The sequence below is a fragment of the Heterodontus francisci genome, chromosome 20, assembly GCF_036365525.1.
Source record: "Heterodontus francisci isolate sHetFra1 chromosome 20, sHetFra1.hap1, whole genome shotgun sequence".
Lineage (NCBI taxonomy): Eukaryota > Metazoa > Chordata > Chondrichthyes > Heterodontiformes > Heterodontidae > Heterodontus > Heterodontus francisci.
In genome coordinates, this window is record NC_090390.1 from 79,593,598 (window position 1) to 79,665,686 (window position 72,089).

The 72,089-nt window shown below is 44.2% G+C and overlaps 1 protein-coding gene across 1 annotated transcript; it reads left to right on the top strand.

Annotated features, from left to right (window-relative positions):
* The first annotated feature begins 6,672 nt into the window (after positions 1-6,672).
* LOC137380975 (spondin-2-like) lies at positions 6,673-42,970 on the top strand. The gene is made up of 5 exons (XM_068053390.1): positions 6,673-6,918; positions 10,250-10,464; positions 35,467-35,956; positions 40,524-40,940; positions 42,787-42,970. The coding sequence occupies exons 1-5, from the start codon at positions 6,735-6,737 to the stop codon at positions 42,912-42,914; spliced, it is 1,434 nt and encodes a 477-aa protein (XP_067909491.1). The 5' UTR covers positions 6,673-6,734; the 3' UTR covers positions 42,915-42,970.
* Positions 42,971-72,089: the final 29,119 nt, after the last annotated feature.

Sequence of the window (72,089 nt, forward strand, 5' to 3'; positions counted from 1 at the left end):
AGGGGAATGTGGCAGGTTGGATCCAAAATTGGCTCAGTGACAGGAAACAAAGGGTAGTACTTGACAGACATTTTTGTGAATGGAAAGTTGTTTCCAGTGGCATTCCACAGGGCCCCGTGTTGGGTCCCTTGCTGTTTGGGGTATATATTAATGATTTGGTTGAGTGGGTGGAAAAGCAGCAAAGGAATTCAATCCAGAGAAGTGTGAGGTAATGCATTTGGGGAGGGCAAACAAAGCAAGGGAATGCACAATAAACAGGAGGTTATTGAAAGGGGTAGAAGAAGTGAGAGACCTTGGAGTGCATGTCAACAGGTCCCTGAAGGTGGCAGGTCAGGTAGATAGAGTGATGAAGAAGGCATATAGGCTTTCCTTTATTGGCCAAGGTATAGAATATAAAAGCAGGGATGTAATGCTGGAACTGTAAAAAACGCTGGTTATGTCACAGCTGGAGTATTGCGTACAGTTCTGGTCACCACATTACAGGAAGGATTAATTGCTTTGGTGAGAGTACAGAGGAGATTTACAATAATGTTGCCAGGGCTTGAAAGTTGCAGCTATGAGGAAAGATTGCATTGGCTAGGGTTGTTTTTCTTAGAACAGAGGAGGCTGAAGGGTGACTTAATTGAGGTGTACAAAATTATGAGGGGCCTAGATAGAGTAGTCAGGAAGGATCTGTTTCCCCTAGCGGAGAGGTCAATTACCAAGGGACACAGATATAAGTGATTGGTAGAGGATTAGAGGGGACATGAGGAAAAACTTTTTCACCCTGAGGGTGGTGGGTGTCTGGAATTCACTGCCAGGAATGGTGGTGGAGGCAGAAACCCTCAACTCATTTAAAAGGTACCTGGACATGCAGCTGAAGTGGTGTAACCAGTGCTGTGAGGTGGGATTAGATTGGGCAGCTAGTTTTTTCAGCCAGCATAGACACAAAGGGCTGAATGGCCTCCTTCTGTGCTGTAATCTTTATGGTTCTAAAATATTTTGGCATTCAGGGAAGTGTTTATGTGACAACCATTATGCACAATGCAAGATCCTACAAAAAGAAACAAGATAAATGATTGGTTAATCTGTTTCAGCTGGTATTGTTTAAGGGAGAAATGTTGACCAGAATAATAGAAGAACACCTACTCTTCTTTGAAAAGACAATAGGATCTGCATGACACTCCTGAATCACTTGAACAGATAAATGAGTTTCAGGTTAGCGCCTCTGATAAGCATTGTCTTGGTGACTATGTAGCTCCTTTTTTCCTTCCTACATTACAACAGTGACTACCCTTAAAAAATACTTCACTGGCTGTAAAGTGCTTTGGGATGTCCTAAAGTGGCATAAATTGTTGACTGTGGCTCAATGAGTAGCACTGTAGCCTTTAACTTAGAAAGTTGTCGGTTCGGGACCCAGTCCAGCGGGAGTGTTGGAGGTGCTGCCTTTGGATGAGATGTTAAACTGCGGCTCTGTCTGCCCTCTCATGTTCCATTGCACTATTTGAAGGATAGAGGGATGAATGTTTATCTCTCAACCGATATGAATTAAACAAAGTATCTGGTCATTACCCTATTGCCGTTTGTGGGACCTTGCTGTGTGCTAATTGGCTGCCATGTTTCCTACATTCCAACAGTGACTAAGCTTTAAGAAAGAGACTTCATTGATTGTGAAGAGTTTTGGATGAGGTGGTGTAAGGCGCTATATAAATGCATGTCTTCCTTTCTGTTTATGTACTTTCTTTTAGGTACCGAACTGGGGCTTGAATCCTTAATTTTCTAGCTCAGAAGTGAGTTGATCATTTACACATTGAGTAGCGACCTTTTCAATTTTCACTGGAAAAAAACACAGCAAGGGGGTTAAGTTTTTTTTCTCTAATCAGTGGCAGACTTGGAATACCAGATATTCCACCATTAACATGCCCCATCAAAGTCACACAATGCCTTTTCAAAACAAAATTAGCCATGTAGAGTATTCACTCAGGTGATAATTTTAGCACTGACAGCTTTCCCTCTTTTTTGTTTTCATTTTACAGTATGTGCACATGCAGTCACACCACCCTCAAAGAGTGAAATTGTAAACCTTTACTGTCTCTGCATCGATTATAACATTCTTGTACTGGCCTGCCTAGTGAGGCTGTAATTATAATGCATTCGTGCTTATAAGTGCCATTTAAGGAGCCAACTTGTTCTGCTGCCACTCTGCATTAATCCCTGCAATCTCCTTTTGTAAAGCTTTTGAAGCATTCTTTAAATTATATTTCTGTAATCTCTTCACTTGTTTTTTTGTTAAAAAAATGTAATATCTATAACTATATATACACAGACAGATAATGATGTGTTACTTTGCAGGAATCAACTGTTGCTCATTGTTCGATGGTGATCGCATTGACTGCAGTGAAAAGAGAATAACTTTCTTTTGCTGAATCAAAAATTAAGGTCCTGGTAGAATTTAACTTTACTTTCAATTTTCTCCCAATTTTTCCGAAAGGTGCAGGAGTCTAAAAGGCCCTTTTCGTACCTCACCCAAGTTTCCATCCATCATCTGCGAGCCTAGCCAAATGAATGCTGGTGGCTATTTGACTGTCGGGACCATCACAGTCAAGCCTAATCCTATTCTCATCTGACCTGTAGTTGAATTGAGGTGTGAATTAACACTACCATGATATGTAAAACTTCCCGCCCATCCCTTTCATGAGATGAATCAGTTTGTGAGAACCATGTGACCACTAAATCTGAACTCTCAGACTACAGGGCCTTCTGCTACCTATGTGGCAGCCTCACCCCCATCAATTAAAAAAGAAGGGTCGTTGGATTGGCTCTGGCAGAGAGTCTAAGGAGGCTAGAATCTTTACATTTTGCACAAAGGGTGAGGAAGATTCAAGTCAGACGAGACACAGCAGTTGATGGTGTACATCATTTAATAAAAATAGAAAGTTAAAAATAAAAGCAGGAAAATGGCTGCACTTTCATTTTCTTGTCTAGACTGACACTCCCAGTCCGATACTGAGGGAGTGCCGCACTGTCGGAGATGCTGTCTTTCGGATGAGTCCTTAAATGAAGGTCCCGTCTGCTCTCTGAGGTGGATGTAAAAGGTCCTACTTTGAAGAAGATCAGGCGATTGTAATGCCCTAGCTAACATTTATTCCTCAAACAACATCACCAGAGCAGATGATCTGGTCATTATCACACACCTGTTTGTGGGAGCTTGCTGTGCACAAATTGGCTGCTGGGCTTCCCTACATTACAACAGTGACTATACTTCAAAATTATTTAATTGGCTGTAAAATGCTTTGGGACGCCCTGAGGTCATGAAATGTGCGATATAAATGCAAGTTCAAAACAGTGTTTTGGAATTTTTTACCTCCACCTGACAGGGCCTCGGTTTAACATCTCATCTGAAACTGAAAGACAGAAAAGTCAGCCAGGGTTCCCCAGTCCTGATAAATATGATTGAAGATTTTTTCTGTTCCTCCAGCCTAAGGGAGGCCAATTGTACTGGGTCCACTGCTGCCCTGGCTGAGACTCACAAACTCAATCCAAACTAGGACCTGCTGGTCCAGATTTTGTGGCATCACATTACACGAAGCATTCACCTACTAAACCCATTGAACAGCTTTGAATCACACGTCTGTGTCCTGCTGCAAAGTGCAGAAGTTGAGCAAAGACAAGATAGAGGGTTCTGTGGTCAAATAATTCCAAGGTTCACACAGGAAGAGTGAACATTTAGACGCGGTGTGGAGACTGGAGTTGCCAATACCCCAGGAACAGTATCTTCAACTGAGTAGAGGAAAAAAAGGACAGATTTACAGTAAAGGTTTTACACCCCCCTTTTATTGCTGGAATAGATTCCATATGCACCATATAGCTGTGGAGTACCCTCCATTTTTATGTCTATTATCCATGATCTTGGCATGTTTTTCAGCAATTCACCAACAAACATCTAACACAGTGCTCTCCTTTGTTGGAGGATTATCTGGAAGCTCGATAAAAAACTAATCTTTTGTTTGGAACTAAACCGTGACCGAGAGAGATACATCATGCCAACTGTTACAATGTTGACTTTCAACAAGATGCAATATTTAAGAGAATCTAGAATTAAGGGCTCCACGATGCAGTTAATAATCATGTTTCAATTACACCAGCATTTGCACAAATATCGCAACTTGTTAAGAAACAAGATTGCCTGGACAGGCCTTGATTCAAAACAAGAAGTCGTTTAAAAGGTACATTTTTTTGAACACAAGAAAAAAACCTTATCAGGCATATCTTGTTGAAACTTGATAGAAAAGAAACAGAAAGGTTGAATAAGAATTACATAAGGTGACGAGGGTTGAAAGAAACCGTGAGACTAAAGCACCCGATTACAGACCCCCCGATGCTAGCACATAACTGTTGTTGTACCCTCACCACTGTTCTACAAAATTGTTCCTTTTACATCAACATCCTTCTTCAAAATAAATTAGTTTTGCTCCACTGTTTTGCTCCACTTTGGTGAAATATTAAAGAAAGAAGGAACTTGCAATCATATAGCACCATATAGCACCTTGCACAACCTCAAGACGTTCCAAAGCACTTTACAGCCAATGAACTACTTCTCGAAGTATAGTCACTGTTATAGTGAACAAAATGCAGCAGCCAATCTGCACACAGCAAGATCCCACAAACAGCAATGGAATAAATAACCAGATAATCTGTTTTTTTAGTGATGTTAGTTGAGGGGTAAATATTGGCTAGGACTCCGGGGAGAACTCTTCAAAAGAGTGCTGCCTGAGAGAGCAGACAGGGTCTCAGCTTGACAGTGCCACTGTAAGACAGCACCTCTGACAGTGCAGCACTCACTCAGTACTTCACTGGAGAGTTAGCCTAGATTTTATGCTCTAGTCTCTGAAGTGGGACTTGAACCCATGACCTTCCAGGCTAGGCAAGAGTGCTACCCAATGAGCCTATTGCTGACAGAGCAATGCTCCCTTTCATCCTTAGCAACACTGATCGATAGAGACCCAGAGCAACCAACAGCACTACCAAAACCAACACAGCATTTAGAAAATGATGCTTGGCCTCCCAGAACCCCATGCGAGCCCACTAATACTGTGGTAAGGTGTCACTGCAAAATCCCTCCCTCCTGCCACTGGGAGGGGGTTGGGGAGGAGGCCTTGCTTATGTCAGAATGGCCCAAAAAGGTTAAACATCCCTGATGTAATTTCTGACGGTTTCAAGGTCATCGGTCGATTTGATCAATCTCCAGGACACAGCTATGAGCAACCTGGGAGAAAAATCATAGGCTCATTTTAGAAAAAAGTCATGCGTTATTTTTCATTTCCTTTGCACATTTACTAGTTGGAAAAATACTGGAGTCAGGATAAAATGACCATTTGACTGACAGTGAACTATCATCCAACCATGAAAGGAAGGGTCTGTTTGCTATCCAATCAACGTGGGCGAAGCAAGAATGGACATGTTGGGTGATTAATGGTAGAGGCATGAGGAAGTCATGTGATGAAACCTCCAGGAATACGCCCAACCAGAGTTGGCAACCCTAGTTTAGGCAAGGAGCAGATGGAATTTCTGCTCTGTCCCTGATTCATTCTGCACCCACCCGCCTAGGGCTTTTCCAGACTCTCCGGAATTCAATGGAAACAACCGGAAAAGCACTGCTCTGTAATGCAGTCAAGGTAATGACTGTAGAACCAAGGTATCAAAGCCTGAATATTGCCTCAAACAAAACACCAGCAGCTCAAATATTTTGCCCCATTGGTCAGTGAGTGGGTAGCTAATGTGTGGTTCAAAGCAACACCAACAGCGTAGGTTCATTTCCAACTCTGGTCTGAGGAAGGCAATGGGAAACCACCTCATATGCCTGCTTCCCTCGTTACGTTCATCTTTCCTAGTGTTGAAAAAGAGCAGAGGACCTGCCCTTGGGCAGACGACGACCACAGCACTCAGTGACTATGTCCTACTCAACCATATTAGAGGCTTATATACAGGGTCTGAAATCATGCAATTGTCCAGTGTAGAAGAAGACTATTCAATGCATCTTGCCTTTTCCAGCTCTTTGAAACAGCTAACTGATTAGTCCCACTCTTAGGCCTGCATTCATATTTCTTTATCAATTTCCTTTAGAAAGCTACCATTGAATCTGCTTCCACCGCCCTTTCAGGTTGTGAATTCTAGATCACAACAACTCACTGCGTGAAAAATATTCTTCTCATCTCTCCCCTGGAATCTTTGACAGCTATCTGAACTCTGTGCCTCTGGTTACTGAAATTCCTGCCAGTGGAAACAGTTCTCTAACAAAAGCAGTTTTGAACACCTCTATTAAATCTTCCCTCAACTTTCTCCACTCCGAGGAGAACAATCCCAGCTTCTATATTTCCTCCACATAACTGAACTCATTTTTCCCTAGTACCATTTTAGTAACTCTCTTCTGCACCCTCTCCAAGGCCTGTCATCCTTGCTAAAGTGTGGCACCCAGAATTGGACAAAACACTCCAGCTGAGGGCTAACTGAAGTCCCTCAGTATAGAGATCATTTCTGACCTGTACCTTCCAAAGTGCAGGAAATGGGAGCTAGGAGAGGAATTATTTCACAAGAGATTGATTTTAGTAAATATTAACTGGAGCAGAGATTTCCATGTCCTCCCCAGGAGGTCGAAGGGTTTGTTTATTTAGAGATCTGTAGAGTCCAGGCTGCATCTTGCCATGTGGAATTTATTCTGAATTGATCTCTAACTTCCAAACTCGAGTGCTATTATTATGAATCCTCTTCTTCTCCTCTGGCCCTTCCTTGTCTTCCAGGTCGTCACCGCCAATGCAATCCGCTGCCAAGCCAGGAAGCCGGCAAGTTACTCCTTTAGCTTCCTGGCAGAGTGGAACAGCCTTTCCTTTCCAAAGCAATATCCGACACACAGACCTCCGGCCCAGTGGTCTATGCTTTTCGGTAAGTCTCACGACGTTTGGTTGTCTTCCTGATCTAGACATCTCACAATCTGCTCGAAAAATGTCTTATTGCAAAAGAAAAAACAAGCAGGTTGAGCCAATCCAGCCAGTAAATGATAAATGAAAAGAAATTTAAAAAGAGAACCATTTACTTTCTGAATCCATTGGCCTAGATCTTCGATGGCGCTGCGTCTGTTTCTCGGTTGCTAAAAAGGTGCCAAAGCTTCACAATAGCGGGTGGGGCATGCATTCTCATTACACACTGTCAGTGTGCTGTCTGCCATATTGGTTAAAGCCAAAGGAGAGGCGCCTAAGGCTCTGGCCCATAACAGGCTGCTGGTCTATCTCTAATGCCTATTGAGACCCCTTTGCAAATATGGGCTTCCCTGAAAGCAGACAGTGGTGGTTTTGTTCAGGAATACATGTTCTCCATCCTAAAGGGATCGCTGGAAGCTGCCACCAAAAAGGTAAGTATTTAAAAAAATTCTTACCTGAATATGGAGTTGGGAAATGCAGGCGTGCTCCCCCCAGAATCCTTGCAGTGGCGAAGACTGTTGTTGGCTCCCACTCTCCCCTTCCTGATTGCTTTCCCCATCCCAATGGTCCCCATCTTCCGACCATTCCCCCGCCTCCCAGTTGCCCCAACCTCATGAACCCTTTCTCCTCCTGATCACTTGCCTCTCCCTAATCACTTCCCACTTCGCCCAAACACCCCCACCTCCTGATTGCTTCCCCACTTTCCCGACCGCTCCCCAGCTCCCAATTGGCTCCTACTTCTTGATCACATTTCTCTCTCACAATCGTTCCCTACTGCACGATCTCGTCCTCCTCTCGATCGCTTTCCTCCTCTCCCAATCACTCCTCTCCTCTGAATTGCTTCCCCATTTTCCTCATCGCCTCCCTATATCACAGTCCCTTCCTCCTATCAATCGCCCCCACCCACCACCTCTGGATTGCTTCCCTCCCCATTCCTGGTGACACAGCGCCCCAAAATTAAAACCCTGTTCACCCGGAGATGCCCAGCAGGTCTCTGCAGCTCACTAGCCTGATGTAAACAAGGCCCGAGGTCCAATATTCAGGGAGGAATATTATGCTTTCCCCTTGCTGCAGTCTTGGAGGCAGGGAGAGCATGTAATCGGGTGGGATGGTGGCTGGGGGGGGGGGGAGGGGAGGGTTGCTGTGGGAGGCAGGGATACCCCGCAGCCTTCCCGCCTCCACCAAAATTGTCTGTGAATGGCCTTCCAGCCCCACCACCAATTGAGGCCCTCAAGTCAGCAATAATGCCCACTGATAATGCCCAAACCATGCGGGTTGCTTGCTGGCTCTGGTAGTTGGGGGGTGGGGTCCCTCGCTAAAAGGCACAGTGCCTGAACGAGCGACCCGGCATCAGGAAGGGGGGTGCCCGCTGAGAGCCACCCACTGCCCTTGCTGCTGATCCCTCTATACACCCCTCCCCCACGACCACCACTCCAGGTGACCCCTCCTGCCCTGACCTACTTGTGGCCTGGATTCAATGCTGCTGCTCAGCCACGGGTGGGTGCTCCACCGGCAGCAGTCACTGCCTCAGTTAAAGAGCTGCCAGCCTCTGATTGGCCGGCAGCTCAGGGGGCAGGACTTCCGTCGCCAGGGCTCTTGATCCCGTGGAAGGCTCACCATTGTCCAGTTAAGTGCTTAATCGACACTTGTTTCGATGTGCCTTCCCCAGTGGAGGTGACGTCAGGTTCTTGGTGGCACTTCTGCTGGAGGTGGAGACCCCCATTGCCCAAATAAAATCCCGGCCCAGGTGGGTCTTTTGTGGTTGTTATAAACACAATACACTGGTTATCTTATTGGGCTAGTAAGCCAGAGTTGTGGATTAATAATCCCAGAGAATGTGAGTTCAAATCCCACTAAAGCAGCTTGTGAATTTGAATTCCATTGAAATAAAAAGATGGTCTCAAAAGAAGTGACCATGAAACAGTTGGATTGTTCCAAGATCCCAAATCCCAATGGTTCACTTATGTCCTTTCGGGAAGGAAAGCAGCCATCCTGACCTATATGCAACTTCAGTCCCACACCAACATGGTTGACTCTTACTGCCTCTGAAGTGGCCTAACAAGCCACTCAGTTGAATGAAACCACTATCAGTGGCTCAAGAAGGAGGCCCATTACTATCATCTTCTCATGGGCAACAGGGGTGGGCAATAAATAAAATGCTGGCCTTGCCAGCAATGCCCACTTTCTGCGAAGGATTTTTTTCTCTTTAAATTCCATTTTATTTAAAAGCACCCAACACAATGATGTAAATTCCACTGAAATGCAAGATGGCAAAAGAATTCATGATTCCTCAAGATAAACATCAACTTTAATTTAATAACAGTAGATATAAATTCCTCTTAGTTAGCATCATATTTCACCCTGTTTCCATGACTGTTTATTCATTCATGGGATGTCGGCGTCACTGGCAAGGCCAATATTTATTGATTGGAGTGTGTGTCCTGCCATTCTTAATCTAAAACAGTTGAGAAAATTAAATAACTCAATCAATCAATCAGTTTACGTGTTTGGAAACTGTACCATGACAATTTATTTCAAAAAGTAGGAAATTGTGCAGCAGGAAATAGTTTAATCATTCTTTATTTTGAATTGTTCATCCTTTACTTTGAATTGTTGCCAAATGGTCTAATCAAATAAAGGAATTAATTGTTTAAGTGGGATTCGGAAAGAGTGACACCTCCATATGGGATGGAGACAGAGGCTCTGATACTGCTCTCAGGATCAGATTATACCAAGAAATACCGGCTAATTGTTTTGGCTGCATATCCATGGTGACAGTTTGCAGTGCTGACTCCCAGTGCCGTTTAGTTTTATTTAGAGATACAGCACTGAAACAGGCCCTTCGGCCCACCGAGTCTGTGCTGACCATCAACCACCCATTTTATACTAATCCTACATTAATCCCAAATTCTCTACCACATCCCCACCATTCTCCTACCACTTACCTACACTAGGGGCAATTTATAATGGCCAATTTACCTATCAACCTGCAAGTCTTTGGCTGTGGGAGGAAACCAGAGCACCCGGCAGAAACCCACGCGGTCTCAGGGAGAACTTGCAAACTCCGCACAGGCAGTACCCAGAATCAAACCCAGGTCGCTGGAGCTGTGAGGCTGCGGTGCTAACCACTGCGCCAATGTGCCACCCCTGTTGGTGTCAATGGGGCGAAATACCATTCACACCAAATGACCACGATGTGATTTTACAAGAGATCAGTGAGAGGTCATTTGAACGAATGCAATTACAATCCATAAACTGTACCATGCCGCTTCATTCTTGGTCCTTTGCCCTCACAGGTTGTGTCCACAACTATGACTTCACTCTGTGGGCTGAAGGGGCTGTGGCCTCTTCCGGCGTTAAAATGTTTGTGGAGGATGGAAAACACGAAACCCTGTTAGAAGAGGTGAACGCTACACTGGGCACCGTGCAGAGCTGGTTTCACACTAATCCCATCATAGCTGGAGAAGGAAATTCCAGTACTTTATTCACCGTCACTCCGACACACCCTCTTGTAAGTAAAAAGAGCCAAAAACATCTTTGATTTAACACGTGTTTTATAACACTTCAGACTGATGATGTATATTTTATCCCCTCTCGACTTTCAGACAACTCTCCTACATTCCTTAAGGCAGTACATGGCTTATGGGTGCAGTACCATTATCAGTATCTGGTTCCCATTCCTCATCCATGAGGCGTGAATGTATTGGCAACTTGGGTGGCAATGGGAAACATCACAGCCCAAGCCAATACTGTCCTCCTTGCACTTGTACACACACTCACAGACGCACCACATAAATGCACAAAAATAATTTTCAGCAAAGGTTCTCTGGAATACAATCTAATTGCCACCTAAGACAAATTATCTGGTCATGATCTCACTGCTGTTTGCAGAACCTTGCTGTCAAGATTCCTACATCACAAAGGTGACTACACTTCAAAAGTATTTCATTGGCTTTGGGACATTGTGAAGTCATGAAGGTGCTTTAGAAATGCAGGTCTTTTCTTTCTTTCAATCAGGACTATAACACTTTCCGATTCTTTTTCTCCTTCCTTAGCTCAGGAATATTGATGCCAGTTGTTATGTTGTGGTCAACCCAGTGCTGACACATGCATAAATTCATCACCATGTTTGAGACCCAAACCAAACTACTGAGAATCCTAACTAAATATAGTTGGTGTTTGCTTGATTTGGAGCATACCCTACCTGGGAGGACAGACTTCACTTACCTAAACCCAGAAAACATGGGTGCAGGTTGGCAAGGACCAAGGTTTAGACTCATCCAAAACTCTGCTGCCCGTATCCTAACTCACAACAAGGCCCGTTCACCCATGGGAAGGGGACGACGTGTCGGACACTTCCCTTCCCTTCCTCAACTTCTCTGTCTCCATCTCTGGGGATAGGCTGTCTATTAATATAACCCCACCGACTCCCACAGCTACATCGACTACACTTCTTCACACCGTGCCTCCTGTAAGGACTCCATTCCATTCTCCCAGTTTCTCCATCTCCGACGCATCTGCTCTGATGATGCAACCTTCCACAACAGCGCTTCTGATATGTCTTCGTTTTTCCTCAACCGAGGATTCCTCCCACTGTGGTTGACAGGGCCCTGAACTGTGTCCGGCCCATTTCCCGCAACTCTACCCTCACCCCTTCCCCTCCCTCCCAGAACCCCGAGAGGTTCCTCACTTTCCACCCCACCAGCCTCCACATCCAAAGGATCATCCTCTGCCATTTCTGCCACGTTCAGCGTAATGCCACAACCAAGCACACCTTCCCCTCCCCTCCCCTGTCAGCATTCCAAAGGGATCATTCCCTCTGCGACACCCTGGTCCACTCCTCCATTACCCCCAACATCTCGTCCCCTTCCCACGTCCCCTTCCCCTGCAATCACAGGAGGTGTAATACCTGCCCATTTACCTCCTCTCTCCTCACTATCCAATGTTCCAAACACTCCTTCAGGTGAAGCAGCGATTTATTTGTACTTATTTCAATTTAGTATACTGTATTCACTGCTCACAATGTGGTCTCCTCTACATTGGGGAGACCAAACGCAGATTGGGTGACCGTTTTGCGGAACACCTCCGCTCAGTCTGCAAGCAGGACTCCGAGCTTCCTGTCACTTGCCATTTCAACACTCCCCCCTGCTCTCAGGCCCACATCTCTGTCCTGGGATTGCTGCAGTGTTCCAGTGAACATCAATACAAGCTCGAGGAACAGCATCTCATTTACCGATTCGGCACGCTACAGCCTGCCAGACTGAACATTGAGTTCACTAATTTCAGAGCATGACTCGCCCCTCTATTTTATTCTTAGTTTTATTTTTTATTTTATTTTAGTCTGTTTCATCATTCATTTTTTAACCATGTGCCTGCCCACTGTTTTTTTCAGGTTTGTACTTTTGGCCAGGGCTGTACATTATTCAGTCATTTAACACCTTCTCTGCACTAACACTTTGTCTTTCAGCACACCATTAACACACCCTTTGCCTTTGCTCCATGACCTTCTGGTCAGTTATTCTCTGTGACCCTCTGTTGTTATCCCTTTTGTTATCTTTTGCCCCACCCCTGCTTTATTTGCTTAAAACCTATTACATTTCTAACCTTTGCCAGTTCTGATGAAAGGTCACTGACCTGAAACGTTAACTTTGCTTCTCTCTCCACAGATGCTGCCAGACCCGCTGAGTATTTCCAGCATTGTTTGCTTTTATTTCAGATTTCCAGCATCTGCAGAATTTTGCTTTATATTATTGGAGAAAATGGGGTTGTTTTCCTTCGAGAAAGTTTTCAAAATCATGAGGGGTCTTGTAGGTGACCACCATTCAACCTGTGAACTGTATGTAACCTGGTATGTGGGGAAAGTAGTGTGCGTGGCTATGAGTGGTAAACAAGTCCACAGCAGGGATGTAGGATATGTGATGAGACAGCTATGTGGTCTAACTGAACTGCTGAAGGGGAAGTGGATGTACTAACACCTGCAAGGTCTGATGAAGGCATGTCTAACTTACCGCTAAATTTGTAACAGACACTCCATGTGGGCTGGCTGGTTGGAGACCGGGGGTCGGTGGAGTGAAGTAATGTCTTGTTATCAGACAAGGGCTGGAGAACAGAGAACTAGCCATGCAATGTGGTCGAAACTTGAGTGATGAGGCTACCAAAAATAAGCAGATGTCAAAACCGGTGAAAGGTTGACCGACTGTGGCTGACGTAGCGTACCCGCGGCATTAGCAACAGCTGACCAACCAATCACTGTGCATCGGGTAGTCAGGTCCATCCCATCCTGAGCTGATCACACAGGTAACATGCACGAAACAGGATATAAGAAATCATGCTCCGAAGTGCTGGCTAGCTAGCTCAGGACTAAGTAGTCTGATCAACTGCTTGGAGAATCGGAAGGGGAGGACTGATCACCTTCTCCGTTCCGACTCTCTAATGAACCTAAGTAAGCTAGCTTACATGGATGCGTGAGTATAATCTCTGTTGAAGATAAGATTTTGAAACATTGAATAACGTGCTATGTGTGAACAATAATTTGGTAGTCTTGAGTCGTTGATACCCAGAGTAAACCTCCGGACCAGTAGTGGGGATAGACTACAGATTAATTGGCGAGACAACCAGGAGGTTGAAGGTAAAGAAATGACTAAACTAACGATGGACGCGTTAGTACAAGGTTACATAGGGAAAAAGGTGCCCCTCAAGGAGCGATGGGGCAGACCATCCTCCGAAGTGAGCACCTGGTAGAGGAGGTGATTGAGTGGACACACGGGTCCACGGAAGTCGGCCATAGAAAGGGCCATCTGGCTGATGGCTTATTGGCAAAAGGAACAAAATGACCCGGAGGAGATGCAGAAGTTAAGATAGAAGTTCGAGGAGAGAGAAGCGGTAGTGATTAGATTACTAAAAGAATTGGAGGAACGACAAGGTCCCAAGGAGGATTTAGAAAAGCATGAGGTTGAAAAGGAAAAGTGATGTAGCCGACTATAGTTTGGTGAGAGTCAGTGTGTGAACAATCAGCACCAGAGTGACTCTCAGCCCTCCGCTGCAGGGCGGAAGAGGCCGAGGGACAGTGTGTTGACCTAAAGATTGTATACCAGTGCCTGGTTAAGGAGAAACAGCATAGTCAGTATCAAGAGGGAAATCATGGTCCTTGCCAGGAAAAGGTGTGCAGATTGAGGGAGGCGCTGAAACGAACTGAGGGCACAGTATGTGCAATGGGAGGAGTGGTGGACACTAGAGACAGTGAATCTGATGATGGGGAAGGAAACAAAAGGGCTGATAACTGGCAAAAGAGGGAGCTGAAAAGGGTAGTTCCTGGGACCCCTATGAATCCGGAATGGTGGCAGCCATAACAGGCAAGCAAGAGGCCGCATCAGTGCCCTTACCGCCTAATCTCAAGGAGGTTCAACATAACGATCCAGTTTTGAAGACTATCATCAGGGCAAAACAAGAAGGGAAAGAATTGGAAGGACCATGGCAGGTTAGTGACATAATGGTGAGGAAAGACATGCTATTCAAGCGAGACAAGTAGGTGGTGTCTTAGGGTACCGACAAGAAGTGACACAGTTAACTCACAGAGACCCTGGCGCGGGGCATCCAGGAAGTGAGGGAACTTGGGAATGTTTTAAACAAGTAGGATGGTAGCCCGGGATGAGATCAGATGTAAAGGGATATGTGAAGGGATGTTTGGTATGCCTGGCGAGTAACCCAAATCCCCAGAAAAGGAAGGCAGAATTGGGAGTGAACCGAAGGGTGGAGGGACCCTGGTGGTCAATCCAGATTGATTTTATCGGACCCTCACCCACCAACAAAAGAGGGAATAAGCACTGCCTGGTGGACATAATGGTGAGGAAAGACCATAATGCCTGGTGAACAATTTCACTGAATGGGTTGAGGACAAGGGAGACAAACCCTTACAGTCAGAAACGGGGGAATTTATAATGGGGAGCAAAGAAATGGTAGACTAATTAAATACATACTTTGGTTCTGTCTTCGCAAAGGAGGACACAAATTACCTCCCAGAAATGTTGGGGAATATAGGGTCTAGTGAGAAGGAGGAACTGTATGAAATCAGTATTCGTGGGGAAATGGTGTTAGGGAAATTGATGGGATTGAAGGCCGATGAGTCCCCAGGGCCTGATAATCTACATCCCAGAGTACTTATGGAAGTGGCCCTTGAAATAGTAGATGCATTGCTGGTCATTTTTCAAAATTCTATCGACTCTGGAACAGTTCCAATGGATTGGAGGGTAGCTAATGTAACCCCACTATTTAAAAAAGGAGGTAGAGAGAAAACAGGGAATTATAGACCGGTTAGCCTGACATCAGTAGTGGGGAAAATGCTAGAGTCCATTATAAAAGATGTAATAGCAGAGCACTTGGAAAACAATGACAGGATCAGACAAAGTCAACATGGATTTACGAAAGGGAAATCGTGTTTGACAAATTTACTGGAATTCTTTGAGGATGTAACTAGTAGAATAGATGATGGATGTGGTGTATTTGGACTTTCAGAAGGCTTTCGATAAGATCCCACATAAAAGATTAGCGTGCAAAATTAAAGCACATGGGATTGGGGGTAAGGTACTGACATGGATAGAGAACTGGTTGGCAGACAGGAAACATAGAGTAGGAATAAACGTGTCTTTTGCCAAGTGGCAGGCAGTGACTAGTGGGGTATCGCAGGGATCAGTGCTAGGACCCCAACTATTCACAATATATATTAATGATATAGATGAGGGAATTAAATGTAATATATCCAAGTTTGCAGATGACACAAAGCTGGGTGGGAGTGCGAGCTGTGAGGGGAATGCAGAGAAAGCTCCACTGTGATTTGGACAGGTTGAGTGAGTGGGCAAATACATGGCAGATGCAGTATAATGTGGATAAATGTGAAGTTATCCACTTTGGAGGCAAAAACAGGAAGGCAGATTATTATCTGAACGGCGATAGATTGGGAAAGGGGGAGGTGCAGCAAGACCTGGGTGTCCTTGTGCACCAGTCGCTGAAAGTAAGCATGCGGGTGCAGCAGGCAGTTAAGAAGGCAAATGGTATGTTGGCCTTTAGAGCGAGAGGATTCGAGTACAGGAGCAAGGATGTCTTGCTGCAATTATACAGAGCCTTGGTGAGACCACACCTTGAGTATTTTGTGCAGTTTTGGTCCCCTTATCTGAGGAAGGATGTTCTTGCTATGGAGGGAGTACAGCTAAGGTTCACCAGACTGATTCCTGGAATGGCAGGACTGACGTATGAAGACAGATTGGGTCGATTAGGCTTGTATTCACTAGAGTTTAGAAGAATGAGAGGGGATCTCATAGAAACCTACAAAATTCTAACAGGACTGGACAGTCTAGATGCAGGAAGGATGTTCCCAATGGCAGGGGAGTCCAGGACCAGGAGTCACAGTCTAAGGATAAGGGGTAATCCATTTAGGATTGAGATGAAGAGAGATTTTTTCACCCAGATAGTGGTGAACCTGTGGAATTCTCAGTTGAGGCCAAATCATTAAATATATTTGAGAAAGGGTTAGATATTGTTCTTAGGGCTAAAGGGATCAAGGGATATGGGGAGAAAGCGGTAACAGGGTACTGAGTTTGGATGATCAGCCATGATTGCATTGAATGGAGCAGGCTCAAAGGGCTGAATGGCCTACTCCTGCTCCTATTTTTCTATGTTTCTCCTATAAGTCAGTCACAGCTTTGTGCACCACTAGGACTTTGGTCAAGGAGGTGTTCTTGAGATGGGGATTGACTGATACAGTAGAATCGGATCAGGGAAATCACTTCACTGGACAGGTGGTGCAGGCAACTCTAAAATTGTTGGGGATAGAGGGCAAATGGCATGTGTCACACAACTCCCAGTCATCGGGGATAGTGGAACGCAGGAACAGAACCATTAAAACAGCTTTGCGGAAAGAGCTGGAGGGATAGTCCCAGCGATAGGATGAAGTATTGCCCCTAGTCCTCATGCATATCAGAGGACAGAAGTCCAAAGGGACAGGTTATTCCCCCCATGAATTGATGATGGGAAGGCCCATGCGTACCCCCACCCACCTGTTGATACCCACGCTGACAGAACAGCAGGCCCAGGAGGTAACTAAACATAAATATACCCGAGATCTGTGGAACCAATTGCAATTGATGCATGAAAGTGCGGATAGTAATATCAGGGCAAAGCACCGGCAGAACAAACTACTGCTGATGCTGGGCAAGTCCCAAGAAATGGGACATTGGGGACCAGGTCATGGTAAGAAACTATGCAAGGGTGGGAGTGTTTGAACCCTTGTACAAAGGCCCAATTTACATTGTGGACAAGGCCAGTCCTATGGTTTATGCCATCCAATTGCCTAAACATGTTAAATGGTTCCACATTAACCAAATGAAGAAAGTGCATCTGCCAACCCATGAGATGGGAAAGGTGGCTAGTTGCACACCCCGAAAGGAACCTGACTCCTCCATAAGCCCATTAGTTTGGCACGAGGATGACAATGGTAACGACTCAGAAGGGTCGGAAGAGGATGCCTCTCCGATACCCCATTGGGACTGATGAGGGCGACAGCGAGGTCGGCGACAATCCGATTGTGGGGTGGATGCCCCTCTGACCTTTCAGTCCCGTTGAAGTAACCGGAAACAGCAAAAGTTGCAGCACTGGGCTGAATTCTTTATGAATTTCTAACCCCTCTGGCAAGGCCTTTGAGTAAAAGAGTCTTAGCAACATGTAAATATTTTGTCTTGCAGAATTAATCACAGCTGACCAGTGACTGGAGAGGTCCATTATATCTTGCAGAATCTACTCATCATACTGATACTACTGGGATTGGGGACAGGCGGATGTTCAGTACATATTAATCGCAAAAAAAATTGCTGTAGTAACGAAGGCTCAGATGGCATAAAGATAGATGGCAACTACCAGGGCAATATGGACACAACCAGTATGATTGTGGTGAACATCACCATTGGGCAATGGGTATCTGTCAAGTGTCCGGAGGGAAACAAGATCGAGGTCTCCTCTGCAGATGAATACCCTCTCATGCTCTCCGTGAGAGAGCCCTGCAGCGAGAGTCACTGTAAAGTCCAATTTAAGTGCGTGAGACCAGGGGGCGGGTTGATCCTCCCCAGAACGGGAGGGGTAACACCGATAATAGTGCTGTGTGTCGGCAAGAATACCGTGGACGCAATTAATGGATTCCCCTTGCCCAGCATTAAGCCCTGGACCAGAGAATGGACTAGTCTTGACAAAAATGAATAAAGTTTTGTATGACAATGTGACACCATGAGTTGGTACTCATGGTCCTAAACATCTCAGATTTGGGATTACCCCTGTGGTGCTCAAATCTGACTAGAACATTATATGAAAGATTGGTGAAACAAGTGATTGAACAGGAAACCCAGGCACAGGGATCCCAGGCCAGAGCACCGGAGCGAGACTGGGCTTGGAGACATGTGACCGGGCCGAGACGAGGGTCTTGGGCAAATTTGAGAAGGAGTAAAAGAGGATTGGTGAATGATGTAATAACAGGTTTTAGTACTGGGACAGGAGTAGTAAACATCCTAGACCTAGCCAATTTGGACCAAAAGGTGAGGACCCTCTGCGCTCAGCTGAAAGAAATTTTAAGGGACGGACAAAAGATCCATACAGATGGGTTGGTGCCCACCGTGGAGGATCATGTGAAAACAATCAATAAATTGTCTCGGGAAGTGGAGGAGTCAGGAAAGAGAGCAGCTAAGAACGATGCCTGTTCTACCTATGGTATTTGGGTTGTCATACAGGCTCGGGAAAACCTGAGGCAAACTCACCAAGCAGAGGTACTCCTCTGGATCAGTAATGATCAGGTTAAGAACTTGGTTTCAAAACCCACCCGTTGCCAACTCAGAGGACTAACAGTGTGTATGCTACTAATACTAACTGTATTGAAAAGGGGGGAATGTTATTGGGAATGTTACTGTGAATCATGCAGCTAAGGATGTCTACCGGGTAGAGAACATTGGAGCAATGAGGGAAGGACACCATGTTGTGTATCATTACATTCACCCCTATGCGGTCCGCTCTAGAAAAGTAATGCTGGTAACATCATTGAGAGGATGTTGTATGGGAGAATCGACCAGAGTGTGTTCACATCCTGTCTATGCCACTGAGGATGCATTCTATGGTTTTAATGTGACAGTTAACTGCACTATGGAGGCAGTATCAGTGGTTATGAGTCCAACTCAGTTACATGAGTAAGTGGAAATATTGTGTGACTACCTCCCAGACATCATTCTGACATGGTAGGACACAGTGTCCCCTCGAGAATAGTACAGTTTGTTCTACCCCAATGCTTCCCTCAAGGATAGGCCAGATGGAACTGGTGGACAAACACATGCGAGAGGTAGTGGTCCTCAATGCCACTGAAAGTTTGAAGGATGATCTGGAACTATATGTTAGCCAATTCTCATACGCCATAATCCCATTGCCAGAGCATAGGACAGAGGTTAGACAAGGACTGGACCGAGTGCATAAGATTTATTACATCCTCCAGCAAAGGAGTGGGCAAGTGCAATGGGACATTGAGGAAATACAGGTGACCACCTGGTGGGCTGACCTGTGGGACTGGGGAATGAACGTGCGAGTTCACCCCTAGATCAGAATATTCTCACATGTTCTGACTGTAGCTCAGCTTATGGTGTTGCTCTGCTTCCTCATCATCCTCTGTCAGCTAAAGCAACAAACAGAGAAACGGGAAAAGCAAGCACTTATACGAGAGGATTTCCAAGAAGGGACTCCTCAGGGGAGGTTGGAGGATCACGTTGGAAGGTTTTATCTAAACTTAACTGGACCCTGAAGGGGCCAGGTAAGGTTTAAAGGGTGGAGCTCTATAGGTGACCACCATCCAACCTGTGAACTGTATGTAACCTGGTATGTGGGGAAAGTAGTGTGTGCGGCTAAAAGTGGTAAGCAAGTCCACAGCAGGGATGTAGGATATGTGATGAGACAGCTATGTGGTGTAACTGAACTGCTGAAGGGGAAGTGGATGTACTAACACCTGTGAGGTCTGATGAAGGCATGTCTAATTTGCAGCTAAATTTGTAACAGACGCGCCATGTGAACTGGTTGCTTGGAGACCGGGGGTCGGTGGAGTGAAGTAATGTCTTGTTATCAGACAAGGGCTGGAGAACAGAGAACTAACTATGCAATGTGATCGAAAATTTGAGGGATGAGGCGACCAAAAATAAGCAGGTATCAAAACCGGTGAAATGTTGACCGACTGTGGCTGACGTGGCGTACCCGCGGCGATAACAACAGCTGACCAACCAATCACTGTGCACCGGGTAGTCAGGCCCGGCCCATCCTGAGCTGATCATGCAGGTAGCATGCACGAAACAGGGTATAAGAAAGCGTGCTCCGAAGTGCTGGCTAACTAGCTCAGGACTAAGTAGTCTGATCAACTGCTTGGAGAATTGGAAGGGGAGGACTGATCACCTTCTCTGTTCCGACTCTGGGATGAACCTAAGTAACCTAGCTTACGTGGACACGTGAGTATAATCTCTGTTGAAGATAAGATTTTGAAACGTTGAATAAACGTGCTGTATGTGAACAATAATTTGGTAGTCTTGAGTCGTTGATACCCAGAGTAAACCTCCAGACCAGTAGTGGGGATAGACAGAGTAGATAGAGAGAAACATTTGCCATTGGTGGAAGGGTTGAGAACCAGAGGGCACCAATTTAAGATGAATGGAAAAAGAACCAACTGCGACATGAGCAAAAACGTTTTCACACAGTGAGTGGTTAGGATCTGGAATGCACTGCCTGAGTATGTATTGGAGGCAGATTCAATAGTGGCTTTCAAAAGGGGATTGGGTAAGCACCTGAAGAGAAAATATTCACAGGGCTATGGGGAAAGTGTTGGGAGGGGGGAACGGGGAAGGAGTATTACTAGCTGAGTTGCTCTTACAGAGAGCCAGCACTGATAAGAGGGGCTGAATAGCCTCCTTTCTGTGCTGTAACCATTCTATGATTCTATAGTATTAAACCTTCCTTGGTTAGTAATAGCACAAATGTGGACTTGACTTCATACCTTCACAATAAATTTGCTTGCGTTTAATTTACTGATAACCACAGAATCCAATTGTCTTTGACTGCCATCTTGAGTGAGGCAGGAACTGTAATTTTAGCGTCTGTGGCATGACTGTCAACCATGTTGAGTGTGGCAGTGGCTGTTTTAGGCTTTCTACAAACAAGGAGATAAAATGGAAGGATGAACTAACAATGATTTTTTTTTTGTTGGCATGTTTGAAATGTGAGAGAAATGTGACAATTTAGCAAAAGTTGGAAGACAATGAACTCCACAGAAACACTGTGCCTGCAATTTCTCACAAACCTGCTGTGGAGTTAAGAAGGGTATTTATAGGATGAATGACCTGGTTCAAAGGTTGTGGTTTTATCACATGATTGAGATGAGGTCACATAACTCTCAAGTACTTACCACAAACATCATCTGATAAGGAGATTCAAGTCAACTGTGGTCTTGTTCTTATCCTTGATATTTTTCTGCTGCTCAAGGTGAGGCACGTCAGTGTTCTGAAATGAAACACTTCCCACATTTCACAGCTCGGATCACCGCCAAGCACATTTTTGTCACATATAATGATCTGATCTGTTCAGTGCTTGACAAACACATAAAGGTAATTTTTTTCGGGTGCCGTGTCACTGGCAAGGCCCCACCTGCAGTCAGGGTGCATGCTGGGAAGTTGTCGGACGTGTCTAAGGCCCAAGTGGCAGCTCCTGGCCTTGGGAAATTTACCCGTTAATGCCTTCATTCTAAATTTCTCAGTAGTCATGGTTACCGCCTGCGAATAATAAAAAAAGAGAAACTCAGTACAGTTCCCTGCCACTCACTGCCCTTGTTTATCATGGACAGGCATCTATATCGAGCAAACAGCACTAACCATTTATCATAGCAATAGATGCTACTTAAACCGAATAAAGTGCACTGCTATTTCTTCAGGTTCACTGCTTACTGACATTTTATAAACTGATTTAAAACTTCTTTTTCAGTCTGTGTCCAATTAACATCTCGCTTTACAACATGAAGGGGAAGATGTTAGAAGCACAGAAAAACAGGAAGGTTTAAATAGAACCAAGACATTGTCGAAGAGACTGATCTAATCACGTTAAACGCATCTGCAGCCGCCCATAGTCTCCATCGTCCGTTCAGACAGTTAACTGTCAGCAAGTGGAGACTTCGGGCAGCTCAAATTGCTGACACAGTTAACATGTGATCAGGCCAAACTCTGCTACAACATCAACTTGCATTTATACAGCACCTTTAATGCACTAAAACGTCCCCAAGGCTCTTCACAGGAGCATTATCAACAAAATTTGTCACCGAGCCGTATAAGGAGATATTAGGGCAGGTGACCAAAATCTTGGTCAAAGAGGTAGGTTTTAAGGAGCATTTTTACGGAGAGAGGGTGGGAGAGATGGACAGGTTTAGGGAGGCAATTGCAGAGCTTAGGGCCTAGACAGCAATTCTTTGGCTCGTTCAGATGGTTTTACCGCCCACCACATATAGCAGGAAAATTGCATTAGTATGAATGCATCCACTATATCTGTTGGGGACCATACAGACATCTTAAATCCTCATACGAGAACTGCAGCACTAAGAAAACGTATCACCCACAGCAATCTTTAATATATGCACATACAATTGGTTGAGAGAGAACAACCATCAAATTAGTTTTTCAGCTAATAAAATGTCATTAACATAGAACCTTCTCCCACTTCCCAGATACAAAACAAAAATACTTTACATCCAGTGAAATAATATGAAATGTAGTCACTATTATTTGTAAGTGTCATTCCTGTCTCTGAGTCAAGACGTTGCGGGTTCAAGTTACAAACTAGATAGGGTGCGGTAGTGGGTGGTGGGGCACAGGGTGGGGGGGGGGACGGTGTTTTTTTGATTGGACACCCTAGGGAAAATTCCCTGTGCTAGACTTCTGATCCATTTGGACAATTGCACAATAACAATATATGTCTTGACTGGGGGGCAAAATACAAAGTCTCATAACCAAGTTACACAGCAGAGTGGATGAAGGTTCAAAATCATGAGGGGTCTGGACAGAGTAGATAGGGAGAAATTGTTTCCATTGGTGGAAGGGTCGAGATCTAGAGGACAACGATTTAAGGTGATTGGTGAAAGAACCAAAGGTGACATGAGGAAAAACGTTTTTTACACAGTGAGTGGTTAGGATCTGGAATACACTGCCCGAGAGTGTGGTGGAGGCAGATTCAATCGTGGCTTTCAAAAGGGAATTGGATAATTAGCTGAAGAGAAAAAATTTGCAGGGGTAAGGTTGGGGGTATGAGTTGCTCTCGCAGCAAGCTGGCACAGACACGATGGGTCAAATGGCCTCCTTCTTTGCTGTAACCATTCTATGATTTTATGAAAGGTGAGCACATCTTCAATTTTATTGAAAGTTAAGAAGCACAAGTAATGAAGAATAATGTAATAAGACTAAGAGGGAGTTAGCAGGAGATTTTCCATTTCAGTGCTCCAAATGCTCCCAGGAGCAAATATTGGGAAACTGCACGCCCCCATCTCACAATCTTCCATCTGTTAGAATGAATAGCTGAAAAATCATGGGCTGCGAGTGTACAATTTCCTGATATGTTGGGAGTGCTGGAGTGGAGAATATCCCCTTAGATCTTTAAGGTAAGCAGGCCAATAAACAACAAAAACGTGCAGTTATATAGCGTCTTTAATGGAGTAAAGTGACCCAACGCACTTTGCAGGAGGTTTATCAAATAAGATTTATCATCGGGCCGCAAAATGAGCCAGGAGGACAGGCTTGGTCAAAATGGTAGGTTATAAGCAGTACCAAAGGAGGGGAGGGAGGTAGAGAAGTCTCACCTCTCCCTGGTGATACACTCACACACCATGAAACCCACTGCTGTAAAATAGTGCACAGACATGGCAGGTTGATGATGTGTTCCCCAATATTTAAATTTTTAGCCACACACCCCGGACTTTCTTCTGCCCATCGTTAGGGAGTTACCGTCGAGGCCATTGTCTCCAAAGCACAGCTAGAACATTTTTCTTTCATCTTCCAGTTAGAACACTTTCACATCTGAGTAGCACTCAACAGTTAAAACATTACGCAACATGGACACAGTGCACTGAAAGAATTTAGCAGGAACTTTAAAAAAAAACTCAGTTGAGTAATTAAAAACCATCGGCGACAAGAAACTTTTTTTTAATTTCCAAAATATACTTTATTCATAAAAATCTGTAAAAAAAAATACATGACAAAACAGATCCAAACAGCACCAAGTCAAAAAAAAAATACAAACAGTGCAAAGGAGGTCAGTTTCCTTCAATACAGGAGTGAGATGCCTCACAACCCTTCCATTTCATTTTTCATGCCATACGCATTTTACAGCAAACGGAAATTTTCCCGATACATTTCGAGGGGTTTTCCATGGATCCAGCCCCTCCGTTCTGCTTGGTGGGGGGACCTTACACTGTGGTCTTTCCCCACTGAGCCTTTGCTGCGGCTGCCCCAAGCTTTAGTGCGTAGTCCTGGACCTTGGAATGTGCCAGCCTGCAACATTCGGTCGTGGACAACTCTTTGCGCTGGAAGACCAGCAAGTTTCGGGCAGACCAAAGGGCGTCTTTCACCGAATTGATAGTCCTCCAGCAGCAGTTTATCTCGGTGTGCGTCCCTGGGAACAGCCCGTAGAGCACGGACTCCTGTGTTACAGAGCTGCTTGGGATGAACCGCGACAAAAACCACTGCATCTCTTTCGGCGACAAGAAACATCTACAAGAATTTCGCAATATCAAGTCTACACTTCAACTCAATGGATTTCCTTCCCACAAGATCAACATACATACATCTGTTACTCACACTGGAACAACTACCTCAAACCAAGACAAGAGTCAGCCTCCCATACATTGGGTCCACCTCGCACAGACTACAATGTATACTGAAGTCAGCGGGCATAGAAGTCCGACACAAGTCGTCTAAGCAGCTCCACTCCAGCCTCTAGAACCACAAAGACAAGAAATCATCTCACAACAAACCAGGAATCTACACCATACCATGTGACTGCAGACTCATCTACATCGAGGAAATAGGCTGCAGCCTACCCACCAGAATCAAGGAACACCAAGCTTGCTTCAAGCACAATGAATGGGACAAATTAGCTATCGTCAACAACCACTGCATCGAATGGTCCAACTTCAAACTCATCTCATCCATCAAGCACTGGCATACTAAACACATCAAGGAGACCATGGAGATCTACCAACAACACACCGTCCCCCTAGACAGCGACCTACTCAACGGTGACACCTGGCTAGCTGCTCAAGAATCATACCACCATCCGTTCTGCATCCAACATACTGAAGTGCAACCAACTCTAACATACAACCCTCCACACACTCAAGAACACAAGAACACAAGACCACCACACAGTAAGAACATTAACATGTACTGACCTACCACAGGATACATTAGCCGACCAATCAGGAGCAAGAACAATAGCATATACCAACCAATCACAGAACACAACAGCCAACCAATCAGCAGCAAGAACAATAATATGTACTGACCTTTCACAGACATGCTAAGCCTGACCAATCAGCAGCAAGATCCCGACCACATGCCCATCTTCCACCACATATAAACCCACCTCTTCCACAGATCCAGTCTTTTCTCCAGAAGATGCGCAGAATACATTGTACGAAACATCGAGTGCTAACAGTTCTAAGAACTCTTCTTACAAGAAAATAATTGCTCTTTTCAGAGCAATTCACATGTTGTAAATCGCAAATCATCTTACTGAACTTTCTCACTCACACTCTCACCATGAAAACCTTCAAACGACATTTAATTAAAAACCAGCAAACTTGAAATGCAGCTTCTCAATGCTGGCAAGCCAATGTAGGGCTATAATCAAGGGCATGGCTCTTAGTGTAACTGGATGCCGACAAACGAGGCCACCCAATGCTCATCAAGGAATGTTCTACTTACATCAGAATACTTTTCCGGTAGAATTTCGGTGGAGTGGGAAATGTTGGGGGGAAAATAAAAAAATAAAAAGAAGTCTTGCATTTATATCGTGGCTTTTCGCAATCTCAGGACATCCCAAAGCTTTTTGCAGCCAATTAAGTACTTTTGAACTTTAGTCACTGTTACAATGTCGGAAATGCGGCAGTCAATTCACTGACAGCAAGCTTCCGCAAGCAGCAATGAGATAAATGACCAGATTATCTGTTTAATTGATGTTGTTTGAGGGATAAGTATTGGCCAAGACACAGGGGAGAACTCCCCTGCTCTTCTTCAAATCGTGTCATGGGATCTTTTATGTCCACCTGAGCAGGCGTGGCCTCGGTTTAATGTCTCATCTGAATGTGCTTTTTACTGCATGGTTTTCAGGCACATGTCTTGGCAGAGCAGTGTGGAGTTGAATATTGCAGTGAATTTTTCCAGCACACAGAATTCAGCAGGGAAGCATCAGGTTTTAAATCCAACGTAAAACAGGAGTTGGTAATGCATGTGTTCACTGTTGGTCCTGGTATTGCTAGAACAGAAGAACACAAGAACAGGAGGAGGCAATTTAACCCCTTGAGCCTGTTCTGCCCTTCATTTAGTCATGGCTGCTCTTTTTCTTAACTCCATTTATCTGCCTTGGTTCCGTAACCCTTAATAACCTTGCCCAACAAAAAATCTGTCTGGTCAGGTATCTCGCTGAAGTACTTTATCTCTTGGTTTATATGATCTTTCAGCATTGCTGTTGATTGACATACTCTTTCCTTCAGGATACGATAGCATAGTGGTTATGTTACTAGTCTAGTAATTCAGAAGCTTGGACTAATAATCCAGAAACCTATGTTCAATTCCCATTGTGGACACTGGGGAATTTAAATTCAGTTAAATAAATTAAATCTGGAATAAAAAGCTAGCATCAGTAATGGCCACCATGAAACTGCTGGATTGTCCATAGATCACTGAATGCAGCAGCACAGGTAGATAAGGTGGTTAGGAAGGCATACAGGATACTTGCCTTTATTAGCCGAGGCATTGAATATAAGAGCAGGGAGATTATGATGGAGTTGTATAAAATGCTAGTTAGGCCACAGCTGGAGTACTGTGTACAGTTCTGGGCACCACACTATAGGAAGGATGTGATTGCACTGGAGAGGGTGCAGAGGAGATTCACCAGGATGTTGCCTGGGCTGGAGCATTTCAGCTTTGAAGAGAGACTGGATAGACTAGTGTTGTTTTCCTTAGAGCAGAGAAGGCTGAGGGGAGACCTTATTGAGGTATACAAAATTATGAGGGGCATAGATAGGAAGAAACTTTTTCCCTTTGCGGAGGTGTCAATAACTATAGAGTTAAAGTAAGGGACAGGAGGTTTAGAGGGGATTTGAGGAAAATAATTTTCACCCAGAGGGTGGTTGGAATCTGGACCACACTGCCTGAAGGGGTGGTAGAGGCAGGAACCCTCACAACATTAAAGAAGCACTTAGATGAGCACTTGAAACACCATAGCATACAAGGCTACAGGCCAAGTGCTGGAAAATGGGATTAGAATAGATAGGTGCTTGATGACCGGCACAGACACAATGGGCTGAAGGGCCTGTTTCTGTGCTATATAACTCTATGACTCTATGACTGTATGTGTGTGCACATATGCCCAGATCTCCATTTTCCCCAGCCACAGATGTGATGCAGAACCAGTAATATAACTTGAGTTCGCCTATTTTAAAACAGATCCTGATCTTAAATGTATAGAATCACAGCACTGAGTTCATTACCTAGGTTGACTTTCCATTATGATACTAAGGGAGATCTGCACTGTATGGGGTATCAAATCAAAGCCCTGTCTGTCTGTTCCAATGGTTTACGTGGATTTTAAAGACCCAGGGCACTCTTTAAAGTAACAAATATGTCCAGGTGTCCTGCTAGCATTCCTCATCCAACCAGCACCATCAAAACAAATGCACTTGTTATTTATCTCCCTGTTGTTCATGGTACATTGATGTTGGTAAAATGACTGCCATGTTAGCAACATAACAATAGTCATTGCACTTCACTGTGTGTGTACATTTTTAGAGATGCAATAATACTTTTCATGTAAATCTTTTCTTTAACATTAAAAATGCAATGATAGGATTAAAAAGAAAGCCTTGCATTATATAACACCTTTCACAATCTCAGGACATCCCAAAATGCTTTACAGCAAATGAAGTACTTTTGAAGTGTAATGTAGAAAACACGGCAGCCAATTTATGCACAGCAAGCTCCCACTGACAGCAATGAGATAGTGACCCAGTAATCTGTTTTATAATGATGTTGGTTGAGGGATAAACATTGGCTGGGACACCCTGCCCTTCTTCAAAATAGTACCACGGGATCTTTTACATCCATCTGACAGGGCAAACGGGGCCTTGGTTTAACTTCTCAGCTGAAAGACAGCACCTCTGACAGTGCAGCACATCCTCAGCACTGCACAGGAGTGTCAGCCTGGATTATGTGCTCAAGCCTCTGTAGCGAGTCTATGAACCTACAACTTGCTGACTCAGAGGTGGGAGTGCTACTCACTGAAGCATGCAAATCTTTTTGTTAACCTTACCAATGTAGTGATGGAATTAAAAAGAAAATTTATGTACTGCCTTTCACAAGCTCAGGATATCCCAAAGTGCTTCACAGCCAATGAAATACTTTTGAAGTGCAGTTACTGCTATGAGGTAGTAAACTCTGCACAGTTTACATAATTTTCATTTTGTCAATCACACCTTTAGTGACCTCAATCTGTACAGATATATAACATTTCTACTAATTGGACATCTTCAACATCAATCAAATATCAGAATATACATGGATCAGAATTACTGAGATCCGGTATGGGTTTACTCAATTGCCATGTGCCAGTCCTTTTCTATTTGTCCACCTTATACTTTTATATTCATGGGATGTGGGCGTTGCTGGCTAGGCCAGCATTTATTGCCCATCCCTACTGTTATCCAGTCCAGGTTTTTCTATTGACTGTTCTGACTGGTCTAGAAGTTTCTTGAATTGTGATTTAATTTAATGACAAAAGGAAAGTCATGCAGTTAATCTCCCCATCTCCTTTGAAATTCAGACATAAATACTGATGTCAGGCCCAGTCAATCAGAACCATGCATTCCAAGTTTCAGACATGAATCTTATTTTTACTTTAAGATTGCATATTTTGACAGTAGTCATGCATGTCCAACAGTGACATTCCAACAGGAGAAAAAGACATGATGGAACCTCTACTTACATCATGGTTGTCAAGAGCAAAAGAAAATATGTGACCTTAAAACTACATGATGCTTGCAGTTATATTACATTCAAAATTTCACACAATGGCTGGGATTAAAAATGCGGAGGCAGGAGCCCCGCCCATCAGATGCAATTTTGCGTGGCTCAGACAATTAGTTTCCTGAGGTTGTGGCTTCCACCCACAAGACTTGCCGGCGCAGCTCTTCTGTACCGGTAGCACCACCAAGAGTGGTGGCCACTGCTGGGACTGCAGTAGGCCCTCGGATCCAGATGGAGGCCGGAGTTCACATAAGTGGGGAGAGCTCACCGGGGCCAGTCAGGCAGGACAATGGCCAATGAAGCTGTTTTCAGTGGTGTTGGTTGGGCAGGGAACATTGGTCAAGAAACCAGGAGACCTCCCTTCTTTTAGTACTGCCATGGAGTCCTTAACGTCACCCAAATTACCTAGATAATCAGACAGGAGATTTGGTTCAATGTCTCCTCTGAAGAACGGCACTTCTGACAATGCAGCAGTCTTTCAATATTGCACTGGAGTGTCACCCGAGACTATGCACTCAAATGTTGATTTAGCAGGTAGAATGCTATCAATTAGGCCAGGATATCACCATTATTTGTAATTATTACAGGAATTTTATTAGTAAGTTATAAATTTATTAATTTTAGTTATAAAATCTGATCTAAAAAATAACTATTCTTTAGAGTTTGCAGTTTCTCTAAGACTCGGTCAGTAAATAACACATCGGGAAAGATTTTTGGTTTGGGCACCAAATGGGCATGATAACTGTAATAGAGTCATAGAGATTTACAGCACAGAAACAGGCCTTTCGGCCCAACGCGCCTGCGCCGACCATCAAGCACCCGTCCTAACTAATCCCATTTCCCCATACTTGGCCCGTAGCCTTGTATGTTATGGCGTTTCAAGTGCTCATCTAAATACTTCTTAAATGTCGTGAGGGTTCCTGCCTCTACCACCCCTTCAGGCAGTGTGTTCCAGATTCCAACCACCCTTTGGGTGAAAAATTTTTTCCTCAACTCCCCTCTAAATCTCCTGCCCCTTACCTTAAATCTATGCCCCCGAGTTATTGACCTCTCCGCTAAGGGAAAAAGTTTCTTCTTGTCTATCCTATCAATGCCCCTCACAATTTTATATACCTCAATCATGTCCCCCCTCAGCCTTATCTGCTCCAAGGAAAACAACCCTAGCCTATCCAGTCTCTCTTCATAACTGAAATGCTCCAGCCCGGGCAACATCCTTGTGAATCTACTCTGCACCCTCTCCATTGCAATCACATCCTTCCTATAGTGTGGTGACCAGAACTGTACACAGTACTCCAGCTGTGGCCTAACCAGTGTTTTATACAGCTCTATCATAACCTCACTGCTCTTATATTCTATGCCTCAGCTAATAAAGGCAAGTATCCCTTATGCCTTCCTAACCACCTTATCTACCTGTGCTGCTGCCTTCAGTGATCCATGGACAAGCACCCCAAGGTCCCTCTGACCCTCTGTACTCCCTAGGGTCCTACCATCCATTGTATATTCCCTTGCCTTGTTAGTCCTCCCAAAGTGCATGTACCATCAGTGCCCACACAATATGGCAATTGGGAGCACTGAACCACTTTCTAGTTCAGGTATCTTCAACATTTCTTAGTGAGCTGCCGGGGGTGGGGTGAGAACCGGTCAGCAGTAGGCCAGATGATTTTGTCGAGCTCTGAGGAGAACTCCCTGAGTCCTGACCCTACAAAAAAATGTTAATAGAAACTCATCCCCCCCCAAAAATCCTACCTTTATGGGGAGGCTTCCAACAGACCCTTTAAGTTCACTAGTCAGGCCTGCCATTGTCTGGAGAAATTATACTGGAATGGGCAATTTGCGCTTCATCCATTTTCCCTTGAAAGTTGCATTCAGGGTCTTACCATAAGCATTAAACCTTGATGTGTATGTTAAAACAGTCTCCCGTCTGTTTTGGGTGAGAGTGTTGGCAGCCCATTTAAAGGCCTGCCCAAACATAGATTCAGACAGGCAAATGGATACACAAGGTCCCACCCAGGCTTTCCAATGCTGACTGCCCATTGCTCGGGTGCACTGCCAGAAGTGCCATCCTTCAGATGATCTCAGCCAGTATAGTGCCATGACTGGGTGCGGCATTGCAGGGTTACTTATTGTGCTGAGATTGGGTTACCAAGGAGAAATATTATTTGCCATTTTTGATCCCTGTACAATAATCATGAGTGTGTGTGAATGTTACATGAGAACAGGATTGGCCTGCCAACACTTGCTAATTTTCACTATCAAAGTGCGTGCAAAACTGGCAGTAGAGAAGAGGCTACTCATTACACACGCTGCCCACTTTCTCCTTTCCAGTGAATGCTAACCCAAAAATGTTACAACCTTATTTTAAAAAGGGTGTCAGGATAAACCCAGCAACTACAGACCAGTCAGTTTAACCTCGGTGATGGGAAAGCTTTTAGAGACAATAATCTGGGACAAATTTAACAGTCAAGTGTGCGTTAATTAAGGAAAGTTGGCAGAGGTTTGTTAAGGCTTTAACTAATGTGATTGACTTTCTTGATGAAGTTAACAGAGAGGGTTGATGAGGGTAATGCAGTTGGTTTAGTGTACATGGACTTCCAAAAGGCATTTGATAAAATGCCACACAACAGGTTTGTCAGCAAAGTTGAAGCCTATGGAATATAAGGGACAGTAGCCACTGTCTGGGTGAGTGACACGGAACAGAGAGTAGTGGTGAATGGTTGTTTATTTTGGACTGGAGGAAAGTATATTAGGACCATGGCTTTTCTTGATCTAAATTAATGACCTAAGGCTGAATTTTACATGGTGGCAGTCCGCCCACATGGATGGAGATCCGAAGGTGTGGGAATGCCAGCCACTGACACGAATATTGGAGCAGGACGGATGGCGGGAGCAGTTAAGTAATTAATTCGATAATTTGCATTTTTTTACATATTTAAATTCTACTCCTGTCGCCGAGCGGCAGGGGGCTGCGACGAGGCCTCGCCACCACCGGCAATATCGGGCCGGGCCTTCCCAACATCGAGGCCCATAGTGGACCTTTGCCAGAGGCATTTTCCAGCAGCCCCCACCCCCCCACCCCCCGCCACGACCTCCAATGTCGGAGGAGCTGTAAAATCTAGCCCCTAGACTTGGATGTACAGGGCACAATTTCAAAATTTGCAGATGACACAAAACTTGGAAGTATTGTGAACTGTGAGAAGGATTGTGATAAACTTCAAAAGGACATAGACAGGATGGTGGAATGGGCGGGCATGTGGCAGATGGAATTTAATGCAGAGAAGTTTGAAGTGATACATTTTGGTACGAAGAACAAGGAGAGAAAATATAAAATAAAGGGTGCAATTTTAAAAGGAGTACTGGAACAGAGAGACCTGGGGGTATATGTGCACAACACTGACTACACTTCAAAAGCACTTCATTGGCTGTAAAGCATTTTGAGATGTCCAGTTGTCATGAAAAGCATTTGGTAAATGCAAGTCTTTCTTTTTTTTTCACATCATTTAAAGCAGCAGGGCAGGTTGAGAAAGTATATGAAAAGGCACACAGGATCCTGGGCTTTATAAATAGAGGCATAGTGTACAAAAGCAAGGATGTTATGATGAAGCCTTTATAAAACACTGGTTCAGCTTCAACTGGAATATTGTGTCCAAGCCTGGGCACTGCACTTTAGGAAGGATGTGAAGGCTTTAGTGAGGGTGCTGAAAAGATTTACGAGAATGGTTTCAGGGATGAGGGACGTCAGTTGCATAGATAGATTGGAGAAGCTGGGATTGTTCTCCTTAGAGAAGAGAAGGTTGAGAGGAGATTTGATAGAGGTGCTCAAAATCATGAGGGGTCTGGACAGAGTAGATAGGGAGAAACTGTTAACCAGAGGACACCAATTTAAGGTGAATGGCCAAAGAACCAATGGCAACATGCAGTGAGTGGTTAGGATCTGGAATGCACTGCCTGAGTGTGTGATGGAGGCAGATTCAATTGTGGCTTTCAAAAGAGAATTGGATCAGTACCTGAAGAGAAAATAATTGCAGGGCTATGGGGAAAGAGTAGAGGAGTGGGATTAGTTGGGTTGCTCTTGCAGAGAGCTGGCACAAACATGACAGGCTGAATGGCCTCCTTCTACGCTGTAACCATGGTTACAACCAGGTGAGAAGGGGTCCAGTGGTTGCCTCTCAGCCTTTGCCTCGTTTCACCGTAACAAGGTTTTATTGTGTTTTTAGCTCCCCCTTGTTGAATTCTTGTTCACCGCTTTCTAATTATAAGGCAAAGAAATGAGCACAAACAGGCTTTCTTAAGTTTAAAGAAGAAAGGTGAAATTTATTAAACTTAAACTTAAACTCTGATTCATTCGCACCTACGGATACATGACGTGCCCACACTAACATGCATACATGATACATACATGCAAATAGAGACAGAAAAGAGCAGAAGAAAAATAAAGTAGAAAGGTTTGAGGCAATATCTGAAGAGTTGTTGTTACGATTCTTCGAGCTCACTGTAGAATCCTTTTGTAGGTAGATCTTGCTTTTCGTTGGGGCCCAGTATTCTTCTTAAACCTTGTTCACTGTAGGAGACTTTTCTCTCTTGGGGTTCATGTATCTTTGGTGGGTCTTGGAGTTGCGTGAGAAAGAGATGGGAGCAGACAGGACAGGAGAGGAGGTCTGCTTCAGTCCAGGAGCAAATAGCTTTCTGCCAGGCTCTTTGTTCAAATTCTACAATTCAGAAAAAACCCAGACTGCCAAGCAGGTTAGTCATGTGACTAACTGGTTTGACTATGACTGTTTGTGGATTGTATTGGAGCAGGGGATAGCTCCTTTGTCTACAAACACTGTCTGTTATATGCAAAAATGTCTTTCCAGCCAGGGGCCTGGCAACCCCTTGTCGTAGGCCTTCTCTTCTTCCCAGTAACAACTTGAAATTTAATGTCCATGTGGCAAGATTAATGTGCCTCATTCTTGGCAGGTGGGGGCCTGCATGACACCATCCTATGATTCAATATGATAACCTGAAGGTGAGACCTAACTGAGGTGTTCAAATTTATGAGGGGTTTTCATAGATCAAGTAGAGAGAAAGTGTTTCCTCTTGACTAAGTTGGTCAGTAACCAGAGGTCATAGGTGTAAAATAATTGGCAAAAGTACTATAGGGGAAATGAGGAGAAATTTTTCCTCACAGAGAGTTGCTAAGATCTGGAACCCACTACCTGAAAGTGTAGTGTAACCAGATTCCACAGCAACTTTAAAAAGGTAACTGGACACATACTTGAAGAGGACTAACTTGCAAGGTTATGGGGAAAAAAGCTGAGGTGTGAGACGAAACTGGACAGCTCTTTCAGAGAGCCAGCACAGGCATGATGGGCTAGATGGCCTCCTTCTACGATTCTAAAACCCTATCCCCTAACTCTAAATCATGCAGTGTCAATAGTGCCACACAGGGCTGGCTGCAGTGTCAATAGCCGCCATCAATGGGGCAGGTGAGCCGTGTTATCAATAGCCATCACATTTTCTGATACGACAGTCGAGTAACCAGGAAATATATCCTTATAACATCAATTAAAGATGAACTGAAAAGTATTTGTAAAAGGAGAGTGTGACATTACAGGCAAAGGCCAGGGAAATATGATCGGACCAGATAGTGCCATTTTAAGAGCTTTGGCACAGTAACAATGGCAGTTACAGGGGTAACTTCAACCTAACGCGTGGGCAGGGAACTGAAACATTCAAGTTGGCCGCCCATTTTACAACTGCAACGGATCTTACTCTCTGCTAAAGATAATGGTAAAACCCATCACAGGGTAAAAAGGGCGGCCGACACAGTCCAATCCCGCCAGGCATGTTATGTTAAAATGGCCTCTGATGGCACAGTGTCTTGAGGGCAGGAGGGAGGAAAATGAGGGGGGGGGGGGGTGGTGGGGTGGGGGCGGGTAAAAAATTGTTTTTGCGCAAAATAGGTGATAGCAACTCGGCAGGCCCTTTTACACTCCACCCAATTTTATTTTCCTCGTTGTTGCTTTGCTACCATATGTTTTGCATTGGCCCCCAGGGCAGATTTCGCCTCCAGGAATTTTTTCATAAATTTATAAAGGTTGCGATTCTCCAGTTCCTTACCCTTGTGAGTCAGGCTTTTTCTTTCTAGTTTTGAATTTATACAAAGACTGAGGAACTAACCGGGTTTCCACTTTGCTGTTCAGGTGTCATTTCTGGTGCGTATAATTCCAAGTCCAGATTGGTTTCTTGGCGCCAACAGTATCAACCTGTGTGAGAATAATACGTGGAAAGAATCCTACACATTGGATCTATTCCCTTGGGATGCTGGGACAGACAGTGGATTTACATTTTCATCTCCAAACTTTGCCACCAACCCTCAGGAGACAATATTCCAAATAACAGCCAAGCGTCCGTCCCATCCGGCCAATTCCTTCTACTATCCACGCCTGGAAGCGCTGCCCAGAATGGGCCACGCAGAGTTCACTCTGCGCTCCACAGTCTCGTCCAGTCAGGCACCGGGCAAGGGACCTGAGCAAACACAAGCAACCCAAGGAAGAAAGCAAAACTTGGTAGAACTTCCACAGGTCAACTGGACGTTCGCTGAGAATGAGACGAAGGCAGATGTTGTGCTCTTCAAAGCCGATGATGTTTTCAATGACGTGCTTGAAAAGCCGTTGAAGAAGGAGGCTGGAAGTAGGTACAACCCAAGTAGAAAGCGTACGTGATAATCTGAGCTGGACCATGCACTCACTGGGATAGGAACAGGAGTAGGCCATTCAGTCCTTTGAGCCCCTTCTGCCATTTGATAAGATCATGGCTGATCTGCTCCTTTATTCCATTGACCCACCTTAGCTCCATAATCCCTTGATACCCAAAGAAAAAAAACTATCTGTCTCAATCTTGATAGCTCCAATTGTCCCAGCATCCTTAGACTTTTTGAGGGCAGAGAATTCCAACTTTCTGACTACCTTTTGTGTGAAAAAGTGCTTCCGATTTTGCTGCTGACAGCCGAGCTATAATTTTAAGATGAAGCCTCCCCCCCCCCATTCTTGATTCCCCCAGCAGGGGAAATAGTTTCTCCATATCTAGCCTTTTAAATCCATTTAACATATTAAACACCTTGACCTGGGAGTACAGGCCATGTTGATGCAACCTGCCCTTGTAATTTAACCCTCTAAGCCGTGATGGACTCCAATTTCCTCAATTCGTGATCGTTGGCCAGGAAATTCCTGAGCTTCACCTGGGCTTGCACTGCACTTCCGGTGAAGTAATGAAGCAGCAGTTCGGAGGAATTCGCCAGCCATTGTGATAGGCGAAACTAAAACAATGTTTGGTGCCATGAGTCGACTCCTAACATTTCATTTATTTACTTTTGAGAGGTAATTTAAGGCATCCTGATGCAGAACTTCATCTACTGGGATCACATATTGAGAATTCGGATACAGGATTCCTACAATTTTCCACCCATTAATTTTTGCACCAAGAGTGTCAATTCATGAGATTACCCATTTGGCTGGTGGAGGTCATAGAACCTGATGTTGTGATCCCAAGCTCCCAGTAGAAAGCCACTATAATGTTGCAGCTCCACCTTTGGCTCGTGCCCCCTTTGAAAGTGTCTTCCCTACTAGAAGAGTGTGACCATGGAATTGATCCTTGTTTTTTTCCTCCATTTTCTTCCACTCCAGAGACATGAGCCCAAAGTCTAAGGTGACATTCCCAACGTAGTACTGACAGAGTGCTGCACTGTTAGAGGTCCCCTCTTTCAGATGGGGGGCTTAAACTGAGTGCCCGTCAACCCTTTCAGTCAGACGTAAAAGCATTATTTTGAAGAATAGCAGCGGAGTTCTCCATAGTGTCCTGGCCAACATTTATCCCTCAACCAACATCACTAAAAACAGATAATATGTTCATTAATAATATGCACATTGCTGTTTGCTGTGTTGAAATTGGCTGCCGTGCTTCCTATATTACAACAGTGACTACACTTCAAAAAGTGCTTCATTGGTTGTAAAGCACTTTGGGATGTCCTGAAGTTGTGCAAAGTGCTTCAGAAATGCAAGTTCTCTCTTCTTTTTCTGTTTACTGCTATACTCAGTGCATCCAGGAACATTCCCCTGTTGTTTCTCTTAAGATGTCACGGCTCAGGTTGCCTCCTTGGTGAATCCTCACTGTGTCAAAAACTGAGACTCATCAATTTTTCCCTGTGGTTAAACCACAAAAAAGTGGAAAACATAGCATAGGTGAAACCTTCCTCATTTCCCTTTTTATTGTGTGACCAACGTGAAGTCCAAGATACCACTAGGACTATAAAGAGTAAAAGGGAAAACAAGATAAATTGGCTAGTTGTGTTTAGTGATACCAAGATTCAATTTTAAAAGCCTGACGATTGTAGAATGAAGAAAAGTGACTGGGGATCCAGACTTCTCTGGGTTTTTTTTTCAGTCCTGTACATTCCAATGCACATAGCAATGACGCTGTACTGAATTCTAAACCTGCAGCTCTGAACACAGACGATCTACTGGTGCCAAAAAAAAAAATTCCTCAGCAACTCCCACTGTTACTTTCTAGAGCTAAAAGAAACCAGAGATTTACTGGCTTCCACTGATGGCGGGAATGGGTTTTTTTTTCCCTTCAGCCTAGATTGTCATCTTCAACATTCCTAGGGCAGAACACCATGAGCCAAGGAGCTCAGTCAGGAATCTGGGCCTGTGACTTCCGCTGGAAATTGAGGAAGTCACAACCCCAGTTCCTGATATGGAGTCCCACCAAGTGAAGGTCTGCTGCAGGGGGAGTATGGATTAAAAATACACCCTTTTTTATCGGGGAGGAGGTTGGGGGCTGGGGGCAGGGTTGGGCGGTGCTGTGAGAAAGAGCTCTCTTGCCTGACAAGTGCTTTGACAAGAGACACTGGGATTAAATAAAGTTACCCATCACTTGGCCTTAATGGGGCAATAATGGTCTCAATTTGGGGTCAGTAGCCTCACCGCCCTGTTAACACCTGTGATGCGGTTGTCCCCATTTTAAAAAGGATTCACTTCTGGGTGTCCAAACCACCCTTCTAATTCAGGCGATAGCCCACTTTTATTATAGAAACTGGGGCCCTATGATGTAAATAGAACCACGATTGCCATTTTAGTCAGACTCGCAGCAGCCAGTCTGTGACTAGTTCCATGGGCCATGGAGCAGGAGGGGCCTCGATAAAGGCAAGCAGGAGTGCTTCTCCGGTGACCACAGAAATATTCTTGGCCACTGCCACTCAGGGACCCTCCCTCCATGATTGCACCCTCCCCCCCGCCCCAAACACAACTTACCTTCCTGGCGGCATCTCCATTCCAGTTAACTTTGCTGAATCTGGCAAGCTGTGTTGTCAGGCTTGCCTGCCGAATGCAAATGAGGCCAGGGCCTCAAAATCACAGGGTGTGTTGGGGGAGCAGAGGCACTTCACCTGGTGACTGGGTGGCCAAAAGTCAAACTAGATGTCTCTATATCCGATAGGGTTGCCAACTCTGCTTGGTTATATTCCTGGAGGTTTCATCACATGACCTTGCATCTCCCACCACCTTGTCTTCCCACCCCCCCACCCCTTCCAGGCCCTTGCCATTGGTCGCCCAACCTGCCCATCCTATCCCACACCAAGTGGATAGTGAAGAGACTTTACAATGATTGGACAATTCTCAACTGTCAGTCCAACAGCCCTTTTTCTCCCCATCTCCAATATTTTTAGAATTAATAAACAAAAATGTTCAAATAAAATGAAAATATTTTACCTCCTGGTTGCTCTCATCAGTGTCTTGGAGATTAATCTTCAATTTCTGGAGAGCCCAGGACAATCCTGCTGGGTTGGTAATCCTAATACCTGACTTGGGCCTATTCCACATTGAGTGCAAAAACCTGGATTCGTGTTTCCAATCTTGGCATTTGAAAACTGATGAGTATGAAAATTCACCACAAAAAAGCATCTTTTTTTCCTCTGACAACTGTTATCTCTTCCATTGACATTGGGCAGCTTTACATGCTTTCTGCTGTACTAGTATTTGTACTGCACCACTAATGGTGGGCTGTCTAAAGCCAGGGATTATCGGACAACCTGCATAAACCAACACATTAACACAAGGTTATCAGCAAACAACCTCAGCAGGCAATTAATCCACCAGCTACAACCTCCAGGAGAACCAAATGATTTCTTTACTCAGTCCCTATTATTTGATTTATATTAGGTCCCCCCATCCCAAACATCTTGTGAGAAAGGGTGTGGGCAAGTGATTTATCACCTCCCGTCTGCTCACCCGTCAGCCATGACATAGGAACAGGAGTGGGCCATTTAACCCCTAAAGCCTGATCTGCCATTTAATGAGATTGTGGCTGATTTGTGACCTAATTTCATATCCCAAACTCTGCCCCATATCCTTAATACCCTTGGTTAACAAAAATCCATCAATCTCAGATTTAGGAACATGAGAAATTAAAAAGTGACCTGGCATCAACTTCCATTTGCGGAAGAGAGTTCCAAACTTCATGCCAGCCAGCCAACCTTCTATCCATGCGAATATGTTACCACTTGCACCATGAGCTCCTACTTTGCGCAATAACCTTTTATGTGACACCTTGTCAAATGCCTTCTGGAAATCCAAGTACAGTACGTAAATAGGCTCCCCTTTATCCACAGCGCATGTTACTTCTTCAAAGAACTATTGTCCAATAGAAAAGACAGGTGTGACTACAGAAGCACTGTTTTAGCCTCATGCACTAATTTCAGTAGAAAACGCCTTACGCACTCTCAGACAATACTGATAAATGTACATTACTATCTACCACCATTCAGTGTCCAAGGAACTAAAGCACTCACAACCATTCACAAAATACCAGCTTTTAGTCTTTTACAGACAAATGCACAAAAAGTTTAAAGATCACATGCATATGGCATACAAATGAATATCGAGATCACACGCCCAATTGCGGTGTCTATTACTAATTTTTTATTTACTAATCAGAAATCCAATTAGCCACATTTGGATTCCCAATTAGCCACATGTGACCAGTGGATAATGTATCTGACAACTCTGGGTTAAACTATGCCATGTGGATTAGGAATTTAAGTGATAATTCCAGGTATCAAAGTAATATTTCAGCATTTATTGGCAACAGATTAGCACCTCATTGGGAAGTGAAGTCAAAATGCATAGCCATGCACTGAGCAGTAACCACTGAATGCAATTACATTGTAATATAGCAGTAACAAGGTTTTTTTGTTACCCTTCAGATTCACAGGAAAAGGATTTCCCCGGTACACCCCTGGACTGCGAAGTCTCTGTCTGGTCTTCCTGGGGTCTCTGCAGCCACAGCTGTGGGATTGGCACCCGAGAGAAGACACGGTTCATTGTGCAGCATCCCGCCAATGACGGGGAGACCTGCCCAACCTTGCTGATCCAGGAAGAATGTGAGGAATCCCCTTGTCCAACTCCAGTGGCAGACAGCAACGTCACTGTTTCAGACCCAGCAGAAGGAACTGCGATGACACACTTTGTGACAAACCTGAATGAAAGCATAGACTCCAATTCATTGGAAGAGCCCTGGTCACAACACAATGAAACAGGAGGAGAACCAGAGAACATCACAGCAGTAGCTCATTCTGACACAATCAGAGTCCAAGAAAGCAACAAGCTTTTGAAATTCACAAGTAGGTTACTTTTGCCCTTCTTTCCTGGAGCAAATCTTCTTGTTTGTGTGCCTGCAGAAAGACCACAGCGACTATGGGAACTGTACATGGCACAATGTCCTTGGTTCAATCCCTAGCCTATGATAAGTTAGCCAATTCCATTGTTGTAATGTAGCAGGTAATTTGCACATGGCAAAGTCCCAGAAACAGCAATGTGATCATCTGTTTTATTGATGTTGCTTGAGGGATCAATATTGGCCAGGACTCCAGGAGGAATGCCCCTGCCATTTACATCCATGTGACAGGACAGAGAGGACCCCAGTTTAATGTTTCATCTGAAAAACAACACCTCTGACAGAGCAGCACTACCTCAATACTGCACTGGAATGTCAGCCTAAGTTTTGTGTTTAAGTCTCCAGGATAGGACTTGAACCTACAACTTTCTGACTTAGAAGCCAGAGTGCCTGCCACTGAGCCACAGCTGACACACTGGGACTTACCTATTCCCCTGTCAATGTACCTAACTGCCTCTTATGTCACTCCAGAGGTTTTTTTCCACTATCCTAGAAATTTCAATTCCACCAGTCTCATCAACTTTAACCAAACAGCCTTTCTTAATGGATGAGTCTTACTAGTGAATGTAATCAGGCTACTAGAGCCTTGAGGTACTTAGCCAATTCTGAATTTGCCCTCAACTGATATATAAACAATTGCACTTTCAACACAGGTCACTTAATAACAATGGAGAATAGGATCATTGGGAGTCTGAAGCCAATTGCTAGCACACCCTAGCTGGGGTTGGCTCACTCATCAAAGACTGAGACTGAAACAGGAAGACTCTGGTCTTCGGGGTTGGGTTCCACACTGGGCAATGTATTAACTATTGAGTTATCAGGGGAAACAAGGTAGGGTTTTCAATAAACATTTCCATTTTACTATAGTGACCACTGATTGAGACAATTGTTGACTTTAGGACCTGGGAACTGAGTAGTTATATTTTAGCTTGATGAGCAAAGGCAATCAAAAATGAAAATACTAAAACTGTAAATCTGAAATAAAGACACTAAAATTTGTAGAATTACACATTGAATCTACCAGCATCTGAAAACAGCAGATGAGGAAAAACCTTTTTACTTAACGAGCGATTAGGATTGGGAATGTGTTGCCTGATAGGCTGATGAAAACAGATTCAATAGGAGCTTTCATAGGGAATTGGATAAATACTTGAAGGAGAAAAAAAAACTGCAAGGATATGGGGAGAGAACCGGGGGAGTGGGACAAACTGGATTGCTCTTAGAAAGAGATGGCACGGATTCGATGGGCTGAATGGCCTCTTTCTGTGCTGTATTATTTGATGATTCTGTGAAACATTTTTTGTGCACTGGTAAAATTCAGTTCTTATGGTTCTGAACTCATGCAAATCTCATCAACAATGGCCAGGGGCAATTTTTGTTGACAGCTCTCAGCCAATTTTAAGTGGTTATGACACGATGCACTTTCTGCACAACAGACCAAATGCTAACAGCATTTGATTCTCTGGTGTAAGGTCATTTGTATAATTATTCACAACGGCTGCTGCAGACTCAGATGGATTTAGGGAGCACACTAGGGGGCTAATTTTGACTGTAGCTGCTATCCATTCAGCCGCCCATTACACATTTCATTGAAAGCAGCTATCTGAAAGTGACCTTTTCCCTCATTATATCTATGTGGGCTATTTCCAAACTAAACTGTACTTTCACCATGGAAACCACTAGAGAAACAGGTAGTAACAGACTACCAGCACTTCAGAGCTGCTTATTGCTTTCAGATTATCCCAGCTCATGTGGCAGTCGATTCTATTTATATTTCTCTCTCTCACCTGCAGATAAAAGCCAGGGAGACTCAGAGGCTGGAACTCAACCCACTGAGAGTCCACCAGCATTTCGAAATGCTTCCACTGATCAGTTCTTCACTAACCTGACCTCAACCACAACATCAGAAGGGGATGGATAGGAAGCATCCCAATCTGCCAAAGTCACCAGACCCCACTACTGGTTCCATTTACCTGTACGGTTAAAAAGAATAAAATTGTTTCAAAAGCACGTGTATACAGTGTGATGTCGATGAACTGAGAAATGTGGAGCAAGTGGAAAGAATAATATCAGAGAGACAGGCATTGGATACATTGGAGGTACTTTATGAGTTTATACTCTCATGGCACAGCTTTGCTCAACAAGAGCGGATTGATCACCACACCCAATTCTAGTCACCAATGTAGAGCAGGCAAGAGCCACTAGGCTGATTCCCTCTTCTGGGAGGTCTCAGTTATGAGGAGTTACTGAAGAAATCAGGGCTCTTCAGCCTTGAAATGATATTCCTGAGCAGTATATGGAGGTTTACAAATGGTTAATGTGTGGAAAAGATAAATCCAGAACACTGCTTTAAATTAAATTGCAAGCATAGGAGGAAGAGCCACAGGGTTAAACTGGTACATGGCAAATGTAGGATTGAGATCAGGAAGTTTTTCAGACAAAGGCAAAAACCATGGAATCACTTAATCATTGGGCCTTCAGGTCATTCCAGATAAATCAGTCATTCCTAATCTGTAATTCACTTGTGATTTTGGGAATTTGGTTATGGGAAACAGTGTGCCTGGCTGTACCTAGAGTTAGTAGACTACTAGTTGCAGTAATAACTAACTACTACAACTTGGTAGCAAAAACAGCCTGTTTAAAGTTTAAAAGAACAAACGGGTTACTCAAATAATGGGAAAGCTATCTTGTGAACATCAGTTTTGTCCTTACAATGAAGGTTGTACTAGAACTAGAATACTGATAGAGCTTCACTGAAGGACATTGAAAATATGTCAGAATTAAGCATTGTTAAGTCTAACGCTTTGTTCTCCTGCAATTGGCCAGCTACTTCAGGCAAACAGCCTCTCCTACAAGTTCAGTTCCAAAATACCAAACTCCTGAAATTCCTCTTTTGATGAAGAATGAAAGAATGCCTCATGATGATTGACCCCCTAAAGAAATCACAATCATGGAAAACACATGTTTCCAAGTCATGAATTTCCATGATTTTGTTTGCGAGCCATCAGTTCACAGAATTGTTACAGCACAGAAGGAGGCCATTCATCCTGTTTTACCTGTGCCATTCCCCTGCCTTCTCCCCGTAACCCTGCACATTCTTCCTTTTCAGATAATAATCCAATTGCCTCTTTAATGCCTCGATTGAACCTGCCTCCACCACACTCTCAGGCAGTGCATTCCAGATCCTAACCACTCACTGTGTGAAAAAATTTTTCCTCATGTCATCATTGCTTCTTTTGCCAATTACCTTAAATCTGTGCCCTCTTGGTCTCGATCCTTCCACCAATGGGAACAGTTTTTCCCTATCTACTCTGTCCAGACCCCTCATGATTTTGAAAGCCTCTATCAAATCTCCTCTCAACCTTCTCTTCTCCAAGGAAAACAGTCCCAACTTCTCCAAACTATCCACATAACTGAAGTTCCTCATCCCTGGAACTATTCTCATGACTCTTTTCTGCTCTCTCTCTAATGCCTTCACATCTTTTCTAAAGTGTGGCACCCAGAACTGGACATAATATTCCAGTTGGGGCCAAACCAGTGTTTTATATAAGTTTAACATTACTTCCTTGCTTTTGTACTCTATGCCCCTATTAATAAAGCCATGGATGCTGTATGCTTTATTAACCACTCTCTCAACTTGTCCTGTTACCTTTAAAGTTTTATGCACATATACACCCAGTCCCTCTGCTCTTGCATCCCCTGTAGTATTGCACCCTTTATTTTATATTGTTGCTCTGTGTTCTTCCTACCAAAATGAATCATTTCAAACTTTTCTGCATTAAATTTCATCTGCCACTTGTTTGCCCATTCCACCAACCTGTCCATGTCCTTTTGAAGTTCTACACTATCCTCCACAAAGTTCTCAATGTTTCCAAGTTCTCTATCATCATCAAATTTTGAAATTGTGCCCTGTACACCAAGGTCTATGTCATTAATATATATCAGGAACAGCAAGGATCCTAACACTGACTGCTGGGGAACTCCACTACAAACCTTCCTCCAATCTGAAAAACATTCATTAATCACTCCTCTCTGTTTCCTGTCACTCAATCAATTTTGTATCCGTGCTGCTACTGTCCCTTTTATTCCATGAGCAATAAATTTGCTCACAAGTCTGTTGTGTGGCACTTTATCAAATACCTTTTGGAAGTCCATGTACACCACATTAACAGCATCACCCTCATCAACCCTCTCTGTTACCTCTTCAAAAAGATCCAGCAATTTAGTTAAACACAATTTACCCTTAATAAATCCAAGCTGGCTTTCTTTAATTGACCTGCATTTTCCCAAATGACTATCAATTTTGTCCCAAATTATCGTTTCTAGATCATCTCCACCGCCGAAGTTAAACTGACTGGTTTGTAGTTGCTGGGCTTATCTTTACACCATTTTTTGAACAAGTGTGTAATATTTGCAATTCTCCAATCCTCTGGCAATACCCTTGAGCCCAGCGAAAACTGGAAAATTATGGTCACAATTTCTACTCTCACTTCCCTCAGTATCCTTGGATGCATCTCATCAGGTCCTGGTGCTTTATCAACTTTAAGCCCATTCAAAACCTCTTCCTTTAAAGTGTCTGAATTAACTCCTCTTCCACCATGACCTGTGCAGCATCTTTTTCCTTGGTAAAGACAGATGCAAAATATTCATTTGTTATGACCGGGTGAGAAAGGGGTCTCAGGCTCCCCTCTTGCCCTTTTCCTGGTTTGGCCGTAACAGTGTTTAACTTTTAAAACACAGTGTTTTTAGCTTCACCTCAGTGAGTCTGCTTTCTAATTGTAATTGTAAATGAACCAACCAGACAGGCTTTCTTAGGTTTAAACAAGAAAGATGTAAGTTTATTAAGCTCACCACTCTAACTGTTAAAATTACTAAAATACGCGATGCAGCCACGCTAGCATGCATACGCGATAAGCACACAAACAAATAGATACAAAGGGAAGAAAGAATGGGGGGGGTGGTGGCCATTGAAGTAGGGTAGTCAATAAATAGAATTCAGTTACTGTCTTTCGGTTTGGATGTAAAGTCCTTGATTGGAGTTGAAGTCTTGCAGTTCTCGCTGGGGCCCAGTGCACACTTTCAAACTTGTTTCTCTGGTACCAGAGGGCTAAAGAGGTCCTCTGTCGTGAGGCTTAAGCTGCTTCCGTGGGTCCCTGGGACTTTGCTTGAGAGAGAGACAGGGAGAGAGAGGGGCCTTCCTTCTCTTTTGTCTTCAAATTGCAGTCTGCCCCTAACCTTTCTGTGAGGCACAATTCAAACAGTTCCCAGTCTGAGCAGCAGGTAAGTCATGTGACCAACTCTTTATTTGAAACAGCATCTTCTGGGGAGGATCGTTTATTCTTCAAAGCTTACTAGGCACACACAGCGGTGGCGGGGTGGTGGTGGTAGTGGGGGGTGGGGGGGGTGGGGGGTGCTGCGGTTGAGTGCTGGCTGTTACACAGACAAGATACGGATCATCACTGTTGCCCAGGCCAATCTTGTTAATTGAATCAGTGATCATTTCCATTGTCTCTCTGTTCAACTATCTCTCAGAATGCAATGTGCAGCCATGTTTTAGCTGTCAGCTCTGTCCTTTTAAACAAGTTATGTTCAATGTCCAGTAAAAAGTTCAAATAGTGTTCCATATGAAGAAATTAATAAGTTTCTATTTGGTCGGTGTGGTTTCCGTCGCACATTTAATACCTCATCCCTGCCCCGTGCCTCCATGTGAAAAGTGAACTTTCTCCCTTATTAATAGAGGAATTTCACTCCAGGGGAGAAGGATGGGTGCTGAAAACTCCAGGAATGCTCAAGTATTCATTTGAATCTTATCTGTGGCTACTTTAGAAAGATTGAGCAAAGAATGCTGTAGATGTTGGGTGAGGTGAGATCATTATAGAGGTAGGACTGGGTGAAACCATTGCAGCAGTAGGTTGTGGTGAGACCAGTGAAGCGGTAGGGTGGGGTGAGACCATTAAAGAGGGAGGATTGGGTGAGACCATTGTAGAGTTGGGTGGGGTGAGGCCTTTGTAGAGGAAGGTTGGGGTGAGACGATTGTCAAGGTGGGGTTGATTGAGCCCAATGCAGATGTAAGGTGGGATGAGGCCATTTATACACAAGACCGAGGATTTCGCACTAGCAGAGCTAGCCAAGTGCAATACGACTGCATTATAAGGAATCCTCTCTGATTGTCGGGTGTGCATTACATTACTGGGAGCTACAGTTCCACAGCTTCATTTTGGTGTCTTTTTGCACATGAGGGCTGTGTAAAAATAATTAGACTATTAAATAGCAGCAACTGCTATTGAGAATAGAACCTTCTTTGTTCTATGCAGTTTGAAGAAACATGAACTTCTCCTGTGTTCTGGGAGCAGATTGACGAGTGGAGTTAATTTGTCTCTGATATTCCGACATGTAATTGCTGCTAATCATGTTACAGATTCCATGGTGCGGACCCACGACCCATTGCTTCTGAGTGCAGCCACCAGCTGGGAGCAGTGCACTGTTTTGATACTGGAGCTGAGCCACTATAAATCATGTCACCAAATTAATATTAATCATTAAGGTTCTGCACATACCAAGCAAATCAGCTCGTAATGTAATGGCTGGTTCACATGAGGGATTGAGTGATCTCATGGGCTGTCCTTTCACCTTTGGGACTTGAGCCAAAATCCGTCTTAAAGCTCATGGAGCAATCAACTTGTCTGTCAGGCATAACGGTTTCAGTTTTGGGCAGCCTCGGCCCAGTTTCTAGTGGGCACATGGTTTGCAGTGCAAAGGGTAGAGAGAGGCCTTCTGTAATTCTTCATTAAATCCCTTATCTGTAACTGTCTCGTGACCGGTTAATTAGTCAGGCCATAAAAGCAAAATAATCGGTTAATAAGCAGTTGGCTGTTGTGCTCAAAGGTCAAATGTCAGCTTGGCTCGGTCGGTTATACTCTGGCCTGTGGCCAGCAGGTGGGTCCAGCTCCAGGACTTGCGCACATGAATAAGGCTGACACTTCCTGGGCGGGAGGTTTGCTAGAGCTAGAGCTCTTCGGGAGGGTTTAAACTAGTTTGGCAGGGGGATGGGAACCGGAGCCACGGATCAGTGGATGGGGTAGCTGTTGAACAGGCAGATACAGAGTGCAGAGAGTCTGTGAGGAAGGTTAAACAGTTGACAGGGCAAAGTTGCAGCCAGTATGATGGGTTGAAGTGTGTCTATTTTAACGCAAGAAGTGTCAGGAATAAGGGTGATGAACTTAGAGCATGGATCAGTACTTGGAGCTACGATGTTGTGGCCATTACGGAGACGTGGCTATCACAGGGGCAGGAATGGATGTTGGATGTTCCGGGGTTTAGATGTTTCAAAAGGAATAGGGAGGGAGGTAAAAGAGGTGGGGGAGTGGTATTGTTAATCAGGGATAGTATCACAGCTGCAGAAAGGGAGATCGTCGAGGAGGGTTTGTCTACTGAGTCATTATGGGAGGAAATCAGAAACAGGAAAGGAGCAGTCACTTTGTTGGGAGTTTTCTATAGACCCCCCAATAGCAACAGAGACATGGAGGAACAGATTGGGAGACAGATTTTGGAAAGGTGCAGAAGTAACAGGGTTGTTGTCATGGGTGACTTCAACTTCCCTAATATTGATTGGAACCTCCTAAGTGCAAATAGTTTGGATGGAGCAGTTTTTGTCAGGTGTGTCCAGGAAGGTTTCCTGACTCAATATGTAGATAGGCCGACTAGAAGGGAGACTATGTTGGACTTGGTGCTTGGCAACGAACCAGGCCAGGTGGCAGATCTCTCGGTGGGAGAGCATTTCGGTGACAGTGATCACAACTCCCTGACCTTTACTATAGCCATGGAGAGGGACAGGAGCAGACGGGATGGGAAAATATTTAATTGGGGGAGGGGAAATTACAATGCTATTAGGCAGGAACTGGGGAGCATAAATTGGGAACAGATGTTCTCAGGGAAATGCACGACAGAAATGTGGAGGTTGTTTAGGGAGCACTTGCTGCGACTGCTGGATAGGTTTGTCCCGATGAGGCAGGGAAGGGATGGTAGGGTGAAGGAACCTTGGATGACAAGAGATGTGGAACAGCTAGTCAAGAGGAAGAAGGAAGCTTACTTAAGGTTGAGGAAGCAAGGATCAGACAGGGCTCCAGAGGGTTACAAGGTAGCCAGGAAGGAACTGAAGAATGGACTTAGGAGAGCTAGAAGGGGACATGAAAAAGTCTTGGCGGGTAGGATTAAGGAAAATCCCAAGGCGTTCTACACTTATGTGAGGAACAAGAGGATGGCCAGAGTGAGGGTAGGGCCGATCAGGGATAGTGGGGGGAACTTGTGCCTGGAGTCGGAGGAGGTAGGGGAGGTCCTAAATGAATACTTTGCTTCAGTATTCACTAGTGAGAGGGACCTGGTCGTTTGTGAGGACAGCGTGGAACAGGCTGATATGCTCGAACAGGTTGATGTTAAGAGGGAGGATGTGCTGGAAATTTTGAATGATATGAGGACAGATAAGTCCCCGGGGCCAGACGGGATATACCCAAGGATATTACAGGAAGCGAGGGAAGAGATTGCCGCGCCTTTGGCGATGATCTTTGCATCTTCACTGTCCACTGGAGTAGTACCGGATGATTGGAGGGTGGCAAATGTTGTTCCATTGTTCAAGAAAGGGAATAGGGATAACGCTGGGAATTATAGACCAGTCAGTCTTACGTCGGTAGTGGGCAAATTATTGGAGAGGATTCTGAGATACAGGATTTATGATCATTTGGAAAAGCATGATTTGATTAGAGACAGTCAGCATGGCTTTGTGAGGGGCAGGTCATGCCTCACAAACCTTATTGAATTCTTTGAAGATGTGACAAAACACATTGATGAAGGAAGAGCAGTGGATGTGGTGTATATAGATTTTAGCAAGGCGTTTGATAAGGTTCCCCATGGTAGGCTCATTCAGAAAGTAAGGAGGCATGGGATTCAGGGAAGGTTGGCTGTCTGGATACAAAATTGGCTGGCCCATAGAAGTCAGAGGGTGGTAGTAGATGGAATGTATTCAGCATGGAGCTCGGTGACCAGTGGTGTTCCACAAGGATCTGTTCTGGGACCTCTGCTCTTTGTGATTTTTATAAATGACTTGGATGAGGAAGTGGTAGGCTGGGTTAGCAAGTTTGCCGATGACACGAAGGTTGCTGGAGTTGTGGATAATGTGGAAGGCTGTTGTAGGTTGCAACGGGACATTGACAGGATGCAGAGCTGGGCTGAGAAGTGACAGATGGAGTTCAACCTGGAAAAGTGTGAAGTGATTCATTTTGGAAGATCGAATTTGAATGTGGAATACAGGCTTAAAGACAGGATTCTTGGTCGTGTGGAGGAACAGAGGGATCTTGGGGTCCATGTCCATAGATCGCTCAAAGTTGCCACCCAAGTTGATAGGGTTGTTAAGAAGGCGTATGGTGTGTTGGCTTTCATTAACAGGGGGATTGAGTTTAAGAGCCGCGAGGTTATGCTGCAGCTCTATAAGGCCCTGGTTCGACCACACTTGGAATATTGTGTTCAGTTCTGGTCACCTCATTATAGGAAGGATGTGGAAGTTTTGGAGAGGGTGCAGAGGAGATTTACTAGGATGCTGCCTGGACTGGAGGGCATGTCTTACGAAGAAAGATTGAGGGAGCTAGGGCTTTTCTCATTGGAGCGAAGAAGGATGAGAGGTGACTTGATAGAGGGGTACAAGATGATGAGAGGCATAGAGAGAGTGAATAGTCAGAGACATTTTCCCAGAGTGGAAAGGGCTATCACCAGGGGGCATAATTTTAAGGTGATTGGAGGAAGGTTTTGAGGAGATGTCAGAGGTAGGTTCTTTACACAGAGAGTGGTGGGTGCGTGGAATGCGCTGCCAGCGGTGGTAGTAGAAGCAGATACATTAGGGGCATTTAAGCGACTCTTGGATAGGTACATGGATGATAGTAGAATGAAGGGTAGGTAGGTAGTTTGATCTTAGAGTAGGTCAAAGGTTCGGCACAACATCGTGGGCCGAAGGGCCTGTACTGTGCTGTACTGTTCTATGTTCTATGTTCTATGTTCTACTTCAGCGCTGCATCAGGACGCTGCTCTTTGGTTGAGATATTAACCCCTGATTTTAACCTAGCCACCCTGAGGAGGGGACGGGTTCAGATCAGACGCTTGATTGACTCCCTCTGCCTGAATTTACGCTCCATTGGCTTCAATTTGTACTTAATGTTTGTGGTAACATTGTTGCCTGCAATTGAAAGAGAATATGGGTGGTGGGAACAGCTGTAAATATGACTGTATTTTAAATGCCAGAGGCTTCATTCTTCATGGGTTAGCAGTTTTCCCTCAGCCGTGGAGTAAATGACGTTATATTTCTGTGATAGTCTCAGCAGCCCCAGCTTATATTCCAACCACATCAGTGGTCACAGACAAAGAACTGGGTGGATACAAGCTCACATGCACACGGCGAGGAAAGGAAAAAACTTGCAGTTGTTTGACAGACACAGATTTCCAGCTTCACTACTTCTGGCCCAGATCGTTTCTGCAGTCTGCGCAAAATCCATAAAGGATAGCAAATGGAAACCTCACAGACACACAAAATGGCAATCACCAGACCAAAAGAAAATGTAGTGCCTTTCAGAAAATTCAGGATGTCCCGAAGCGCTTTACAGCCAATGAAGTACTACTGAAGTGTAGTCATTGTAGCAGCAGCAAATTTATACACTGCAGCCAGAACATCTTCTTTTTTTGTGATTTTGGTTGAGGAATAAATATTGGGCCAGGACACCACGTAAAACTCTCCTCTTCTTTGGAATGGTGTCATAGGAATTTTTATGCCCAAGTGAAAGAGCAGAAAAGGCCTCGATTTAACGCACCATCTAAAAGACAGCACCTCTGACAGTGCAGCTCTTCCTCAGTAACTGCAATGGAGTATCAGCCTAGATTTGGTTGTCAGGTCTCTGGGGCAGGGCTTAAACCCACAACCTCCTGATTCAGAGGCAGGAGACCTCCCACTGATCCACGACCAAGTGCATTACATCAGTATAACATTATATCAGTCTAACATTACCAGGTTCCAGACACCTTTGGAGGCAGTTTGCTTCTTCACTTATATACGCAGTTCTGCAACTGAAGTTACATCTGCCTTTACCAGCCCAGGAAATGTAGGATGAAATATTCCGCATGCCCAATGATGGATATTGTACAAAGAGGTTTATGGCTGTACAGTGTACGACAGATTATTAAGCACTCAGCAGGCGAGGTTTGACCCTTTAGTTAACTAGTGGTGAGTGATTTTAATTAGGACTATTGTTCAGCTTTCATTCTGACCCTACAGTAAAGCAAGAGTGGAATAATCACAGCTTTGAAATGGAAAATCCTCCCAATCAATATTAGTCAGATAAGCAAACACCTTGGCATCCAGAGCTGAATAGAGAAGTGTGTGTTGTCACGGGTAATAGCCCTCAAATAGTCAGAAACTTGCAGCAGCTTGCGATCGAAATGCTTGAATACAGATATGTCTGGAAAATGTTGGATTGTGATTTGTTTATCTTACAGCCCAGCATTTAATGAGTTGCTTGTGATATGATGAATGATAGATTCACTATTCACTAATGTCTTTGAGGGAAGAAAATTTGCCATCCTTACCCATCTGGCCTATATGTGACTCCAGACTCACAGCAACGTGGTTGACTCTTAACTGCCCTCTGAAATGACCAAGCAAATCACTCAATTGTATCAAACCACTACAAAAAAAAGAACAAAAATGGACAGACCACCCGCATCGACCTAGGCACTGGACACGACAAAGGCACACTCAGTCCAGTTGACCCTGCAAAGTGCTCCTCATTAACATCTGGGACTTGTGCTAAAATTGAGAGAGCTGTCCCACAGACTAGTCAAGCAACAGCCTGACATCGTCATACTGATAGAATCATACCTTATAGACAATGCCTCAGATTCCGTCATCACCATCTCTGGGTATGCCCTGTCCCACTGGCAGGACAGATCCACCAGAGTTGGTGGTACAGTCAGGAGGGCGTGACACTGGGAGTCCTCAACATTGACTTCGGACCCAATGAAATCTCATGGCATCAGGTCAAACAATCTTGCTGATTATCATCTACCGCCCTCCCCCAGCTGATGAATCAATACTCCTCTACGTTGAATACCACTTGGAAGAAGCACTGAGGTGTACAGAATGTACCCTGGGTGGGGGACTTCAATGTCCACCATAATGAGTGGCTCGGTAGCATCACTAGTGACAGAACTGACCAAGTCCTGAAGGACATAACTGCCAGACTGAGTCTGTGGCAGGTGGTGAGACTACCAAAAAGAGGGAAAAACCTACTTGACTTTGTCCTCACCAATCTACCTGTTGCAGATGCATCTGTTTATGTTGTTCAGGAGTTAGTCAGCTCTGTCACTAGTGGTGCTACCGAGACACACAACCAACGAATCAGATCAAAGTTCTGCAGTCCTGCCACATCCAGTCATGAATGGTGGTGGACAGTTAAACAACTAACAGGAGGAGGAGGGGCCATGAATATCCCAATCCTCAATAATAATGTGTGATGCATGTGAATGCAAAAGACAAGACTGAAGCATTCGCAACCATCTTCAGCCAGAAGTGCTGAGTGGATGATTCATCTCGGCCTCCTCCTGAGGTTCCCACCATCACAGAAGCCAGTCTCCAGAGAATTTGATTCACTACACATAATATCAAGAAATGGCTGAGTGCACTAGATACAGCAAAGGCTATGGCACTGACAACATTCTGGCTATAGTGCTGAAAACCTTTGTGCTCCAGAACTTGAAGCACCCCTAGCCAAGCTGTTCCAGTACAGCTACAACACCAGCATCACCCGACAATGTGGAAAATTGCCCAGGTAAGTCCTGTCCACAAAAAACAGGAGAAATCCTATCTGGCCAATTACCACTCCATCAGTCCACTCTCAATCATCAGCAAAGTGATGGAAGGTGTCGTCTACAGTGCTATTAAGCACCACTTATTCACCAATATCCTGCTCACTGATGCTCAGTTTGGGTTCTGCCAGGACAAATTGGCTCCAAATCTTATTAAAGCCTTAGTCCAAATGTGGACAAGAGAACTGAATTCCAGAGGTGAGATGAAGCCCTTGACATCAAGGCAACATTTGACCGAGTGTGGCATCAAGGAGCCCTAGCAAAATTGAAGTCAATGGGAATTGGAGTAAAAGTCTCCACCGGCTGGAGTCATACCTAGTACAAAGGAAGATGGTTGTGGTTGTTGGAGGTCAATCATCCAGCTCCAGGCCATCACTGCAAGAGTTCCTCACGGTAGTGTCCTAGGCTCAACCATCTTCAGCTGCTTCAACAATAGCTATCCTCCATCATTAAGTCAGAAGTGGGGATGTTCACTGATGATAGGGCAATTTCAGTTCCATTTGTAACTCTTCAGATAATGAAGCAGTTCATGCCTGCATACAGCATTCAGCAAGACCTGGACAACATTGGGCTGTTAAGTGGCAAGTAACATTTGTGTCATACAACTGCCAGACAATGACCATCTCCAACCACAAAGAGTCCAACCATTTACCCTTGATGTTCAATGACATTACCATTGCTGAAACCCCAACATCAACACCATTGACCAGAAACTGAACTGGACCAGCCATATAAATACTGTGGCTACAGGAACAGTTCAAAGGCTGGGAATTCTGAGGTTAGTAACTCACCTCCTGACTCCCCAAAACCTTTCCACCATCTATAAGGCACAAGTCAGTAGTGTGATGGAACTCTCCACTACCCTACTCCAACAACACTCAAAAAGCTCAATACCATCCAGGACAAAGCAGCTTGCTTGATTGGCACCTCACCCACCACCTTCAACATTCACTCCCTCCACCACCATTGCACAGTGGCAGCAGTGTGTACCATCTACAAGATTAGATTAGAGATACAGCACTGAAACAGGCCCTTCGGCCCACCGAGTCTGTGCCGAACATCAACCACCCATTTATACTAATCCTACACTAATCCCATATCCCTACCACATCCCCACCTGTCCCTATATTTCCCTACCACCTACCTATACTAGTGACAATTTATAATGGCCAATTTACCTATCAACCTGCAAGTCTTTTTGGCTTGTGGGAGGAAACCGGAGCACCCGGAGAAAACCCACGCAGACACAGGGAGAACTTGCAAACTCCACACAGGCAGTACCCGGAATCGAACCCGGGTCGCTGGAGCTGTGAGGCTGCGGTGCTAACCACTGCGCCACTGTGCCGCCTATGATGTACTGCAGGAACTCACCAAGGCTGCTTCACAGCACCTTCCAAACCTGTGACCTCTACCACCTAGAAGGACAAGGGCAAGAGGTGCATGGAAACACCACCAACTGTAAGTTCCCCTCCAAGCCACACACCATCCTGACTTGAAATTGTATCACTGTTCCTTCATTGTTGCTGGGTCAAATCCTGGGACTCCCTTCCTAACAGCACTGTGTGAGTACTTACACCACACGGTCTGCAATGGTTCAAGAGGGCTGCTCACCGCCCACTTCTCAAGGGCAATTAGGGATGGGTAATAAATGCTGGCCTTGCCAGCGATGCCCACATCCCACGTATTAATAAAATATACATATGCATATGTGCTGATGTACAAGATTAGATATTTAGGTTACCGAGTTTGAAAGCAGGGGCACTGAGAGGCAGGTCATATTGTGGCTCACTCTGCTCATGTACCCCTGGCCTGATCTCACTTTTCCTCTCTACACTCAACCCTCCAACATTGTTCATGCCTTTTAACCTCCAGGTCTAAGGGAATCAAGGGATATGGAGATAGGACAGGAAAGTGGAGTTAAGGTAGAAGAGCTAGAAGATCAGCCATGAGCTTATTGAATGGCCGTCTCAATGGGCCGTATGAGCCACTCCTGCTACTATGCCACCCATTATACACCTGGCCTGATTTTCCTTTCCAATAAAGTCAATGGATGGGAAATTTGAGTGAACCGTATGTTGGGCAATGAATTCAATACCCGTCATTTTATACCATCACCCAAGATTACAATTACCCCTCTCCCTCTACAAATATCCAGTTTAGAACCACAGAACCATAGAAAAACTATGGCATAGAAGGAGGCCATTCAGCCAATAAAAAACTAGCAGCCCAATCTAATCCCACCTTCCAGCATCTAATCCGTAGCCTTGTAGGTTACAGCAATTCAGGTGCATAACCTTTTAAATGAGTTGAGGGTTTCTGCCTCCACCACAGTTCCTGGCAGTGAATTCCAGACACCCACCACCCTCTGGGTGAAAAAGTTTTTCCTCATGTGCCCTCTAATCCTTCTACCAATCATCTTAAACCTGTGCCCCTTGGTGATTGACCTCTCTGCTAGGGGAAACAGGTCCTTCCTGTCTACTCTATCCAGGCCCCTCATAATTAGTTTGTAACACTCTCGCCTTCGAGTCAGAAGATTGTGGGTTCAAGTCCCTTTCCAGGACTTCAGCACAAATATCTATGCTGACACTACAGTGCAGCACTGAGGAATGCTGCACTGTCAGAGGTGCCATCTTTCAGACGAGATGTTAAACTGATGCCCACTCTCAGGTGCATGCTAAAGATCCCATGCCATAATTTCCAAGAGTAGAGGAGTTATCCCCAGAGTTCATGGCCAATATTTATTTCTCAATCAACAGCACAAAAACAGATTATCTGGTTATTATCACTTGGCTGTTTGTGGGAGTCCACATTGGCTGCCACGTTTCCTACATTACAACAGTAACCACACTTTAAAAATAATTCATTGGCTGTAAAATGCTTTGGGACATACTGTGGTCATGAAAGATGCTACATCAATGCAAATATTTTTTCCTCACTCTCAGGGTCCAGTTCTCTCACTCCCTCCTCTCTAGTTCCCCTCTCTCAGCCTCCCGATCACCAGCTCATTTCCCCCAGGCTCCTGGTCTCCAGCTCCTCTGTCTCAAGTTTTTGAACCCCTGTTCCCCTCTCTCGGATTCCTAGTCTCCTACTTCCCTCTCTCCGTCTCCAGTCCCCTTTTTCCCAGTCTCCTAATCTCATCCCTCTGGATTTTGCTCTCCTGTGTGCAGTCTGGGTGCTGTTAACACAAATGCCCTGCCTTCTGGGAAGCTGCAGTAGCTGATGGCGTGTTTCAAATTTGGTTCCTGGATTCGGTCCAGAGTTTTTGTGCCATCCTATAGGTGGGTTGTTTATGTTAAATAGTAAAAATATTAAAATCCTGTGGGAGCATCGTGTCAGTGCATAGACGATAACAGGGCAATCCGATGAAGGGTCCATGGATCAGAGCTGCAACGATAATGGACAGGATTTTCCTGTGGGCTTCAGGATGCGGCCGTCAGGTTGAAATGGGGGTCAAAAGGCCGCACTGTATAGGAAACAGTCATTCCCCTGCGATTTTCCCAGAATTGGCCAATTAGAGGCCAGAGGACAGGCTCACCGTCCAATTAAGAACAGCAGGGAGGCTCTTGAAACCAGTGGGAGGCAATCCAGTTTGAAAGCAGCGGCAGGTAATTGAGGAAGAGGCCGTCCCAGATGGAGACACCCTCGCTCCAACTTATTCAAATTTAAAATAAAAAAAGTCCAATGCAGCCAGACCACCACTGCAGGGCGGCCTGCAGCTGCTGCTGAAACCAGGCCGACAGGGAGGGATTCTAAGCCTGACCGGAGTGCAGGACCCGCCATTGGTCTGCTGCTGGGAAGCCACCTCCAGACAGCTAAACTGCCCCCAGCTGCCTGCGGGGGCCTAGACGCCAATTGGAAAATTCCAGTCCACCTCCGACAATAGACCTCAATGGGCTTGCAGGCGGGTAGCCCTGCTGCCCTCCCATCCCGCCTCTGGAAAAGTGGCCCAGAGGTGGGATGGAGGCGGGGAACCAGCATGCATGCCAGCAGTGCCTCCATTCCTGCCCCCAGTGGGGGCTAAAAATCCAGGCCGATTCCCTAGGGAGACAGGAAGCAATTAGCATTGATTCATTCAAATGCAAATTAGATAGATTTCTTCCTGAAAATAACATTTTGGGATACAATATATGAATAATTTGATGCATGCCATGTGGTGAATGTAGCTTAGGAGGAACAGGTGACTTTGGACATATGGTCATTCCAAAGCTCTCCATCACTGGGGGTGGTTTCCTTGCCTCATCTCTGGATCTGTTGTAGACGCAGTGATGAAGATTGAGTAACAACTCCGTTATTGTTGTATCATGCGACTACTAGTATGGTTGAAGGTAAACCAGATGACCTTGGTTATTTTGTGTCTAGCAATGCCATTGTTCCTATGATCAGGAATCAATTACTACTACAATTGCAGTGGATGTGGTTTACATGGATTTTAGTAAGGCATTTGACAAGGTCCTGCATTGCAGGCTTGTCAGAAAAATGAAAGCCCATGGGATACAGGAGAATGTGGCAAGTTGGATCCAGAATTGGCTCAGTGACAGGAAACAAAAGGTTGTCATCGGCGGATGTTTTTTGCGAATGGAAAGAGGTTTCCAGTGGCATTCCACAGGGCTCAGTGTTGGGCCCCTTGCTGTTTGTGGTCTATATTAATGATTTCCACTTATATGTGGGAGGCATGATTGGGAAATTTGCTGATGGCACAAAAATTGGCCGTGTAGTTGATAGTGAAGAGGATAGCCGTTGACTCCGGAATGATATCAATGGTTTGGTTGAGTGGGCGGAAAGGTGGCAAATGGAATCAATCTGGAGAAGTGTGAGGTAATGTATTTGGGGAGGACAAACAAAGCGAGGGAATACGCAATAAACAGGAGGATATTGAGAGGGGTAGAAGAAGTGAGAGACCTTGGAGTGCATGTCCACAGGTCCCTGAAGGTGGCAGAAGATAGAGTGGTGAAGAAGGCATATGGAATGCTTCCCTTTATTGGCCAAGGTACAGAATACAAAAGCAGGGATGTAATGCTGGAACTATATAAAATGCTGGTTAGGCCACAGCTGGAGTATTGTGTACAGTTCTGGTCACCACCTTACAGAAAGGAAGTAATTGCTCTGGAGAGAGTACAGAGGAGATTTACAAGAATGTTGCCACGGCTTGAATGTTGCAGCTATGAGGAAAGATTGGATCAGCTAGGGTTGTTTTCCTCAGAACAGAGGAGGCTGAGGGGTGACTTAATTGAGGTGTACAAAATTATGAGGGGCCTAGATAGAGTAGACAGGAAGGACCTGTTTCCCCCAGCGGAGAGGTCAATTATCAGGGGGCACAGATGTACGGTGATTGGTAGAAGGATTAGAGGAGGCATGAGGAAAAACTTTTTCACTCAGAGGGTGGTGGGTGTCTGGAATTCACTGTCAGGAATGGTGGTGAAGGCAGAAATCCTCAACTCATTTAAAAGGTACCTGGACATGCAGCTGAAGTGCTGCAACCTGCAAGGCTACAGACCAGGTGCTGGAAGGTGGGATTAGATTGGGCTGCTAGATTTTTTGGCCAGCGCAGACCCGATGGGCTGATTGGCCTCTTTCTGTGGTTCTATGGTTCTAATCCTGCTGTCCCATTCCAGTGGCTTGAGCACACAATTTCGGCTGTTGCTGCACTGACGGAGGTGCCATCTTTCAGAAAAGACGTTAAACCAAGGCTCCACCTGCCCTCCTAAGTGAACGTAAAAGATCCCATTGCACTATTTTGAAGAATAGCAAGAGAGTTCGCCCAATGTCCTGGCCAACATTTATCCCTCAACCAACATCACTAAAAAACAGATTATCCAGTCATTATCATCTTGCTGTTTGTAGGGCCTCACTGTGCACAAACTGGCTGCCACGTTTCTTACATATCACAATGCTTCAAAGTACTTAATTGGCTGTAAAAGCTCTTGAGGTCATGAAAGGCGCTATAGAAATGCAAGTTCTTTCTTTTTACTGCCTTTAGCAAACTGGCCAACTGTAGTAATCGGTAGTGCTGTGTACACTCTGCTTGGCATTGTCCAAACAGATCCCAAAGCCAGTTAATGGTGCAGCTGCAGTAACATCTGGGCGTAAAGCCTTGAGGATTTCTTAATCCAAACATCAGGGCTGGTCTCAACATCTAATTACAGTTTCTCAGAGGATTAAACAGGGAGTGTCAGCCAAACACATCAACTTGGACGACACTGTACCTTGATCTCTCCACATCTTTAATTCATCTTGCTTGGCTAAAGTCATTTAATAAATAGAACTGGGAACATTTTGTGACATAATGCTGTTAAACTGTTGCTATTGCTAATTTATTACTGTTACTAATTTTAGTAAAACCTAAAAGATACAAATTGTAAATGGTTATACAATAACACAACTTTAATCTAGAAAGTGGTGCCAAGGTATGTCACAGAGGTACAATCGGACAAAATTCGACACTGAGGCGAAGGAGCCATTAGGAGAGGTGACCAAAAGCTTTGAAAGAAGAGATGGGTTTTATGAGGGCCTTAAAGAAGGAGAGGTTTAGGAAGAATATCCCAGAGCATTGGGCCTAGGCAACTGTCTGCACAGCTGTCGATGGTGAGATGAAGGGAGGGGGGAAAATGTACCAATGCCTAGAGTCAAAGGAACACACAATTTGGGGTGGGTTAGAATCATAGCATGAAACAGCACAGAAGGCGGCCATTGAGCCCATCGAACATGTGCTGGCTCTTTGAAAGATCTATCCAGTTCGCTCTACTGCCCCTGCTCTTCCCCCCATAGCCCAGCAAATCATTCCTTTTCAAGTATTTATCCAATTCCACTTGGAAAGTTACGACTGAATTTGCTTCCACCAAACGTTCAGGCAGTGCATTCCAGATCACAACAACTCACTGGGTAAAAAAGTTCCCCTCATCTCCCCTCCGGCTCTTGTGCCAAAAGGTTGTAGTGTCTGGAGGAGTTTACGGACACAGAGAGGGCCGAGAGCATGAAGAATTTTAAACATGAGGATGAGAATTTCAAGTTTGAGGCATTGGGCAACCATGTTGGTGTTCTAATACGTACAGTGGGCCTGATGTTCTGCTCATATGCTCCTGACCTGGAGCCTTGCCCATCAGGAACATATTAGGAAATCATGGATGCTCGATTCACAATTTTTCCCGATGGAAAATTTCAGGTCATCATTCTTGAAGATAAACTGCTGGCAGGTGAAGTTCTGCACTGGGATCGCACATTCAGGGCATCAGCCCTAGTGTTTACCGCAGTAGAGATTTCTGGGTGAGATGGTGTTGACTGTAGCACATGCAAGGGTTTAAATCACACTGTGTGGTGTTTGTGATAAAGCATTAACATGCTTGTATGAAACTTCACTCTTTTGACAAAGATGTCATATCTTAACAGGTACAACATCAAAGTGGAATTTCGTACTTTATTACCAATATCTGAAACAACTTGTAGCATCTTTAATGTAGAAGTGATTCATGGAGGTTTGAGGATAATGAACTGTGAGCCAAAGAAGGAGAGATTGAGAGGGCGGCCAAAAGCTCAGTCAGAGTCAGGCTTTCAGGAGGGTCTTAAAGAGGGTGAGGTGGGTGGAGAGGCAGTTGTTTGGGGAGGGGCCTAGGCACCTGAAGGCATGACCAATGGTGAGGCAAAGGCAGTACTTATCTCTAGTTAAAATCGATTGTGAAGTCATTATTAAATATCTCTGCTGTTTTCTGATCAACATCTACAAATTGACAATTGTCTCCTCTCAGGTGTACTACATTTTTACTGATTATACTTGTAAAATAGCTTAATGTCTCTTTTGATGCTTTTTGTATTTTTTTCTTCATACACCCTCTTAGCTTTCCTTATGCTACTCTTAACCTCTTACTTGCTCATACTCTTTTAGGAACTCCCTTCCTTTTCCCTACTTACAACCCCCTCCCACGCCCATCAATATATGGATAATTAAAATCTTGTAGAACGATAATTTTGGTATTGTGACTTATCTCTCAAATTCGACCAAGGAGTTCCTCCTCTCTTTCCTTCCCACAATTTGGAAGTCTTGTAATACTGATGGAACAAGCCCTTTCTTACCTTTGAGCTCCAACCATATTGACGCTATGTCTGTATCTCTTCCATGTCTACTTCAATTCTCGCTGCGGCATCCTTGTTATAATTATTCGTTCATGGGATGTGATCATCATTGGCTAGGCCAACATTTATTGCCCATCCCTCATTGCCCTTGAGAAGGTGGTGGTGAACTGCCTTCTTGAACTGCTGCAGTCCATGTGGGGTAGGTATACCCACAGTGCTGTAAGGAGGGAATTCCAAGATTTTGACCCAGCGCCAGTGAAGGTATGGCGATATAGTTCCAAGTCAGGATGGTGTGTGACTTGGAGGGGAAGTTGGAATGCCCAGTGCCTATAATAATTACAATCCAACCCACCCACACACTTGCTCTATTTTCATTTCCGGTGTATATTGGGTGGGCGATGGCGAGCTGCCTGTCTTAATTATGCTACTTATAGAGAGCTAGTCATTGGGAACGTGGAAAATTCAGGTTATGGGGCAGAAACTGGTAATACAACGATGTGTTTCAGTATTACAATAGCGTGTTTGGTAATGCAATGACATGTTTCAGTGACAGAATGATGTGTTTTAGTAATACCATGACATATTTCGAACGTGTTTTAGTAATAAAATGGGATGTTGCAGGGAGGTAACGGTGTGCTTTGGTAATAAACTGGCATGTTTCAGAGAGGTAATGGTGTGCTTTGATAATAAACTGGCATGTTTCAGGGAGGTAATGGTGTGCTTTGATAATAAACTGGCATGTTTCAGGGTGGTAATGGTGTGTTTTGGTAATAAACTGGCATGTTTCAGGGAGGTAATGGTGTGCTTTGATAATAAACTGGCATGTTTCAGGGTGGTAATGGTGTGTTTTGGTAATAAACTGGCATGTTTCAGGGAGGTAATGGTGTGCTTTGATAATAAACTGGCATGTTTCAGGGTGGTAATGGTGTGTTTTGGTAATAAACTGGCATGTTTCAGGGAGGTAATGGTGTGTTTTGATAATAAACTGGCATGTTTCAGGGAGGTAATGGTGTGTTTTGGTAATAAACTGGCATGTTTCAGGGAGGTAATGGTGTGTTTTGGTAATAAACTGGCATGTTTCAGGGTGGTAATGGTGTGTTTTGGTAATAAACTGGCATGTTTCAGGGAGGTAATGGTGTGTTTTGATAATAAACTGGCATGTTTCAGGGAGGTAATGGTGTGTTTTGGTAATAAACTGGCATGTTTCAGGGAGGTAATGGTGTGTTTTGGTAATAAACTGGCATGTTTCAGGGTGGTAATGGTGTGTTTTGGTAATAAACTGGCATGTTTCAGGGAGGTAATGGTGTGTTTTGGTAATAAACTGGCATGTTTCAGGGAGGTAATGGTGTGTTTTGGTAATAAACTGGCATGTTTCAGGGAGGTAATGGTGTGTTTTGGTAATAAACTGGCATGTTTCAGGGAGGTAATGGTGTGTTTTGGTAATAAACTGGCATGTTTCAGAGAGGTAATGGTGTGTTTTGATAATAAACTGGCATGTTTCAGGGAGGTAATGGTGTGTTTTGGTAATAAACTGGCATGTTTCAGGGAGGTAATGGTGTGTTTTGGTAATAAACTGGCATGTTTCAGGGAGGTAATGGTGTGTTTTGGTAATAAACTGGCATGTTTCAGGGAGGTAATGGTGTGTTTTGGTAATAAACTGGCATGTTTCAGGGAGGTAATGGTGTGTTTTGATAATAAACTGGCATGTTTCAGGCAGGTAATGGTGTGTTTTGGTAATAAACTGGCATGTTTCAGGGAGGTAATGGTGTGTTTTGGTAATAAACTGGCATGTTTCAGGGAGGTAATGGTGTGTTTTGGTAATAAACTGGCATGTTTCAGGGAGGTAATGGTGTGTTTTGGTAATAAACTGGCATGTTTCAGGGAGGTAATGGTGTGTTTTGGTAATAAACTGGCATGTTTCAGGGAGGTAATGGTGTGTTTTGGTAATAAACTGGCATGTTTCAGGGAGGTAATGGTGTGTTTTGGTAATAAACTGGCATGTTTCAGGGAGGTAATGGTGTGTTTTGGTAATAAACTGGCATGTTTCAGGGAGGTAATGGTGTGTTTTGGTAATAAACTGGCATGTTTCAGGGAGGTAATGGTGTGTTTTGGTAATAAACTGGCATGTTTCAGGGAGGTAATGGTGTGTTTTGGTAATAAACTGGCATGTTTCAGGGAGGTAATGGTGTGTTTTGGTAATAAACTGGCATGTTTCAGGGTGGTAATGGTGTGCTTTGGTAATAAACTGGCATGTTTCAGGGAGGTAATGGTGTGTTTTGGTTAACATAATAATGTGTTTTGGTAATGGAATGACATGTTTTGGTAACTCTATGGCATGCTTTTGTAACACAATTACATATTTTAGTCAACACAATAATGTGTTCTAATAATGCAATGACATGTTTTGTTAATTCAATGGCATGCTTTAGGAACACAATGAGATGTTTTACTTAACACAATAATGTCTTTTGGTAGTTCAATGGCATGTTTTGGTAACGCCATAGCATATAGTAAAATGGTCCCCCCATGCTCCATATCCCGGATATGTCCATGATGTACCCCCTCCCCAACCCTTTACACTTATTGGTACCTCTGCTTGGTCAGAATTCTTTCTCCCCCACACCCCTTCCTCCGCCACCCCCCCACCCCCCACAATCCCCCCAAACTCCCAGCACTATGTTAGGCAGCAGTGGTGATATCACAGCTACTCTCCAAATACACACTGAACGTAAAACCTATTTCACAAAAATGGAATTATATCAGCAAAACAAGCACAGCATTCCCACGTCTCAGTATGGGAGATAGAGACAGGGAAAGAGCAGATAGAAGTTTTAGAAAACACACTTAAGGAGCTTGTGGAGACACTTTATGAACTATTAAAATTACATACACAGATCTCAACAACAATTTTTATTTAGTTAGCACCTTTAATGCAGTAAAATGTCCCAAGGTGCTTCACAGAACACCTAATCACATAGGGAAATATTAGGCCAAGTGACCAAAAACTTGGTCAAAGATCTAGGTTTTAAGGAGGATCGTAGGGAGTCTTAAAGGAGGAGCGGTAGAGATGGGGAAAAGTTTAGGGAGGGAATTCCTGAGCTTCGGGCTTAAACAGTTGAAAGCACAGACAAAGGAGGTGGAGATACACAAGAGGCCCAAATTGGAAGAGCGCAGATGACTTGGAAGGTTGTGAGGTTGGAAGAGGTTACAGAGATAGATGGATTTGAAAACAAAGATGTGAATTTTAAAATTAAGGCAGTGCCAGAATAGAAACCAATGAAGGTTAGCAAGCACAGGATTGATGGATTAAAGGAACTTGTTGCTTAGAATCTCCTTCTTGATTTACCAGGTTTTCAGATGACACATTGAACCAAGGTCCCATCTGCTCTCTCAGGAAAGTATATGTTAAGGGCAAATCGTGTTTAACTAATTTGATTGAGTTTTTCAATGAGGTAACAGAGAGAGTTGATAAGGGCAATGCAGTTGATGCGGTCTATGTGGACTTCCAAAAGGCATTTGATAAAGTGTCACATAACAGGTTTATCAGCGAAGTTGAAGACCATTGAATAAAAGGGACAGTAGCCGCATGGATATGAAGTTGGTTGAATGACAAGCAACAGTGCTGGTGAACAGTTGTTTCTTTGGACTGGAGGAAGGTATGTAGTGGGGTTCCCTAGAGTTCAGGACTAGGACTACTGCTTTTCTTGATCTATATTAATGACATAGACTTGGGTGCGCAGGACACAATTTCAAAATTTGCAAAAGACACAAAACTTGGAGCATTTTGGTAGGAAGAATGAGGAAAGGCAATATAAAAAAAATACAATTTTAAAGGGGGTGCAGGAACAGAGGGACCAGGGGGTATATGTGCACAAATCATTGAAGGTGGCAGGCAAGTTGAGAAAGTGGTTAATAAGCTGTACGGGATTGTGGGCTTTATAAATAGAGGCATAGAGTACAAAAGTAAGGAAGTTATGGAGAACCTTTATAAAACACTGGTTTGGTCCAACTGTGTCCAATTCCGGGAACCACACTTTAGGAAGGTTGAGAAGGCATTGGATAGAGTGCAGAAAAGATTTACAAGAATGGTTCCGGGGATGAAAGAGTTCAGTTATGTGGATAGATTGGAGAAGCTGGGGCTGTTCTCCTTAGAGAAGAGAAGGTTGAGAGGAGATTTGATAGAGGTGTTCAAGATCTTAAGGTGTCTGGACAGAGTAGATAGGGAGAAACTATTCTCATTGGTGGAATGGTCAAGAAATAGACGACACTGATTTAAAGTGATTGGCAAAAGAACTAGAGGTGACATGAGGAAAACTGTTTTATGCAGCGAGTGGTTTGGGTCTGGAATTCACTGCCTGAGAGTGTGGTGGAGGCAGATTCAGTCATGGCTCTTGAAAGGGAATTGGATAATTATGGGAAGAAATTTTTTTTGCAGAACTACAGGGAAGAGGCAGGGGAGTGGGGTTAGCTGAGTTGCTCTTACAGACAGATAGCATGGACAGGACAGGCCAAATGGCCTCCTTCTGTGCTGTAACCATTCTATGATTCTGTGGTTCTATAGGTGTATGCAAAAGATCCCATGGCACTATTTCAAAGATGAGCAGGGGAGTTGTCCCCAGTCCCCTGACAAATATCTATCCCTCAATCATCATCACAAAAATAGATTATCTGGTCATTATCGTATTGCTGCCTGTGGGATCTTGCTGTGCACAAACGGGCTGCCAAGCTTCCTAAATTACAACGATGACTGCACTTCAAAAGCACTTCATTGGTTGTAAAGCGCTTCGGGACATGCTGAGGTTGTGAAAAGCACTATATAAATGCAGATTTTTCTTTATTTCTTTCACATGGTGTAGCACTAACTTGTGTGCCCGTGTTTTGTTGCTTGGCCTGTGCTAAGGTAGCTGAACTTGACACGGACAAGATTTGCATCGTTAGAATTGGACTTGTTGGAGCTGAATCTCCTTTGGTATTGGGGTGGAAAGACTGGATAAATGGCATGATCTTCTGCCAAAGTTAGGGTGGACAATCAGGAGAACCCCTTTTGGACATTCAAACCCTATGCCTCTAGGCTACAGAGAGAGGAAATTGGCCAAGGTTCCTGCTCCTGATCACTATCTAGTTACTCAAGCTGTAAACTGGATCAGAGCAGGAACAAGCTTGACTGTGATTCACCCCATGAGTAACTAGCCCGCTGACACTCACTGACTACGCTCACACATGAAGAATTTTACAGCACAGAAGAAGATAATTAGGACCATCATGCCTGCAACAGCTCTCTGAAAGAGCTATCTAGTTAGACCCACCACCCTTTCTTTACCAAAATAAGTTTCTTATTCAAATATTGATCCTCCTGCCTATTACAAAAGAACTATTATTGATTCTGCATCCACCAATGTTTCTTGGAGAGCACCCATGCCCTAAGAGCCCTATGCATTCCCCATGCCCTTGATGTGTGGCACTGGAGGCTGGTAACTGGTATGAATCAAAGCCCTCAGGAGTGGAGGGGAATAGAACACATTGGTGAGAAAAAATATCTTCTTATATTTCGGTGTCTGCTTTCTTTGTTCCATAATGACATGTAAAGCATCTTTGCCTGTGCATATTTTTCTCAGGCAAGCTGTAAACAATGTTGGAGAGATAAGATTATCAGTTGATTATGTTGAATTTGGTGTGACTAACAAGGATTATACATTCACAGCATAGCCTCCACATCCCTACCAGTATAAGAATCCCCCAGGTGAAGCCTTATCACTTAGTTACTTGATACAGGGCAGAAGCCTGAGGCCTACAGGCAGTCAGATATTTAACAAGGATTAAACCCAGTACAGATTAATCTGATAATTCATCTGACGTTAGCCAGCACACAGTTTGAAGCAACAGAGACTGGGAGAGATAGGGAGATGTCATCTGTCAGTAAAACTATGGCCTGCACGCACAGTCTTTCGGCCTGGTTTTGTGGCAAGGTTTCCTTTAGTGTCTTGATGGGAATTCGATGGGTCAGAAGTCACAGGTCAGTTTATGAATGCTTATCCGTTTGATAAAGCAGTGGAGGAGTGTGGGGGAGGGGGCGGAGCGAAGGGAAGCAACTTAGATTTGTCAACCAAATTCTCATCATCAGGAGATTATAGAGAAATTGAAAAATGGTGTCCGCTGTTTACACTGCTTGACATCAGAAATTAATCAAGGACAGGTCATCATAATCTGGAGGGCAGAGAACTGTCTGTGTTTCTCCAGAAATTGTGTGTTATTAATACTGCTGTGTAAACCATAAAGCCTTAAAATGACTCTAAATACATGCAAGCAATAACATTCCCCTGCCTTGGAGGCCCCAAGTTAAAACACAGACAGAGCTATAATGTGTTTGTTCATGAGACACTTAACACACATTTCTATCCCTTTAGAACTGACCCTTTATGATTAAACAGAGATAAGAAAATTAAACATTTCAAGAAATTTAACTCTTCACTTTCCCGCCAATATATCTCATATTCTAGCATTTGATGATATATATATACATTATTTAAATGTATTATTTCTCTGAGCCATACAGTGCGGAATATTAGTGTTGATTTTCCTGACCTTTGCTCCCAGGAAGTGGCCATTTACCCAGGCACAAAGGTTGGGAAAAGGGGGTGGAGATTTGCACTGCCACGACAGCAAATACCAGTGCTTCTGGGTCTAGATAGGAACAGCGGTCCCGTCCAGTACCAGAGAGGCAGGGGCCAGAAAACCGCCTATCGTATATCATAGGAACATTGGGAACAGGATTAGCCATTCAGCCCCTCTCTTGAAAGCTCCATTTCTCCTAGTATCCATAGCCTTCCGTGGAGCGTTCCAGATTTCCACTACCCTTTGTGTGAAAAAGTGCTTCCTGATTTCCCTCCTAAATGGCTGAGCTCTACATCTCCTCTGATTCCATCATCAATAGCTTTCCTGCATCTACCCAATCAAATCTTTTTAACTCTTTAAACATGTTGATCAGATCATCCCTCAATTTCTTATGCTCAAGGGAATACAAGCCAAGTTTATGCAACCTGTCCTCATAATTTAACTTTCTAAATTCCAGTATAATTCTTGTGAACCTGTGTTGCATCCCCTCCAAGGCTAATATATCCTTCCTGAGGTACAGTTCCAGAACAGAATGAAGTTTCATGAAGCACAAATCCGGCCCAATGGGATCGATACAAAAACCAGCAAAGGGTCACAAAGCAGCTTATAAGAGCTACTAAAAGAAATTATGAAAGGAAACTTGCAAGGGACATCAAAATCAATAAGAAGAAATTTTATAGTTACATAAAGGGAAAGCGTTGGTCAAGAGCAATGTAGGCCCACTAAAAGCTGAAAACGGAGATATTGTCATTGATAATGGGGAAATGGCAGACATGTTGAACAATTACTTTGCCTCTAAAATAAAAGCAAAATACTGCGGATGCTGGAAATCTGAAACAAAAACAAGAAATGCTGGATTCACTCAGCAGGTCTGGCAGCATCTGTGGAAAGAGAAGCAGAGTTAACGTTTCGGGTCAGTGACCTTAATTACTTTACCTCAATATTTACAGTTGAAAAGGAGGATAACTTGCCGGAAGTCCCGAAAAAATTAATAGCCGATAGGGGACAGGGATTTAAAACAATTAATGTAAGTAATCATCAGTAACAAGGAAATTAATGGAACTAAAGAGTGAGAGAAATCCCCAGGACCTGACGGTTTCCATCCGAGGGTGTTAAAGGAAGTAGGGGAGCACATTGTAGATGCCCTAATAGATTCAGGAGTGGTCCCTCTGGATTGGAAAGTTGCACATGTCACTCCACTTTTTAAGAAGGGTGAAAGGGGGAACCAAGGAAATTACAGACCAGTTATCCTGACATCTGTGGTGGGCAAGTTGCTGGAGTCTATAATCAAGGATAGGGTGACTGAACACCTAGAAAAATTTCAGTTAATCAGGGACAGCCAGCATGGATTCATGACCGGAAGGTCATGCCTGACACATCTCATTGAATTTTTTGAAGAGGTGACTAAGGTAGTGGACAGGGGAATGTCGAATGGATGTTATTTATATCGACTTCCAGAAGGCATTTGATAAAGACCCACATAAGAGACTGTTAACTAAGGTAGAAGCCCATGGAGTTGAGGGAAAATTATTGACATGGTTAGGAAGCTGGTTGAGTGGTAGGTGACAGAGAGTGGGGATAATGGGTAAGTACTCCGATTGGCAGGATGTGACTAGTGGTGTCCCTCAGGGATCTGTCTTGGGGCCTCAATTATTCACATTACTCATTAACGACTTGGATGATGGCATAGTAAGTCATATATCCAAATTTGCTGATGATACAAAGTTAGGCGGCATTGTAGACAGTCTAGATGATATCATAAAATTGCAAAGAGATATTGACAAACTAAATGAGTGGGCAAATCTGTGGCAGATGGATTTCAATGCGGGAAAGTGAGATTATCCATTTTGGACCAAAAAAGGGTACTTTCTAAATGGGAAGAGGTTAAGTACAGTGGATGTCCAAAGAGACTTGGGGGTTCAGGTGCATAGATCGTTAAAATGCCACGAGCAAGTGCAGAAAATAATCAAAAAGGCTAATGGAATGCTAGCCTTTATATCTAGAGGATTGGAGTATAAAGACACAGTGGTTATGCTGCAGCTGTACAAAACCCTGGTTAGACCCCACTTGGAGTACTGTGAGCAGTTCTGGGCACCACACCTTAGGAAGGATATATTGGCCTTGGAGGGAGTGCAACGTAGGTTTACCTGGATTACAGGGGTTAAGTTACGAGGAGAGATTACACAAATTAGGCCTGTTTTCGCTAGAATTTAGAAGGTTAAGGGGTGATCTGATCGAAGTCTTCAAGATATTAACAGGAAAAGACAGGCTAGATAAAGATAAACTATTTCCACTGGTTGGAGATTCTAAAACTAGGGGGTATAGTCTAAAAATTAGGACCAGACCGTTCAGGAGAGATGTTGGGAAGCACTTCTTCACGCAAAGGGTGGTAGAGGTTTGGAACTCTCTCCCACAAACAGCAGTTGAAGCTAGAACAGTTGTTAATTTTAAATCTGAGATAGATAGATTTTTGTTAAGCAAAGATATTAAGGGATATGGGCCAAAGGCAGGTCTATGGAGTAGGCCGCGGATCAGCCAGGATCTCATTGAATGGCGGGACACGCTCGAGGGGCTGAATGGCCTACTCCTGTTCCTATGTTCCTATGACTCTATACAAGTGAAACATAACTTCCTCCACCACCATCACCCTCACCTCCTTTGTATTCCAGCTCCCTTAAGTCCACTATTCCATTGGCCTTTGTATCCACGGACTATTATAACTCTGACAGTATGCTAGCCTAATTACTAACCTCATAAGTATTGGCCTGCTTATGACAGCCTTTGCATGCGTTAAGCAGCAGATAGATTTACCCTTATTTCCACACATTGAGTTTACAATCAAATATTCAAATATTACTGTCATGCTAGGCCCCACCTGCCAAGAACGATGCACATTAATTTTGTCATGAACATTGATTTTTAAGCTGTTACTGGAGTGAAGAAGGCTTGTTAAACAGATCAGCTGAGTCTGGAAAAGACATTAGCACATTAACAGATGGTGTTTGGAAGGACAAAGCAGCCATTCCCTGACATTCAAGCCACAATGGACGTTTGATCACCAGACGTTGAAGGTGGGGGAGCTCGCATTCCAGGTTGGCTGCTAAGATGGCCGTATACACAAATGGACATGGTCAAACCAGCTAGTCACATGACTAACCTGCTGGGCAACCTGAGGTTTTTGAATTTGTACAAACAGTTTGGGCAGAAAGTCACTTTGCTCCTGGACTGAGAAGATCTCTCTCCTGTCTGCTCCCATCTCTTTCTCACAGCCTCTGAATCCACTGAAGAAACATGAATCCCAAGAGTGAAAAGTCTCCTACAGCAAACAAGGTTTAAGAAGAAACTGGGCCCCAATGAAAAGCAAGATCCACCTACAATCAAGGACTCTACAGTGAGCTCAAAGAACCATAACAAAAACTCTTCAGATATTGCCTCAAACTTTTCCACTTTATTTTTCTTCTGCTCTTTTCTGTCTCTATTTGCAAGTGTGTATCACATACGCATGCTAGCGTGGGCGCGTCGT

Coding starts and splice junctions, on each gene's coding strand:
- LOC137380975 (XM_068053390.1), top strand. CDS start 6,735: ATGAATCCTCTTCTTCTCCTCTGGCCCTTCCTTGTCTTCCAGGTCGTC. Junction 6,919..10,249: donor CCAGTGGTCTATGCTTTTCG/GTAAGTCTCACG, acceptor TTGCCCTCACAG/GTTGTGTCCACAACTATGAC. Junction 35,957..40,523: donor GTTGAAGAAGGAGGCTGGAA/GTAGGTACAACC, acceptor GTTACCCTTCAG/ATTCACAGGAAAAGGATTTC.